Source organism: Telmatherina bonti (genome assembly GCF_933228915.1).
Source record: "Telmatherina bonti genome assembly, chromosome: 19".
In the NCBI taxonomy this organism is placed as follows: domain Eukaryota; kingdom Metazoa; phylum Chordata; class Actinopteri; order Atheriniformes; family Telmatherinidae; genus Telmatherina; species Telmatherina bonti.
In genome coordinates, this window is record NC_136617.1 from 2486258 (window position 1) to 2558346 (window position 72089).

The window sequence follows — 72089 nt, forward strand, 5'->3', positions numbered from 1 at the left end:
TATACATCTACATGCATGTACCGACATGTTTATACATCTACATGCATGTACCGACATGTTTATACATCTACATGCATGTTCCCACATGTTTATACATCTACATGCATGTACCGACATGTTTATACATCTACATGCATGTACTGACATGTTTATACATCTACATGCATGTACCGACATGTTTATACATCTACATGCATGTACCGACATGTTTATACATCTACATGCATGTTCCCACATGTTTATACATCTACATGCATGTTCCCACATGTTTATACATCTACATGCATGTACCGACATGTTTATACATCTACATGCATGTTCCCACATGTTTATACATCTACATGCATGTACCGACATGTTTATACATCTACATGCATGTACCGACATGTTTATACATCTACATGCATGTTCCCACATGTTTATACATCTACATGCATGTACCGACATGTTTATACATCTACATGCATGTACTGACATGTTTATACATCTACATGCATGTACCGACATGTTTATACATCTACATGCATGTACCGACATGTTTATACATCTACATGCATGTTCCCACATGTTTATACATCTACATGCATGTTCCCACATGTTTATACATCTACATGCATGTACCGACATGTTTATACATCTACATGCATGTACCGACATGTTTATACATCTACATGCATGTACCGACATGTTTATACATCTACATGCATGTACCGACATGTTTATACATCTACATGCATGTACCGACATGTTTATACATCTACATGCATGTACCGACATGTTTATACATCTACATGCATGTTCCCACATGTTTATACATCTACATGCATGTACCGACATGTTTATACATCTACATGCATGTACTGACATGTTTATACATCTACATGCATGTTCCCACATGTTTAGACATCTACATGCATGTTCCCACATGTTTATACATCTACATGCATGTTCCCACATGTTTAGACATCTACATGCATGTTCCCACATGTTTATACATCTACATGCATGTACCGACATGTTTATACATCTACATGCATGTTCCCACATGTTTAGACATCTACATGCATGTTCCCACATGTTTATACATCTACATGCATGTACCGACATGTTTATACATCTACATGCATGTACTGACATGTTTATACATCTACATGCATGTACCGACATGTTTATACATCTACATGCATGTTCCCACATGTTTATACATCTACATGCATGTTCCCACATGTTTATACATCTACATGCATGTTCCCACATGTTTATACATCTACATGCATGTACCGACATGTTTATACATCTACATGCATGTACCGACATGTTTATACATCTACATGCATGTACCGACATGTTTATACATCTACATGCATGTTCCCACATGTTTATACATCTACATGCATGTTCCCACATGTTTATACATCTACATGCATGTACCGACATGTTTATACATCTACATGCATGTACCGACATGTTTATACATCTACATGCATGTACCGACATGTTTATACATCTACATGCATGTACCGACATGTTTATACATCTACATGCATGTACCGACATGTTTATACATCTACATGCATGTACCGACATGTTTATACATCTACATGCATGTTCCCACATGTTTAGACATCTACATGCATGTTCCCACATGTTTATACATCTACATGCATGTACCGACATGTTTATACATCTACATGCATGTACTGACATGTTTATACATCTACATGCATGTACCGACATGTTTATACATCTACATGCATGTTCCCACATGTTTATACATCTACATGCATGTTCCCACATGTTTATACATCTACATGCATGTTCCCACATGTTTATACATCTACATGCATGTACCGACATGTTTATACATCTACATGCATGTACCGACATGTTTATACATCTACATGCATGTTCCCACATGTTTATACATCTACATGCATGTTCCCACATGTTTATACATCTACATGCATGTACCGACATGTTTATACATCTACATGCATGTACCCACATGTTTATACATCTACATGCATGTACCGACATGTTTATACATCTACATGCATGTACCGACATGTTTATACATCTACATGCATGTACCGACATGTTTATACATCTACATGCATGTACCGACATGTTTATACATCTACATGCATGTTCCCACATGTTTATACATCTACATGCATGTTCCCACATGTTTATACATCTACATGCATGTACCGACATGTTTATACATCTACATGCATGTACCGACATGTTTATACATCTACATGCATGTTCCCACATGTTTATACATCTACATGCATGTTCCCACATGTTTATACATCTACATGCATGTACTGACATGTTTATACATCTACATGCATGTACCGACATGTTTATACATCTACATGCATGTACCGACATGTTTATACATCTACATGCATGTACTGACATGTTTATACATCTACATGCATGTACCGACATGTTTATACATCTACATGCATGTACTGACATGTTTATACATCTACATGCATGTACCGACATGTTTATACATCTACATGCATGTTCCCACATGTTTATACATCTACATGCATGTTCCCACATGTTTATACATCTACATGCATGTACCGACATGTTTATACATCTACATGCATGTACCGACATGTTTATACATCTACATGCATGTTCCCACATGTTTATACATCTACATGCATGTTCCCACATGTTTATACATCTACATGCATGTACTGACATGTTTATACATCTACATGCATGTACTGACATGTTTATACATCTACATGCATGTACCGACATGTTTATACATCTACATGCATGTTCCCACATGTTTATACATCTACATGCATGTTCCCACATGTTTATACATCTACATGCATGTTCCCACATGTTTATACATCTACATGCATGTACCGACATGTTTATACATCTACATGCATGTTCCCACATGTTTATACATCTACATGCATGTACCGACATGTTTATACATCTACATGCATGTACCGACATGTTTATACATCTACATGCATGTTCCCACATGTTTATACATCTACATGCATGTACCGACATGTTTATACATCTACATGCATGTTCCCACATGTTTATACATCTACATGCATGTTCCCACATGTTTATACATCTACATGCATGTACCGACATGTTTATACATCTACATGCATGTACCGACATGTTTATACATCTACATGCATGTACCGACATGTTTATACATCTACATGCATGTTCCCACATGTTTATACATCTACATGCATGTACCGACATGTTTATACATCTACATGCATGTACCGACATGTTTATACATCTACATGCATGTACTGACATGTTTATACATCTACATGCATGTACCGACATGTTTATACATCTACATGCATGTTCCCACATGTTTATACATCTACATGCATGTACCGACATGTTTATACATCTACATGCATGTACTGACATGTTTATACATCTACATGCATGTTCCCACATGTTTATACATCTACATGCATGTACCCACATGTTTATACATCTACATGCATGTTCCCACATGTTTATACATCTACATGCATGTTCCCACATGTTTATACATCTACATGCATGTACTGACATGTTTATACATCTACATGCATGTTCCCACATGTTTATACATCTACATGCATGTACCGACATGTTTATACATCTACATGCATGTACTGACATGTTTATACATCTACATGCATGTTCCCACATGTTTATACATCTACATGCATGTACCGACATGTTTATACATCTACATGCATGTACCGACATGTTTATACATCTACATGCATGTTCCCACATGTTTATACATCTACATGCATGTTCCCACATGTTTATACATCTACATGCATGTACCGACATGTTTATACATCTACATGCATGTACCGACATGTTTATACATCTACATGCATGTACTGACATGTTTATACATCTACATGCATGTTCCCACATGTTTATACATCTACATGTATGTACCGACATGTTTATACATCTACATGCATGTTCCCACATGTTTATACATCTACATGCATGTTCCCACATGTTTATACATCTACATGCATGTACCGACATGTTTATACATCTACATGCATGTACTGATATGTTTATACATCTACATGCATGTTCCCACATGTTTATACATCTACATGCATGTACCGACATGTTTATACATCTACATGCATGTACCGACATGTTTATACATCTACATGCATGTTCCCACATGTTTATACATCTACATGCATGTTCCCACATGTTTATACATCTACATGCATGTACCGACATGTTTATACATCTACATGCATGTTCCCACATGTTTATACATCTACATGCATGTACCGACATGTTTATACATCTACATGCATGTTCCCACATGTTTATACATCTACATGCATGTACCGACATGTTTATACATCTACATGCATGTTCCCACATGTTTATACATCTACATGCATGTACCGACATGTTTATACATCTACATGCATGTTCCCACATGTTTATACATCTACATGCATGTACCGACATGTTTATACATCTACATGCATGTTCCCACATGTTTATACATCTACATGCATGTACCGACATGTTTATACATCTACATGCATGTACCGACATGTTTATACATCTACATGCATGTACCGACATGTTTATACATCTACATGCATGTACCGACATGTTTATACATCTACATGCATGTTCCCACATGTTTATACATCTACATGCATGTACCGACATGTTTATACATCTACATGCATGTTCCCACATGTTTATACATCTACATGCATGTTCCCACATGTTTATACATCTACATGCATGTTCCCACATGTTTATACATCTACATGCATGTACCGACATGTTTATACATCTACATGCATGTACTGACATGTTTATACATCTACATGCATGTTCCCACATGTTTATACATCTACATGCATGTACCGACATGTTTATACATCTACATGCATGTACCGACATGTTTATACATCTACATGCATGTACTGACATGTTTATACATCTACATGCATGTTCCCACATGTTTATACATCTACATGCATGTACCGACATGTTTATACATCTACATGCATGTACTGACATGTTTATACATCTACATGCATGTTCCCACATGTTTATACATCTACATGCATGTACCGACATGTTTATACATCTACATGCATGTACCGACATGTTTATACATCTACATGCATGTTCCCACATGTTTATACATCTACATGCATTTTCCCACATGTTTATACATCTACATGCATGTTCCCACATGTTTATACATCTACATGCATGTACCGACATGTTTATACATCTACATGCATTTTCCCACATGTTTATACATCTACATGCATGTTCATACATGGTAAGACATGTCTATACATTTTCATGTTTATACGTGTTAGTGATGTACGTTCATACATTCATTAATGTTTATACATGTTTTATTTTATATTAACGTTAATCCAAATATGTCTAATAATATTTTACATGTTAATAAAATAATAAATATTTGTAATCTTTTCATATCATAAAAATATACATGTTTATCTCTTCAGTAGATGATTTATTTACGACCCAGGAATTAAACATGTGTCTAATTAAACAGATTTTATGACCAAATCAATCAATACATATTAATCAATGTCGGTCATGTGACCCATTTCTCTCTCAGCCCAGAGATAGCATGGACAGAAACATGTCCACCAGCACCAGCACCAACAGCACCACCAGCGCTCCCAACACCACCACCACCAACACCACCCAGTCCAGTGATGGGAGCTCCCAGCTCGTCAGCACTTTGTCCTTCTCCTCCCAGACGGCTGCAGGCAGAGGACAGAGTCCAGAATTCACCTTCACCAGTCTGCTGCTGGGATTCTTCATCCTCTTTCTCCTCCAGAACATCTGTTAGTCTAAATTCTTGACACTCTTCCTCTTCCAGCTCCTCCTCCTCAGCCTCTCCAGGTGGACGCATCTCTGATTCATCACCAGCTGCTTCATGATGACCTGGATGTTTTTTTATTTATTTATTTCCGTGATATAAACAAATATAATCATGGTAGTTTGTTTGTGTTGATTGTAAACAGATTTCTTGTAAAAAAAAAAAATAAAAAAAAAGTTGAAGTTTTTTTTTTATCAACACATAAAGATTTAAATTTGCACAATTTAATAAAATTAAATCAGAAATAAAGTTTAAAGTGAGACAAATGAAAACAAACTGCACACACACACACAAACCTATGTATATATATAAATGTAAATATTGTATGCCGTGGGACTCTAAGGACAATCTAATTAATTACAGACATTGTAATTTGATAGATAGGCTTTATTCATCCCAAGAGAAATTGTAAACACCAGCAGGTCATGCATCCACCAAAATTTGCATACTAAGTGAATGGATGAAATAAAAAAACAAAATAAAATAAATAAATGGATTGGGTAGAATAAATGCCCAAGGATTAAACTTATACCCCTTATGTGTCCTAAAGAACTTAGAGGATTGAACTTTCCAAAGTTAAAGAATTATTATTTTGCAGCACAACTTAGTTCAATACTGGCATAGATTTGTCAAGAGGATCCCTCCATGTGGAGTAGATTGAAACAAGTCTATTGTCCAGAGATAGCCCTCGAAAGATGTTAAATCTCCCAAGCTTTTTCTGCAGACTGATAACAATTCATCATGATCCGGCGGTCCCTCACGCTCCTGGTTTTAAGAACTGGGCAGAAAAAGGTCTTCCCATACTGGGTGGCATGGTTGAAAGTCTGATATCTTTTCAGCAGCTTCAAGAAAAATATGATCTTCCAATTCAAGATTTCTATAAATACTTACAGTTAAGTACTTCCCTGCAGATCCCATCATGCCACAGAAACTTTTTTTGGTTTAGCGATTAAAAGGATCATTAAGAGTAAATGTGTCTCCCATGCTTACAGAGCGCGACAACAAGAAAGTCATGTAAATACACTGGATTTCAAAAGAAAATGAGAGTTGGAAATGAAAAATGAAATGAATAACACTTTATTAATCCCCAAAGGGAAATATTGTAGTATATAATAATAATAACTAGAGGAGGTCTTGTTCCGGAGGCTGATGGCTGCTGGCAGGAATGATCTTCTGTATCTTTCAGTCTTACATGGGACCTGAAGAAGCCGCTCACTGAACACACTTTGTTGTTTCATCACTGTGTTGTGGAGAGGGTGTGAAGAATCCTCCATCATCTTCATCAGCTTGTGCAGCATTCTTCTTTGGACAATCAGCTCCAGCGGCTCCAGAGTTACTCCAAGCACAGAAGCAGCTTTCTGGATCAGTTTGTTGATTCTCTTCAAGTCTCTGGTTCTGATGCTACTACCCCAGCAGATGCTGCAAAGCTGACTGCACTCTCCACAACAGACTTCTAGAAGATATGCAACATCTTGGTGCAGACGTTAAACCATCTCAGCTTCCTTAAGAAGTACAGTCTGCTCTGACCTTTCTTGTGAATGGAAATGAACACAGTAATTAGACAAGAATTAGAGACGAGGACTGGGAAGAGACTTTGAGGGAATAAAAGTCCAACTTTAAGAGACTTCAAATGGAAAACCAAGGCCAGATTTTTTAAACCCTGCTGATAATTTCAGAATTTGGTCGAACTTCAGATCAGTGCTGGAGGGGCTGTGGTTATGTAGGAAAGACTCATATATTTTGGAATTGTTCAAAATTAACAAATTCCTGGGGTAGATAAAGTGAAATTTAAAAAAATGCCTCGATGCAGAAGTACCACTAGAGCCTGGTTTTATCGTACTGGGAATTTTCCCTGATACTTTATGATTAAATTACATTCGTCTCTCAGTAAGAATATTATTTTTAATTGCTAAAAAAAAAAGTATTCCTTTCTTCTGGCTCAATCCGCAGCCTCCCACTGCTACGCAGTTAAAAGAAGTGTATTAAATGGAACAAATAACAGCAGGACTAAAAATGAAAATGGAATCGTTTCCCTCAACATGACGGTGGTTGTACATATAGGTTATAGATTGCTTTTTCCTTTGTGTGTGTGTGTGTGTATACGGAGGTGTCATGGTTTCTGCTCTGCCTGATTGCTGATTTTCTTCACCTGTGCCGCCTTCTACTTAAACACCAGCTCTAAATCTGCTCAGCATGAGATCATCTGTCTCTTCCACAGCTGTCAAGTGCTGTTCATGTGCACTTAGAGAAAGCCTGGTATTGACCCTGCCTGACCCCGTCTTTGCTATGTCCTTGTTGGTATGAACTGGTCACCTGTTGCTGAACCCTGCCTGACCCTGCTTCTTGCTTGTTTCTTGGATTTCTTCAACTCTCGTGTTGTTTTGGTGTGGACTTTGGGCTGGTTTTTGATCTTGAGATTCTGGAATGAGGAGATTGCTTTTCCTGCTCTGGGGGACTACTCTGAGACTGCCTATTCCCCCATCTCCTGGTAAACATTCATTTATTTGGTCTCTCCATTATCATTTCACCCTTGTTTTTTGGCTGACCTCTGTATTTTGTGTTTCAGACCTCCTGATGACCAGACTAAGCGAGACCACCTTCAACATCATCTTTATTTCAATATCCTTTTAACTCCTGTTAAAAGGGAGTTTTTCCTTCCCACTGTCGCCAGTGTGCTTGCTCAGGATGGGAGATTGAGTTGGACCTCCAACTCAATCTGTTGGTTTCCTTTGTATAGACTGTTATGAATTGGCTTTTCATTCTGTTTTTTCCAAGCTTAAGCTCAGGCCATACAGCCAGTTTACCAGCACTGCCTTACAAGATAAGAACAGAGATACATTAGGATCATAGGGGGTCGAGGAAAAAAAAAAGGTCATGTAACTCCGGACATGCAGAGGAAAAAAACCTCATACACTGAAGCACAAACTAAAACAAGACACACAACGTCCAGGGAGGCGGTGAGTCATGTGGGAGGGGACCGGGGGTGGATGAGGAGGAGGGACAGAGCGTCTATGAACATGTGTTCTCCCGTTCTCAGGGAGGGTTGCACCGACCCAAGGCCGCTGGGAAGCCGAATCCAGATATGATTGTTGTTTGGGTTCCAGACAAGGAAAACAATTTGCCCTCGGCCTTGAGTCCATAGCTGATCTCAGGCAGGCAGTTCCGAACAGCCGAATGGGGGGGTCAATTTCCACCGATCCTAGCAGACAATTTCTCCAGAAATTGAGAAAATTTGATCAATTGTGTTGAGAGACCAGCTGATCAGATCATGATGTAAAGAGAAAGCCCTGCTGCAAAGAAGGCTAGCTTGTCTGAAGCGGATCCGTCCTTGTTCGAGCTACAGAAAACCATCCTGAAAGCAGTAAATGATAGAGCTGACGATTTAGCTCTGATGATAAACAGCAATGCCACTAACATTAAAGAATTCGCTGGATTTCGCATTTGAAGAAATCAACAATGTCAAGGCTGAAAGCAAAATGCTGAAAGAAATCTGAAAAACAAACGGAGCTAATGGCAATAAAGGAAAGGCTGTGTGATGTAGAACGCTACAAAAGAAGATGGCGTCTACGGCTGTACGGTGTTTCTGAAGTGGATGGTGAGGATGTAAAAAGGAGAGTGACTGAGATATGCGAGAACGTTGCACCGGAGCTGGGAATGAAAGTAGCGGAGGGAATCGATGTAGTGCACAGATTGGGCCGATGAAACGACACTTCTAGAGCCAGGGGAATTATCATTTTCTTTGCCTACCGCACTGTGAGAGATGTCATCTGGAGACAAGCCAAGAACAACCCCTTCCTACAAGAAAACAAGCTCCGCTTCAGTGAGGATCAGACTAAAGAAGAGAGAGACGCCAGAGCGGCACTTTGGCCCATTGTTGAAAAACCACGTAAAGATGGTTTGAAGGCTTACTTTGTGGGTGCAAGAGCCTGCGTGGACGGCAAGGAAATTCGCCCTAACTGCTCACTGTGACGCCAAAAGATAAGTGTTGATGATGTAGCTACACTTTAAGCTCTATACTTAATTACCATGAGTAATTTTGGAATATTTAAAGGCTTAATTTTATGTTAAAGGTAGACATCACTTAAGTTAAATTATAAAGCACAAGGTTCTCTTAGCTTTGTGCAACAGTTTGCATTTCAGAGTGGGTCAACTTGTGTTTATTCATTACAAAGTCAATGGTTTACAATTTACAAGGCTTCAACATTATATAGGAGTCATTTTAACAGCTGACGTTTTACAGAGGACTTCTTTCATCGTAAAATAAGTAAATCTTTTTTTTTTCTTTCTTTTCTGGAGTTATCGCTGTTATCTATTAATGCTAGGGGTCTGTGGAATATTGTGAAAAGAAAAGCTCTTTTTCTGTTTTCTACACTCTAAAAACTAATGTTCTGGTTCAACAAAAAAAATTAACACAACAGTTTGCATCAGTCTTTTTGAGTTGTGATAACTTCTTGTGAAATTATGTTCAACCAAAATACAACATTGAGTTAGGTTAAGTAGATTTCCCTTTATAATCAGAGGTATTTTTAATTGCAGCTCGCTTAATATTTAGTAGTACAAACACGTTTTTGAGTTGAATATTTAAATAAATTAAGTATTTTAGCTCATTTTTTCACATTATTTGAAAGGAATTTTTAAGTGTTATGAACACAATTGCCATAATCATAAACAAAAGTTTTCAAGTAGATTAATTGTAAAAATCAAGTTGTCCCAACAAAGTTTTTCACATGGTTTAAAATTATTTTTATGTGTGTTATGAACCGAATTGAACAAACGTTTTTAAGTTGACAACAAATAAATTGAAGTTGTTCCAATTAAATTTTCTTTAGTTTCATGTTTTGTTCATAGCTTGTAAGAAATTAATTAGTTGAACAACAAAATTGTTTGCAATTAACTTTTTTTTTTAAATTTATTTTAAACAATAGTTGTAATTTTGAACAGACAATATTTAAGTCTGGATTAAAAGAAAAACATATTTGAACTCCCCTTCAAATTATGAAAAAAATTGGCCATATTGCCTTGTTATATTAAGCAAAGCCCCTTAGTTATGCTATCACTGCCAAATTATTTATAGTCCTTTACATATTTCAAATCACGGCGCTTTCCATGTTGTAATATCACAGTAAAATTCTAAGCAAGTGCTCATTTAACATCAACTTTCAATTACCTCTAATCTCCTAAAGTCCCCGTCTTTTTTCTTCTTTTTCTTCTTTTTTTTTTTTTTTTTTTTTTTTTACAAAAACTGTAAAGAACAGGGTTTTGCAGCAGACATTATTTGAAACAATATTAAAATTTTTAAGACACAATTCTTATAAAAGACTGAACTGTTTCTAAGGGAAGTAGCTTATACAAGATTGAACAACACATCTAGATACATTTTAAACATTTGTGACCCCCTCAGAACTTTGGCTGTGATCTCAATGGAAACCTAAGTCAGGTAATGAATGATGGAACTTTCCAAAGTTGTGATACATAAGTAGCATATCCAGTTACATTAGTAAGCCCTTAACATTGATTCCGAAAACACAATAACAGAATTCTTACACTGTAGCAATCCCTCTTTAAATCCAAAATAAGTATTTCTTTTAATAATATCTTTGTTTTGTCAACTGGCAATACAAGATATACATATGGGCAAACAGTATTTCAAAATCAACTTGACAGAGACACTATCACACATTTTGTGTCATATTTCCATTTTCGATCACACCATCAATTTCCAAAGTTGTTTTTACATAACAAAATCTGGTTAAAATCTGACAGTGCGTTAAAACAAGTAAAATCTTCAGAAAATACAGTTCTTGAGATTTGTTACTTTTGCGCTGGCTTTTAGTCCATCAAGTTCAAGAAACAGCTTCTGAAACACTTCAAAAGTGTATTTAAGTTCCTTGCGATAGCTCAGATTCAGAGCATATATTATGCCCATCAGTAGAGCACAGCATCTTGGGATATCCTTTCCCTCCACGATTTTGGTTCCCTCAACCACAATGGTTGCTGTCTTGTGGTCAGATCCTTGGGCAGACTGGTCACCGATAATGGCAATTTTCATCACTTGCCCATCAAGGCCCGTCTCAAACTCTTCTGTATCCTTGTAAAGAAATTTTAAAAATAGGTTAGGATGTCAGAGATAATGAAATAAATGATTACTGCTGACTTTTTACTCATTTTAGTGAATTCAATTAATCAATGGAGCCATTACATATTTAGATTTTTACCCTTACAATCATACACACATGATAGTGATAATGCATGGCTGTTTTTCTTTACTCAAAACAGCTTTTTCTATGATCAAACTGGTGTGCTTAACTAAAATATGTTTTCAATTTCTCAACATGATATTAATCCATGAAATTATCATGCGGGGGAGAATAAGAACCAAATATGGCAAAGCAAAAGGCATTTTCCTTTGCGATATATGCCATACATAATATACATGTTCAGTCTTACGGGTGGATGCCTGCAACTCATTCATCATGCCAGTTTACTGTGTAAAACGCAATGTAGTTTGCATTTAAGTAAATAATCAGTGCAGGAACAGGTTCCTATACAGTCTGGGCTTTAATTTTCTTTCATGATGTTGGATGACTTACACCAAAATCCTTGAAAAGGTCCTCTTCCTTCTCTCCGAGGTAAACAAGGCAGCGGATGGCTACTTCTCTGCGCATTTCAATTGTATTGTGCTATTTGAGAGAAAGGGGGGAAAAGAATCAAGAGAAGTAGTTTAATATAATCTGAATGGATGACTGTCAACAACTTTCATTTCAAAGACAAGTCAAAATAATCATCCCACCTCAAGAAGCATGTCCTTGATCTGCCTGATTCTCACTCCTGTAGCTCCTCCCCTTGATGAGACTAAGTCCATCAGTTTCGGAGTGCAATGGTCAAGTTTAGCCATAAAGGTAGATTCAAGGTTGACGGTTGTTATTCTCTTGAATTCTTCTTTTATCTGTAAACCATTCAAAATTAAGAATGTCATTGGTTGCTTAAGGGTGGGGAAAATCAACCAATAAAAATTGGCTACCAAGCAATAATGGCTTTAAATATACAATATAAGGGGAAAAAACTTACCTGAGTAGGCTCACATAATGCAGGCCAGCGCTTCATGAAGTCCCTTATTGCAGGGGATTCATAAACGATCTCTTGTCTACGAAGAGAGAATGTTTTGGCCATTTTCTCAGCAACTACCTGGCAATTATCTCTTTTTGTCACTTCGTGTAAGAGGTCAACTCTTACTTTCTCCAAACTTTCAGTGCTTTCACCTTGAGGATGAGGAGGTAGGTAATTTACTTCAGCTTTTTTAGGCTTTTTAACATTTTTTGCAGGGGCCTGCTCATGTGCTGGTTTCCTCTTGAGTGAGTTCACTTCAACTTCTGGACAGCCAAGACACCGAAGTTTGGATCTGAAGTTGTTCATCTTATATTTGAGTCGCTGGATCCATCCATAGCATCCATTGAATGATCCTGGTTCTTTAAGGCAGGGATGTTTTTTGATCAAGGCCTCTGCTACTTGACTTAGTTGTGCGCTTGATGGATAAGCAGTGTACTCATAAATGACTTCAGCTAATCTTCCAAGAATGTCTGGAAGTAGGGAGATGAGATTTTTGGTGCCAAAAAATGTCCCAGAGCAAGTAAAGTTTTCATTGCCTGACTGAAGCAGAATCTCTGTACTCGAAGAGAAACGAGGGATTGGAAATTCTGAGGGCCAACCCTTTGACCGCTGGGTTAAACTTCCTGTCATGAGGTCTGGAGATACCGGCAATGTGTCATGGGAGGACACAGATGAGCAGGCTTCGTCAGAAGACTGAACAGAACCATCAATAACACTCGAGAAAGACCCACCGACGTCTGTTAAGGTCACAGTTACTGTAGCTGGTTCTTGGATATACACAACCTTGATAGTATCCTTATCTGTGATATCAGTTGTCGAACTCAAGGAGAAAAAATCATTACCAAAATCAGCATCCTTGTAATGCAAACAGAAATTCCCATAAATCCCAAATGCATCTTGAACAACTGAACAAAGTTCTTCAACTGTTCCAGGGATTCCAAATGGTAATGTCAGTTTCTGGACATTGTGATTTGAAATGATCACTCGGAGATGGGCTGGTTGTGACATAACTCAATCTGTAAAACACAAAATGTTTCACAAAGTACCAGAACTACAAATTTCAGTAAACATCCAATACAAAAAGAAACAATTTCTTCCACAATTTCAAGCCAATGTAACAAATTCTGTTCTATGTTTTGTTTATTTTTAAATGAAAACATGAATGCCACATAACCAATAATTGAGGGATAAACTATGTTTCTGCACTGTACTAGTTAACTTGTTATGTACATCTAGTGAAACTTTAGGATAACAGGGCTACATCTCATCATGAAAAAGTGATACATTGGTCATTAGAGAATCCTTTTTTTCCAGGCATGACTTCTGCACCTGACCCATCAAGTATACGTTGGTTATCTATCTTTTTCCACCAAAAATGTAAGGTGTTAAAGGGAACATGTCAGACAGGTCTGCGGGCTCTAGCACTTTCACAGTGCATGTGTTCTCAAGGATGTAGCTCGTGAGATGCTCAACCGACCAGGCACTTAAGCATTTCACAAGGAATACAAGAGTGCCCTTCACAACAACTATTTGAATCAACTTTCCAAAATCTGGCAGACCACCTGTTGAACCATTAGCCAAAATCATTCCAACCGCATACTTTGTGCCACTGTAACACACATGGTTGGCTATCTGGACACGTGTCTCACCAGGGAATTTAGCTTGCAGTGCTTCCTGGATATCTTTTCTTAGCAAAGTAAGATCTACAGTAGACAGATGTGTGGCCTGTAAGACAGGTTTCACAACACTGGGATCATGGTGGTTATATGCAACCATCAGCTGATGCTTCATGGAGAGTGACAACAGGATGTTTCGAAAGCTGTGAGTGTGCCTAACAACACGCTTAAAAAAGCGGTGTTTGGCTTCAAACCGCATAGTCCACAGAAATACTAGTGGACCATAGGCCCTGATCAGCTGTGGGTAATGTTCCAGGAAATGATGTTTAGGGATTAGTTTTTCCTGTGGGAAAACCTGGAGAAACCTGTGTCTGTGTTCAGAGATTTTACTGTCTAGGTAACAAACAGTCTCCTCTGTGTGAACATGACTTACAACAAGCTCAACTATGTCTTTGAGCACCAGGAGTACTTCCCATGCTGGTTCACTCTCAGGGACTTTTGGCCCAATTATGAGGGGCAGGAATCGCAGCAATGACCAGTTTTCATGGGCATTCCCACCAACACTTCTCCTTGCTGCAAAATTCAGAGGGACCTGCTGTGGAGCATTAGCCTTGTCTGACCATTTGTAGGGGAATGTTTTGATTCTTTTGTTGAGTTCATCAAGAGTGAAGTATTTTTTCTTAAGAAATACTTGAAGACATAGAGCCAATTCCCGGGGGACTATACCCTCAAACAGATCATGCAACACATCAGGCGGGTAACCTGACAAAACACTGAAATACTTCAAATGCTCTGTAAGTGTACATTGCCTCTTGGCTCCATAGACATGTGCCAAAGCAATGTTCTCCTGCATAGCCTGGACATGCATTTCATGTTCTTCTTTAGTTCTGAGTTTAAATGCTCCCGTCCTCACTTCTTCCATCTGAAACTCTGACTGCTCACCCAGACAAAATCTGCAAACGTGAGAGCTGGAGAAGCTTTCAACAAATCCTGCAATAGAATGGGCCCCAAGATTATCTGCCACAACACTAAATACTGTTCCTTTCACTGTTTTGCCTAATGCTGGGACATACAAGCCCTTTTCTTCTAAGCTCACAAGATCCTTGAGGAGTGGCTCCAGTACAGTTCTGTAACCATATCTTTTCACATCCTCAGCCCTGCAGAGAATGGCTAAGAAGATGGAGGTCAATGATGATCTGAGAATTAAAAGAACATCAGCTAACATCCAGTACACAGCTGTGACTTTGTGTTTTTTCCTAGATGTGCCCAGCGGATTGCATATCTCAAAGTCATCAATATAGAGAATAACTGCAATCGTAGGATCTTCTCCAGAAAACAACTCATTTGATTGATAATAGATGCCATCAGAAAATGTTCTGTACTGTGTTTCTCCATAACTTGGAGCCTCTTTGTCCTTCAAGATCAAATCCTGTATCTTGTATCTCTGTCTCAAAACTTGTAACAATGACTTTAGAATAGGTACATACTGAAAGCTTCTATCTTCTTCCCTACTGAGTACATACTCCACTGGTTCCACCACAGCAAACTGCTCCTTAAAATAAGCCCTTCTTTTGTAGGCAGAAGAAAGTGGGCCACCACTACTCAGGGCAGAGGGAAAGGGATTGGCATTACATAGCTCTGTCACCATGTCTGACACAACAGACTCATGAATCTCACAATTGTGCTTCTTCAAACAGGAATGTATAATATCTTTGATGATAGGACCTGATGCTGAATGAGAGGTAAAATGTACCTCTTCAACTACCTCATCAATACACCTGTTAGATACATTAAAAGTGCTTTCCAGTTTTAGTAACAACAACGCCAAATTTTTTTCAATGAGGTTTGGTAGATCTTGCACACCATTATCATCTTGAACATCAGAGGTTATAGACAGTTCACCGTCTTGAACATCCGCATCACTGTAATCATCTGTATTTGAAGAACTTTCATACCTCTTTAGCAGGTCTTCTTTAAAGTCTTGTAGTGAGTGAGGACTATGCTTTCTGCTTTTGTGGGAGGCAAATGTTCCATAAATGTTAGTACTGAAATTGCAGTTCTTAAAAACACAGATGACAGTCTCATGTTTTTTCAAATGTTGACCAAGGTGTTCAAAAAACTCTCTTTCGGTGGAAATAGTGCTGGTGCTGCAACACTGGCAAGTAAAAGAGAGAATTTCTAAAGATCGGAATCTTTGTTGAGTTTCCTCAGTTTCCTGAGAGTGATTTCTTGATAAATGTGATCTAAGGCTACCCCATGCTTTAAAGGAACAAAAACAATCTTGGAAAAGACATGGCAGAGGTTGCCCAACGTGGCCATGGCGTAACCTGTAATGTTTTAGCAACCCTGTTTTTGTGGAAGTTTCAAATGTACACATTTTGCATGCCCAGTCCATTTTTATAGACATGAACTAACTCATAAAATCACTCACTGGCCTTGAATTACACAGTATCTTTGTATCAGCAAAGTCTCACTTAGACTGGAGGGGACACGGACACAGTGAGACTGTATTCTTTATGACCTAGAAAAATGAAAACTTAAAGTTGGATCACAGTAGTAATCAAAATAATTTACAATAAAAATGCCATCCCTAACTCATCCCTATCTTTTTCTGCGGGTGTTGTAAGTATAAAATCAACACTGCATAAAATGGCCAAGAAAGAAAAAGTAACACTAATGCTATTGTTTTTAATACTACAAACAAAATTATGCTAATTTTGGTCAAATAACTATTAGTCTGTTGTGGAACTTCAAGGCTATCTATGTCACTGACATCAGAATATATTAAAAAAATATATAAAAAGGTCTATAAATATCTTGAATTTAGATTACATAAAGAAGCTGACAAATAAGCAAAACTGAACCACTCTTTGTTTCCCCATTGTAGAAATGGAAAGCTCTCTCTGAGCAGATTCGTTAAATGAAATTTATCCACTTATGCAATGCGGAATATCACTTAAGTGCCCTTGTAGAAGTACAAGCAAACATATGCTAATACATGAACTGCATTAGCAGGTGTAGCCTAGCCTTTTGTCCATGAGTCCACTATTGGTCATATCATAATTGAAAATAAACCCAGATTTATTGCTTTAGTAGTTTCTATTTGTAAAGTAAATGACACTCACCTTGAAATTATCCTTTGTATAGAATTTGTTCAGTGTTGTCCTCTAACACTGTCTTAACTGTCTGAACTTGTCAAGGCATGTTCGGAGTGAACTTGAAATCCTTAACTTAAGATCAAAAGAAAAAAAATTAGCAAGCCAATTTCATTAAGTCACTACAACTTGAATTTTGTTCTTTTTTGGTCGAAGCAAAAATTTGAGTCTAAAATACATACAATATTATGTTTGTATGATTACAAGCATTATTATGTCAGCACAACTCGTAAAAATAATGTTTGCAACTTAAAAAGTCTATCTACATCAATAAATTACATTTTTTATTTTGTAACCATAGATTTAATTGAGTGGTGGTAAATAGTCCCTTGAATTACTTTTTAGAGTGTAAGGAGGCAAAAAGGTGGAATTTATATTTTTTCAAGAGACTCATTCTTGTTCTGAGGACAGTTTTGGAAGAACCAATGGGGAAGAGACTTGTGGCTTTCGCATGGATCAAAAAAATCTGCAGGAGTTGCTATTTTAAGTGACAATTTTAAAGGGAAAATACTGGAAAAATCATTTGATGAAAAGGGTCACTGGATTTTTTAAATGGTAGAATTACATTCACATAACTTTCTGATAGGCAATATCTACGAATATAATTCGGAATCTTTAAACAATTTATTAATTACTGCGATAGAGGATAATATTAATCCACTCATACTCAAATATCCATCAGCCAAAATAATTCTTGGAGGAGATTTTTAATATGGTGTGGTCACAGCAATTAGACAGATACCCCCCAAGACCTAGAAATTATGAGAACAATTTGATTGATTTTTGTAATCGAACAAATTTAGTAGATATTTGGAGACAACGTAATCCTAGTGAACAACAATATACTTGGAGCAACAAAAATGTTACCTTATCATCTAGAATAGACTTTTGGTTAATCTGAAGAGATATGGAGGGGCTGGTAACTGAAGTATTGATTAGCCCTGCCATTATGACCAATCATAGATCTATTCTTCTTAAAACCAATTTAGCAGCCCAAGACAACAAAAGAAATTTTACAAACTGGAAACTAAATAACTCTCTCTTATCACACGACTTTATAAAGTCAGTCAAAGAACTGTTTGAACGGTACTGGAACTCTGCAAATGCTGATAAAAATGATGGAAAACACTGGGAACTTCTGAAGTATGAAATTAGAAAATATGCTCTACGTTTCGGGAAAGAATTGGCTCGAAAGAAAAGAGCTAAGATTGAGCACTTAAAAAGTATATCGGATATGACTTTAAAATTAACAAATGATATCTAATTATCGCCAGAATTAAATAAACTTCAACATGAATTAGATGAATTGTATACCGAGAGAGCCAAGGGAGCCTTTGTACGATCAAGAGTAAAGTGGATAGAAAAGGGGAAAGAAATAGTAAATACTTTTTCAATCTAGAAAAGAGAAATGCAGTGTCAAATTTATTATCTAAATTAAAAATAGGTGATCTATTAACTGAAGATGCTGAAATAATTTCAAAGTTCGTTTGACGAAATAAAATGGGCTATTAATAACCTTAAATGTAACAAGTCGCCGGGCAATGATGGTCTCACATCTGAATTCTATCAAAAGTTTTCTGTTGAAATTTCTAAATTTTTACTCGCAGTGTACAATGAGTCCATAATTAAGGAAGAATTACCTCACTCAATGAAGCAAGGTCTGATTACCCGATCCCCAAACCCAAAAAGGATCTACTTCTTATTGACGACTGGTGTGGAATTACTCTTTTAAATAACAATTATAAAATTCTTGCAGCTATTATGACTAAAAGATTAAAAAGAGTGTTAAATGAAATTATTCATGAATCTCAAAGTGGTTTTATGCCAGGAAGGCATTTTTCCAATAATATCAGGCTTGTGCTAGATTTAATAGATTATAATGAATTAATCCCAGATGATCCCCTAATACTTTTTCTCGACTTTCAAAAGGCATTTGACACTGTCAGTCATAAGTTCATCTTTGATGTTCTTTCTTTTTTGAATTTGGAAACTTTTTTATAAGTGCTATTAAAACATTGTACAAAGATAACAATAGTTCTGTGAAACTCCTTCATGGTACATCGTCAAGGTTTAACATAGGTAAAGGAGTAAGGCAAGGTTGCCTCTCCTTACATCTTTTTACTAGTTGCTCAAGTGTTAAATTATTTAGTGTCTCAAAGCCCGATTTAAAGGAATTAATCTTGGAAAAGAACTCAAAATAACACAGCTCGTAGATGATACAATATTTCTGAAAAATGCTGATGAAGTTCCCATAGCTTTATCCACTTTCTCATTATTTTCCAAAGCCTCAGACTTAAAGTTAAATCTTAAAAAATGTGAAATTCTATCTATAAGAACAATCAACCGCACTGAAATCTGTAGCATTCCAGTGAAAGACTCAGTTACTTATCTTGGCATTAATATCAGTACTAACCATAAAAAGAGAGAACGTGATCATCTTGCTCCTATTGACGATGCTATAAAAAAGAAATTGGTAAGAGATTTATCAATATATGGAAGAGTCTTACTAAGTAAAGCAGAAGGAATGTCGAGAGCCTCTTAGGCCTTCAGTTCTTTATATGTCTCCAAATCTACATGTTCACAACTAGATAAAAACCTTATCAAATTTATACGGGAAAAAAACCCTCACAAAGTGAAGAAAATAGTTCTGACCAATCCTCTAGCTGAAGGAGGACTAAATGTGCTCACATTTGATGTTTTTAATCAAATTATAAAAATTAATTGGATCAAAAGATACTTAAAAATGCTAACAGTTTATGGAACACCATCCCTAATTATCTTTTCCAGAAAGTAGGTGGCCTTAATTTTCTTTTGAAATGTCCCTTTTCAATAGGAAAACTACCAATCAAACTTGCTAATTTTCATCACCAAGCTTTATTATGCTGGCAGCTTCTTTACAAACACAATTACTCTCCTCACCACTGTATACTATGGAACAACTTATATATTTCACACAGAAATAGGACTTTGTACTTGGAAAACTGGTTTATGAATAATGTAAACACTGTAAAACAACTCTTAAATGATAATGGTGAGTTTTATAGCTATGAGGCGTTCTTAGACACTTAACATTTTGAGGTCTCCAGGCAAGAATTTCATACAGTGATCAATTCAATACCTTACAATATAAAAAGATTCTTGCTGGTAACATTCAGAGTACCACACTCTCAGCTTTGGAGAGCTCTATCTCTATAAATGGTTTGGATTTACTGAATAAAAATGCTTGAATAATTTTATTAGAAGTGGTCTTGAGTATATCTCAGCTCCAGCTTGTAAATTTAGATAAATTTGTCTGAATAAAAAACTATGGAACACAATCTATGTCACAATCTTTTTAAGATTATCCATAGATACTATCCTGTTAAGGCAAATGTATGTCATTTTATACCAGGCATAAGTAACAGATGTACTTTTTGTGATTGTGAAAGAGAGACTGTCGAACATATATTTGTTGACTGTTTTCACACCACTTCATTTTGGTTCCAGTTTGAAAGATATATCTCAAGGACACTTTAAAAAGAAACCATATTAAAAAAAAATAGATATTCTTTTTTACTTTAACAACCCTAATTTCTCGGTTGATGAAATATATATCATCAATTTGATTTGTATACTAGCAAAATTCTTTATTCATAAGATGATCTGGCTAAAGAAATTACCCTCCTTCTATGTATTCGAAATTACAGATCTCCAAAGTTACATAAAAACTATTGAAAAATTAAATCAAATGAATAAAAAAGTGATAAAAACATTACAAATTTTAGAAAAATACAAATTCATTATCCCATCTTAGCAGACCCCTTGTTTTTATTTTTATTTATATTTATTTTTGTTATGATGTCTTCTGAATGTCAATGGAAATGTATGTTTCTAAAACGTTACATGTTAAACATATGCTGAAATTTAAAAAAAACAGCTTTAATAAATTTGAACACTGTGTTGTCAAAAAAAAAAAAAAAAAAAAAGCGCAGACCACGTAGAACACTTCGTAGCCTACGCAGTCTGCGCACTTGGAAGTGTGCAGACCCTGAACTGAGAAACACAACGCCTATGCAAAAAAGGCGTGTCTTTCCCGGAAGTGACGCCATCAGATCGCGCCAGCTTCCCGCCAGGAATCCAGTTTAGTTTCATTCATAAAAGAACCGAACACCGGGACCGAATACCACCGGCTGTTTGGACCCAGCCGAACCGGAAGTGAGAGTTATCCAGCCGGAAGCTGACTTGTTGTCGGTTAGCTCGCGCCAGTCCCGTGTCAGGAACGCTTTGTTGCGGTTTTGTTCCCGGTTCAGCTCGGTTTTGATCTGGATCTCTGACTCTCTTCTTCCAGACAAATACCTTCACGCGCATGGCGGCCTCCGTCCCCCAGAAGCCGGGCCTGCTCCCCAGCGCCGCCCCGGGCCAGCAGCAGCCCCCCCAGGGCGCCCTGAGGGAGATCTCCCCGGTGTTCCTCTGCAGGATCGGACAGGAGACCGTGCAGGACATCGTCACGCGCACCATGGAAATATTCCAGATCACGCGCGCCACGCAGGTAAATGCTGAGAGCTCATGCGCTGATCTTTTGTCATAAAGAAGAAAAAACAATTAATAATAATTAACAATTTTCTCATGTTTCTGTTGATCAGCATAATTTATATGTGAGACTGGTTAAACTGGGATGGGTAGGACTGGAACGCTGCAGGTTAGACTGGTTAAACTGGGATGGGTAGGACTGGAACGCTGCAGGTCAGACTGGTTAAACTGGGATGGGTAGGACTGGAACGCTGCAGGTCAGACTGGTTAAACTGGGATGGGTAGGACTGGAACGCTGCAGGTCAGACTGGTTAAACTGGGATGGGTAGGACTGGAACGCTGCAGGTTAGACTGGTTAAACTGGGATGGGTAGGACTGGAACGCTGCAGGTTAGACTGGTTAAACTGGGATGGGTAGGACTGGAACGCTGCAGGTTAGACTGGTTAAACTGGGATGGGTAGGACTGGAACGCTGCAGGTTAGACTGGTTAAACTGGGATGGGTAGGACTGGAACGCTACAGGTCAGACTGGTTAAACTGGGATGGGTAGGACTGGAACGCTGCAGGTCAGACTGGTTAAACTGGGATGGGTAGGACTGGAACGCTGCAGGTCAGACTGGTTAAACTGGGATGGGTAGGACTGGAACGCTGCAGGTTAGACTGGTTAAACTGGGATGGGTAGGACTGGAACGCTGCAGGTTAGACTGGTTAAACTGGGATGGGTAGGACTGGAACGCTGCAGGTCAGACTGGTTAAACTGGGATGGGTAGGACTGGAACGCTGCAGGTTAGACTGGTTAAACTGGGATGGGTAGGACTGGAACGCTGCAGGTCAGACTGGTTAAACTGGGATGGGTAGGACTGGAACGCTGCAGGTTAGACTGGTTAAACTGGGATGGGTAGGACTGGAACGCTGCAGGTCAGACTGGTTAAACTGGGATGGGTAGGACTGGAACGCTGCAGGTTAGACTGGTTAAACTGGGATGGGTAGGACTGGAACGCTGCAGGTTAGACTGGTTAAACTGGGATGGGTAGGACTGGAACGCTGCAGGTCAGACTGGTTTAAACTGGGATGGGTAGGACTGGAACGCTGCAGGTTAGACTGGTTAAACTGGGATGGGTAGGACTGGAACGCTGCAGGTTAGACTGGTTAAACTGGGATGGGTAGGACTGGAACGCTGCAGGTTAGACTGGTTAAACTGGGATGGGTAGGACTGGAACGCTGCAGGTTAGACTGGTTAAACTGGGATGGGTAGGACTGGAACGCTGCAGGTCAGACTGGTTAAACTGGGATGGGTAGCACTGGAACGCTGCAGGTCAGACTGGTTAAACTGGGATGGGTAGGACTGGAACGCTGCAGGTTAGACTGGTTAAACTGGGATGGGTAGGACTGGAACGCTGCAGGTCAGACTGGTTAAACTGGGATGGGTAGGACTGGAACGCTGCAGGTTAGACTGGTTAAACTGGGATGGGTAGGACTGGAACGCTGCAGGTTAGACTGGTTAAACTGGGATGGGTAGGACTGGAACGCTGCAGGTTAGACTGGTTAAACTGGGATGGGTAGGACTGGAACGCTGCAGGTCAGACTGGTTAAACTGGGATGGGTAGGACTGGAACGCTGCAGGTCAGACTGGTTAAACTGGGATGGGTAGGACTGGAACGCTGCAGGTCAGACTGGTTAAACTGGGATGGGTAGGACTGGAACGCTGCAGGTTAGACTGGTTAAACTGGGATGGGTAGGACTGGAACGCTGCAGGTCAGACTGGTTAAACTGGGATGGGTAGGACTGGAACGCTGCAGGTTAGACTGGTTAAACTGGGATGGGTAGGACTGGAACGCTGCAGGTTAGACTGGTTAAACTGGGATGGGTAGGACTGGAACGCTGCAGGTTAGACTGGTTAAACTGGGATGGGTAGGACTGGAACGCTGCAGGTTAGACTGGTTAAACTGGGATGGGTAGGACTGGAACGCTGCAGGTCAGACTGGTTAAACTGGGATGGGTAGGACTGGAACGCTGCAGGTCAGACTGGTTAAACTGGGATGGGTAGGACTGGAACGCTGCAGGTCAGACTGGTTAAACTGGGATGGGTAGGACTGGAACGCTGCAGGTTAGACTGGTTAAACTGGGATGGGTAGGACTGGAACGCTGCAGGTCAGACTGGTTAAACTGGGATGGGTAGGACTGGAACGCTGCAGGTTAGACTGGTTAAACTGGGATGGGTAGGACTGGAACGCTGCAGGTCAGACTGGTTAAACTGGGATGGGTAGGACTGGAACGCTGCAGGTTAGACTGGTTAAACTGGGATGGGTAGGACTGGAACGCTGCAGGTCAGACTGGTTAAACTGGGATGGGTAGGACTGGAACGCTGCAGGTTAGACTGGTTAAACTGGGATGGGTAGGACTGGAACGCTGCAGGTCAGACTGGTTAAACTGGGATGGGTAGGACTGGAACGCTGCAGGTCAGACTGGTTAAACTGGGATGGGTAGGACTGGAACGCTGCAGGTTAGACTGGTTAAACTGGGATGGGTAGGACTGGAACGCTGCAGGTTAGACTGGTTAAACTGGGATGGGTAGGACTGGAACGCTGCAGGTTAGACTGGTTAAACTGGGATGGGTAGGACTGGAACGCTGCAGGTCAGACTGGTTAAACTGGGATGGGTAGGACTGGAACGCTGCAGGTCAGACTGGTTAAACTGGGATGGGTAGAACTGGAACGCTGCAGGTCAGACTGGTTAAACTGGGATGGGTAGGACTGGAACGCTGCAGGTTAGACTGGTTAAACTGGGATGGGTAGGACTGGAACGCTGCAGGTCAGACTGGTTAAACTGGAATGGGTAGGACTGGAACGCTGCAGGTCAGACTGGTTAAACTGGGATGGGTAGGACTGGAACGCTGCAGGTTAGACTGGTTAAACTGGGATGGGTAGGACTGGAACGCTGCAGGTCAGACTGGTTAAACTGGGATGGGTAGGACTGGAACGCTGCAGGTTAGACTGGTTAAACTGGGATGGGTAGGACTGGAACGCTGCAGGTTAGACTGGTTAAACTGGGATGGGTAGGACTGGAACGCTGCAGGTCAGACTGGTTAAACTGGGATGGGTAGGACTGGAACGCTGCAGGTTAGACTGGTTAAACTGGGATGGGTAGGACTGGAACGCTGCAGGTCAGACTGGTTAAACTGGGATGGGTAGGACTGGAACGCTGCAGGTCAGACTGGTTAAACTGGGATGGGTAGGACTGGAACGCTGCAGGTTAGACTGGTTAAACTGGGATGGGTAGGACTGGAACGCTACAGGTCAGACTGGTTAAACTGGGATGGGTAGGACTGGAACGCTGCAGGTTAGACTGGTTAAACTGGGATGGGTAGGACTGGAACGCTGCAGGTCAGACTGGTTAAACTGGGATGGGTAGGACTGGAACGCTGCAGGTCAGACTGGTTAAACTGGGATGGGTAGGACTGGAACGCTGCAGGTTAGACTGGTTAAACTGGGATGGGTAGGACTGGAACGCTGCCGGTCAGACTGGTTAAACTGGGATGGGTAGGACTGGAACGCTGCAGGTTAGACTGGTTAAACTGGGATGGGTAGGACTGGAACGCTGCAGGTCAGACTGGTTAAACTGGAATGGGTAGGACTGGAACGCTGCAGGTCAGACTGGTTAAACTGGGATGGGTAGGACTGGAACGCTGCAGGTTAGACTGGTTAAACTGGGATGGGTAGGACTGGAACGCTGCAGGTTAGACTGGTTAAACTGGGATGGGTAGGACTGGAACGCTGCAGGTCAGACTGGTTAAACTGGGATGGGTAGGACTGGAACGCTGCAGGTTAGACTGGTTAAACTGGGATGGGTAGGACTGGAACGCTGCAGGTTAGACTGGTTAAACTGGGATGGGTAGGACTGGAACGCTGCAGGTTAGACTGGTTAAACTGGGATGGGTAGGACTGGAACGCTGCAGGTTAGACTGGTTAAACTGGGATGGGTAGGACTGGAACGCTGCAGGTCAGACTGGTTAAACTGGGATGGGTAGGACTGGAACGCTGCAGGTCAGACTGGTTAAACTGGGATGGGTAGGACTGGAACGCTGCAGGTTAGACTGGTTAAACTGGGATGGGTAGGACTGGAACGCTGCAGGTTAGACTGGTTAAACTGGGATGGGTAGGACTGGAACGCTGCAGGTCAGACTGGTTAAACTGGGATGGGTAGGACTGGAACGCTGCAGGTCAGACTGGTTAAACTGGGATGGGTAGGACTGGAACGCTGCAGGTCAGACTGGTTAAACTGGGATGGGTAGGACTGGAACGCTGCAGGTTAGACTGGTTAAACTGGGATGGGTAGGACTGGAACGCTGCAGGTTAGACTGGTTAAACTGGGATGGGTAGGACTGGAACGCTGCAGGTTAGACTGGTTAAACTGGGATGGGTAGGACTGGAACGCTACAGGTCAGACTGGTTAAACTGGGATTTATAGGACTAGAACACTGCAGGTCAGACTGGTTAAACTGGGATGGGTAGGACTGGAACGCTACAGGTCAGACTGGTTAAACTGGGATGGGTAGGACTGGAACGCTGCAGGTCAGACTGGTTTAAACTGGGATGGGTAGGACTGGAACGCTGCAGGTCAGACTGGTTAAACTGGGATGGGTAGAACTGGAACGCTGCAGGTCAGACTGGTTAAACTGGGATGGGTAGGACTGGAACGCTGCAGGTCAGACTGGTTAAACTGGGATGGGTAGGACTGGAACGCTGCAGGTTAGACTGGTTAAACTGGGATGGGTAGGACTGGAACGCTGCAGGTCAGACTGGTTAAACTGGGATGGGTAGAACTGGAACGCTGCAGGTCAGACTGGTTAAACTGGGATGGGTAGGACTGGAACGCTGCAGGTCAGACTGGTTAAACTGGGATGGGTAGGACTGGAACGCTGCAGGTTAGACTGGTTAAACTGGGATGGGTAGGACTGGAACGCTGCAGGTCAGACTGGTTAAACTGGGATGGGTAGGACTGGAACGCTGCAGGTTAGACTGGTTAAACTGGGATGGGTAGGACTGGAACGCTGCAGGTTAGACTGGTTAAACTGGGATGGGTAGAACTGGAACGCTGCAGGTCAGACTGGTTAAACTGGGATGGGTAGGACTGGAACGCTGCAGGTCAGACTGGTTAAACTGGGATGGGTAGGACTGGAACGCTGCAGGTCAGACTGGTTAAACTGGGATGGGTAGGACTGGAACGCTACAGGTCAGACTGGTTAAACTGGGATGGGTAGGACTGGAACGCTGCAGGTCAGACTGGTTAAACTGGGATGGGTAGGACTGGAACGCTGCAGGTCAGACTGGTTAAACTGGGATGGGTAGGACTGGAACGCTGCAGGTCAGACTGGTTAAACTGGGATGGGTAGGACTGGAACGCTGCAGGTCAGACTGGTTAAACTGGGATGGGTAGGACTGGAACGCTGCAGGTTAGACTGGTTAAACTGGGATTGGTAGGACTGGAACGCTGCAGGTCAGACTGGTTAAACTGGGATGGGTAGGACTGGAACGCTGCAGGTCAGACTGGTTAAACTGGGATGGGTAGGACTGGAACGCTACAGGTCAGACTGGTTAAACTGGGATGGGTAGGACTGGAACGCTGCAGGTCAGACTGGTTAAACTGGGATGGGTAGGACTGGAACGCTGCAGGTTAGACTGGTTAAACTGGGATTGGTAGGACTGGACGCTGCAGGTTAGACTGGTTAAACTGGGATGGGTAGGACTGGAACGCTGCAGGTTAGACTGGTTAAACTGGGATGGGTAGGACTGGAACGCTGCAGGTCAGACTGGTTAAACTGGGATGGGTAGGACTGGAACGCTGCAGGTTAGACTGGTTAAACTGGGATGGGTAGGACTGGAACGCTGCAGGTTAGACTGGTTAAACTGGGATGGGTAGGACTGGAACGCTGCAGGTTAGACTGGTTAAACTGGGATGGGTAGGACTGGAACGCTGCAGGTCAGACTGGTTAAACTGGGATGGGTAGGACTGGAACGCTGCAGGTCAGACTGGTTAAACTGGGATGGGTAGGACTGGAACGCTGCAGGTCAGACTGGTTAAACTGGGATGGGTAGGACTGGAACGCTGCAGGTTAGACTGGTTAAACTGGGATGGGTAGGACTGGAACGCTGCAGGTCAGACTGGTTAAACTGGGATGGGTAGGACTGGAACGCTGCAGGTTAGACTGGTTAAACTGGGATGGGTAGGACTGGAACGCTGCAGGTCAGACTGGTTAAACTGGGATGGGTAGGACTGGAACGCTGCAGGTCAGACTGGTTAAACTGGGATGGGTAGGACTGGAACGCTGCAGGTCAGACTGGTTAAACTGGGATGGGTAGGACTGGACGCTGCAGGTTAGACTGGTTAAACTGGGATGGGTAGGACTGGAACGCTGCAGGTCAGACTGGTTAAACTAGGATGGGTAGGACTGGAACGCTACAGGTCAGACTGGTTAAACTGGGATGGGTAGCACTGGAACGCTGCAGGTCAGACTGGCTAAACTGGGATTTATAGGACTAGAACACTGCAGGTCAGACTGGTTAAACTGGGATGGGTAGAACTGGAACGCTGCAGGTCAGACTGGTTAAACTGGGATGGGTAGGACTGGAACGCTGCAGGTCAGACTGGTTAAACTGGGATGGGTAGCACTGGAACGCTGCAGGTCAGGCTGGTTAAACTGGGATGGGTAGAACTGGAACGGTTAGACTGGTTAAACTGGGATGGGTAGGACTGGAACGCTGCAGGTCAGACTGGTTAAACTGGGATGGGTAGCACTGGAACGCTACAGGTCAGACTGGTTAAACTGGGATGGGTAGGACTGGAACGCTGCAGGTTAGACTGGTTAAACTGGGATTGGTAGCACTGGACGCTGCAGGTATGACTGGTTAAACTGGGATGGGTAGGACTGAAACGCTGCAGGTCAGACTAGTTAAACTGGGATGGGTAGAACTGGAACGCTGCAGGTCAGACTGGTTAAACTGGGATGGGTAGGACTGGAACGCTGCAGGTCAGACTGGTTAAACTGGGATGGGTAGAACTGGAACGCTACAGGTCAGACTGGCTAAACTGGGATTTATAGGACTAGAACACTGCAGGTCAGACTGGCTAAACTGGGATTGGTAGCACTGGAACGCTGCAGGTCAGACTGGTTAAACTGGGATGGGTAGGACTGAAATGCTGCAGGTCAGGCTGGTTAAACTGGGATGGGTAGGACTGGAACGCTGCAGGTCAGACAGGTCAAACTGTCTAAACACACTAAAATATTTTGACTTGAGGTTGGACTCAATTAGTGTGTGGTCCTGTATCAGATGTGGGGGCTCATGCAGCTGCTGCTGTTCACGGAGTGGAGGAAACTTTACGTACTTCCGCGATAGCATTATAAGTCTCCGATATAACCAGAAAAAGCTTCTACATGTGTTGACAGTCTCCTATTCTTTTGAGCCACGATATAGACCTAAATAGTCACTAAATATATCAGAAAAGCTGCTCAGTTATGAGTGGAAGAGTGTGTGCGTCGATATAATCGGTGTAGCAGAAAACTGGACGCACAAATGTTCCACAATAACATGCTTATTTATGTATTTTTTTTTAAACTCTTTTTCTATTTTACCTGCAACACTGATATAGTGGACGCATACTAAAGAAGGTGACCCCAGCAAGAAGGGTTATGTTGCGCTCTGATGTGTGGGGCACGTCAGTGCCGGCCTTTTAAATATACCAAAAGTTAGACCTATAACATATGGCGAGACCGCATTAGAGTTTTATGGTCCCATCTTTGGAACAGTTTTATGGTCCTCGCCTTTGGAACAGTTTTATGGTCCTCACCTTTGGTACAGTTTTATGGTCATCGCCTTTGGAACAGTTTTATGGTCCTCGCCTTTGGAACAGTTTTATGGTTTTTGCCTTTGGAACAGTTTTATGGTCCTCGCCTTTGGAACAGTTTTATTGTTTTTGCCTTTGGAACAGTTTTATGGTTTTTGCCTTTGGAACAGTGTTATGGTCTTCGCCTTTGGAATAGTTTTATGGTCTTCGCCTTTGGAACAGTTTTATGGTTTTTGCCTTTGGAACAGTTTTATGGTCCTCGCCTTTGGAACAGTTTTATGGTCATTGCCTTTGGAACAGTTTTATGGTCATTGCCTTTGGAACAGTTTTATGGTCCTCGCCTTTGGAACAGTTTTATGGTCATTGCCTTTGGAACAGTTTTATGGTCATTGCCTTTGGAACAGTTTTATGGTCCTCGCCTTTGGAACAGTTTTATGGTCATTGCCTTTGGAACAGTTTTATTGTTTTTGCCTTTGGAACAGTTTTATGGTTTTTGCCTTTGGAACAGTGTTATGGTCTTCGCCTTTGGAATAGTTTTATGGTCTTCGCCTTTGGAACAGTTTTATGGTTTTTGCCTTTGGAACAGTTTTATGGTCCTCGCCTTTGGAACAGTTTTATGGTCATTGCCTTTGGAACAGTTTTATGGTCATTGCCTTTGGAACAGTTTTATGGTCCTCGCCTTTGGAACAGTTTTATGGTCATTGCCTTTGGAACAGTTTTATGGTCCTCGCCTTTGGAACAGTTTTATGGTCATTGCCTTTGGAACAGTTTTATGGTCCTCGCCTTTGGAACAGTTTTATGGTCATTGCCTTTGGAACAGTTTTATGGTCCTCGCCTTTGGAACAGTTTTATGGTCATTGCCTTTGGAACAGTTTTATGGTCCTCGCCTTTGGAACAGTTTTATGGTCATTGCCTTTGGAACAGTTTTATGGTCCTCGCCTTTGGAACAGTTTTATGGTCATTGCCTTTGGAACAGTTTTATGGTCCTCGCCTTTGGAATAGTTTTATGGTCTTCGCCTTTGGAACAGTTTTATGGTCCTCGCCTTTGGAACAGTTTTATGGTCATTGCCTTTGGAACAGTGTTATGGTCCTCGCCTTTGGAACAGTTTTATGGTCATCGCCTTTGGAACAGTTTTATGGTCCTCGCCTTTGGAACAGTTTTATGGTCATTGCCTTTGGAACAGTTTTATGGTCCTCGCCTTTGGAACAGTTTTATGGTCATTGCCTTTGGAACAGTTTTATGGTCCTCGCCTTTGGAACAGTGTTATGGTCCTCGCCTTTGGAACAGTGTTATGGTCCTCGCCTTTGGAACAGTGTTATGGTCATTGCCTTTGGAACAGTTTTATGGTTTTTGCCTTTGGAACAGTTTTATGGTCATCGCCTTTGGAACAGTTTTATGGTCCTCGCCTTTGGAACAGTTTTATGGTCATCGCCTTTGGTACAGTTTTATGGTCCTCGCCTTTGGAACAGTTTTATGGTCCTCGCCTTTGGAACAGTTTTATGGTCCTCGCCTTTGGAACAGTTTTATGGTCCTCGCCTTTGGAACAGTTTTATGGTCCTCGCCTTTGGAACAGTGTTATGGTCCTCGCCTTTGGAACAGTTTTATGGTCATCGCCTTTGGTACAGTTTTATGGTCATCGCCTTTGGAACAGTTTTATGGTCCTCGCCTTTGGAACAGTTTTATGGTCCTCGCCTTTGGAACAGTTTTATGGTCCTCGCCTTTGGAACAGTTTTATGGTCCTCGCCTTTGGAACAGTTTTATGGTCCTCGCCTTTGGAACAGTTTTATGGTCATTGCCTTTGGAACAGTTTTATGGTCCTCGCCTTTGGAACAGTTTTATGGTCCTCGCCTTTGGAACAGTTTTATGGTCCTCGCCTTTGGAACAGTTTTATGGTCCTCGCCTTTGGAACAGTTTTATGGTCCTCGCCTTTGGAACAGTTTTATGGTCCTCGCCTTTGGAACAGTTTTATGGTCATTGCCTTTGGAACAGTTTTATGGTCCTCGCCTTTGGAACAGTTTTATGGTCCTCGCCTTTGGAACAGTTTTATGGTCCTCGCCTTTGGAACAGTTTTATGGTCCTCGCCTTTGGAACAGTTTTATGGTCCTCGCCTTTGGAACAGTTTTATGGTCCTCGCCTTTGGAACAGTTTTATGGTCCTCGCCTTTGGAACAGTTTTATGGTCCTCGCCTTTGGAACAGTTTTATGGTCCTCGCCTTTGGAACAGTTTTATGGTCCTCGCCTTTGGAACAGTTTTATGGTCCTCGCCTTTGGAACAGTTTTATGGTCCTCGCCTTTGGAACAGTTTTATGGTCCTCGCCTTTGGAACAGTTTTATGGTCCTCGCCTTTGGAACAGTTTTATGGTCATTGCCTTTGGAACAGTTTTATGGTCCTCGCCTTTGGAACAGTTTTATGGTCCTCGCCTTTGGAACAGTTTTATGGTCCTCGCCTTTGGAACAGTTTTATGGTCATTGCCTTTGGAACAGTTTTATGGTCCTCGCCTTTGGAACAGTTTTATGGTCCTCGCCTTTGGAACAGTTTTATGGTCCTCGCCTTTGGAACAGTTTTATGGTCCTCGCCTTTGGAACAGTTTTATGGTCCTCGCCTTTGGAACAGTTTTATGGTCATTGCCTTTGGAACAGTTTTATGGTCCTCGCCTTTGGAACAGTTTTATGGTCCTCGCCTTTGGAACAGTTTTATGGTCCTCGCCTTTGGAACAGTTTTATGGTCCTCGCCTTTGGAACAGTTTTATGGTCCTCGCCTTTGGAACAGTTTTATGGTCCTCGCCTTTGGAACAGTTTTATGGTCATTGCCTTTGGAACAGTTTTATGGTCCTCGCCTTTGGAACAGTTTTATGGTCCTCGCCTTTGGAACAGTTTTATGGTCATTGCCTTTGGAACAGTTTTATGGTCATTGCCTTTGGAACAGTTTTATGGTCCTCGCCTTTGGAACAGTTTTATGGTCATTGCCTTTGGAACAGTTTTATGGTCCTCGCCTTTGGAACAGTTTTATGGTCCTCGCCTTTTGAACAGTTTTATGGTCCTCGCCTTTGGAACAGTTTTATGGTCCTCGCCTTTGGAACAGTGTTATGGTCCTCGCCTTTGGAACAGTTTTATGGTCCTCGCCTTTGGAACAGTTTTATGGTCCTCGCCTTTGGAACAGTTTTATGGTCCTCGCCTTTGGAACAGTTTTATGGTCCTCGCCTTTGGAACAGTTTTATGGTCCTCGCCTTTGGAACAGTTTTATGGTCCTCGCCTTTGGAACAGTTTTATGGTCCTCGCCTTTGGAACAGTTTTATGGTCCTCGCCTTTGGAACAGTGTTATGGTCCTCGCCTTTGGAACAGTGTTATGGTCCTCGCCTTTGGAACAGTTTTATGGTCCTCGCCTTTGGTACAGTTTTATGGTCATCGCCTTTGGAACAGTTTTATGGTCCTCGCCTTTGGAACAGTTTTATGGTCCTCGCCTTTGGAACAGTTTTATGGTCCTCGCCTTTGGAACAGTTTTATGGTCATTGCCTTTGGAACAGTTTTATGGTCATTGCCTTTGGAACAGTTTTATGGTCCTCGCCTTTGGAACAGTTTTATGGTCCTCGCCTTTGGAACAGTTTTATGGTCCTCGCCTTTGGAACAGTTTTATGGTCCTCGCCTTTGGAACAGTTTTATGGTCCTCGCCTTTGGAACAGTTTTATGGTCATTGCCTTTGGAACAGTTTTATGGTCATTGCCTTTGGAACAGTTTTATGGTCCTCGCCTTTGGAACAGTTTTATGGTCCTCGCCTTTGGAACAGTTTTATGGTCCTCGCCTTTGGAACAGTTTTATGGTCCTCGCCTTTGGAACAGTTTTATGGTCCTCGCCTTTGGAACAGTTTTATGGTCCTCGCCTTTGGAACAGTTTTATGGTCATTGCCTTTGGAACAGTTTTATGGTCCTCGCCTTTGGAACAGTTTTATGGTCCTCGCCTTTGGAACAGTTTTATGGTCATTGCCTTTGGAACAGTTTTATGGTCATTGCCTTTGGAACAGTTTTATGGTCCTCGCCTTTGGAACAGTTTTATGGTCCTCGCCTTTGGAACAGTTTTATGGTCATTGCCTTTGGAACAGTTTTATGGTCCTCGCCTTTGGAACAGTGTTATGGTCCTCGCCTTTGGAACAGTGTTATGGTCCTCGCCTTTGGAACAGTGTTATGGTCATTGCCTTTGGAACAGTTTTATGGTCATTGCCTTTGGAACAGTTTTATGGTCCTCGCCTTTGGAACAGTTTTATGGTTTTTGACTTTGGTACAGTTTTATGGTCCTCGCCTTTGGAACAGTTTTATTGTTTTTGCCTTTGGAACAGTTTTATGGTTTTTGCCTTTGGAACAGTTTTATGGTCATCGCCTTTGGAACAGTTTTATGGTCCTCGCCTTTGGAACAGTTTTATGGTCATCGCCTTTGGTACAGTTTTATGGTCCTCGCCTTTGGAACAGTTTTATGGTCCTCGCCTTTGGAACAGTTTTATGGTCCTCGCCTTTGGAACAGTTTTATGGTCCTCGCCTTTGGAACAGTTTTATGGTCCTCGCCTTTGGAACAGTGTTATGGTCCTCGCCTTTGGAACAGTTTTATGGTCATCGCCTTTGGTACAGTTTTATGGTCATCGCCTTTGGAACAGTTTTATGGTCCTCGCCTTTGGAACAGTTTTATGGTCCTCGCCTTTGGAACAGTTTTATGGTCCTCGCCTTTGGAACAGTTTTATGGTCCTCGCCTTTGGAACAGTTTTATGGTCATTGCCTTTGGAACAGTTTTATGGTCCTCGCCTTTGGAACAGTTTTATGGTCCTCGCCTTTGGAACAGTTTTATGGTCCTCGCCTTTGGAACAGTTTTATGGTCCTCGCCTTTGGAACAGTTTTATGGTCCTCGCCTTTGGAACAGTTTTATGGTCCTCGCCTTTGGAACAGTTTTATGGTCCTCGCCTTTGGAACAGTTTTATGGTCATTGCCTTTGGAACAGTTTTATGGTCCTCGCCTTTGGAACAGTTTTATGGTCCTCGCCTTTGGAACAGTTTTATGGTCCTCGCCTTTGGAACAGTTTTATGGTCCTCGCCTTTGGAACAGTTTTATGGTCCTCGCCTTTGGAACAGTTTTATGGTCCTCGCCTTTGGAACAGTTTTATGGTCCTCGCCTTTGGAACAGTTTTATGGTCCTCGCCTTTGGAACAGTTTTATGGTCCTCGCCTTTGGAACAGTTTTATGGTCCTCGCCTTTGGAACAGTTTTATGGTCCTCGCCTTTGGAACAGTTTTATGGTCCTCGCCTTTGGAACAGTTTTATGGTCCTCGCCTTTGGAACAGTTTTATGGTCCTCGCCTTTGGAACAGTTTTATGGTCCTCGCCTTTGGAACAGTTTTATGGTCCTCGCCTTTGGAACAGTTTTATGGTCCTCGCCTTTGGAACAGTTTTATGGTCCTCGCCTTTGGAACAGTTTTATGGTCATTGCCTTTGGAACAGTTTTATGGTCCTCGCCTTTGGAACAGTTTTATGGTCCTCGCCTTTGGAACAGTTTTATGGTCCTCGCCTTTGGAACAGTTTTATGGTCATTGCCTTTGGAACAGTTTTATGGTCCTCGCCTTTGGAACAGTTTTATGGTCCTCGCCTTTGGAACAGTTTTATGGTCCTCGCCTTTGGAACAGTTTTATGGTCCTCGCCTTTGGAACAGTTTTATGGTCCTCGCCTTTGGAACAGTTTTATGGTCATTGCCTTTGGAACAGTTTTATGGTCCTCGCCTTTGGAACAGTTTTATGGTCCTCGCCTTTGGAACAGTTTTATGGTCCTCGCCTTTGGAACAGTTTTATGGTCCTCGCCTTTGGAACAGTTTTATGGTCCTCGCCTTTGGAACAGTTTTATGGTCCTCGCCTTTGGAACAGTTTTATGGTCCTCGCCTTTGGAACAGTTTTATGGTCCTCGCCTTTGGAACAGTTTTATGGTCCTCGCCTTTGGAACAGTTTTATGGTCCTCGCCTTTGGAACAGTTTTATGGTCATTGCCTTTGGAACAGTTTTATGGTCATTGCCTTTGGAACAGTTTTATGGTCCTCGCCTTTGGAACAGTTTTATGGTCATTGCCTTTGGAACAGTTTTATGGTCCTCGCCTTTGGAACAGTTTTATGGTCCTCGCCTTTTGAACAGTTTTATGGTCCTCGCCTTTGGAACAGTTTTATGGTCCTCGCCTTTGGAACAGTGTTATGGTCCTCGCCTTTGGAACAGTTTTATGGTCCTCGCCTTTGGAACAGTTTTATGGTCCTCGCCTTTGGAACAGTTTTATGGTCCTCGCCTTTGGAACAGTTTTATGGTCATCGCCTTTGGTACAGTTTTATGGTCATCGCCTTTGGAACAGTTTTATGGTCATCGCCTTTGGAACAGTTTTATGGTCCTCGCCTTTGGAACAGTTTTATGGTCCTCGCCTTTGGAACAGTTTTATGGTCCTCGCCTTTGGAACAGTTTTATGGTCCTCGCCTTTGGAACAGTTTTATGGTCCTCGCCTTTGGAACAGTTTTATGGTCCTCGCCTTTGGAACAGTTTTATGGTCCTCGCCTTTGGAACAGTTTTATGGTCCTCGCCTTTGGAACAGTTTTATGGTCATTGCCTTTGGAACAGTTTTATGGTCCTCGCCTTTGGAACAGTTTTATGGTCCTCGCCTTTGGAACAGTTTTATGGTCCTCGCCTTTGGAACAGTTTTATGGTCCTCGCCTTTGGAACAGTTTTATGGTCCTCGCCTTTGGAACAGTTTTATGGTCCTCGCCTTTGGAACAGTTTTATGGTCCTCGCCTTTGGAACAGTTTTATGGTCCTCGCCTTTGGAACAGTTTTATGGTCATTGCCTTTGGAACAGTTTTATGGTCCTCGCCTTTGGAACAGTTTTATGGTCCTCGCCTTTGGAACAGTTTTATGGTCATTGCCTTTGGAACAGTTTTATGGTCATTGCCTTTGGAACAGTTTTATGGTCCTCGCCTTTGGAACAGTTTTATGGTCATTGCCTTTGGAACAGTTTTATGGTCCTCGCCTTTGGAACAGTTTTATGGTCCTCGCCTTTGGAACAGTTTTATGGTCATTGCCTTTGGAACAGTGTTATGGTCCTCGCCTTTGGAACAGTGTTATGGTCCTCGCCTTTGGAACAGTTTTATGGTCATTGCCTTTGGAACAGTGTTATGGTCCTCGCCTTTGGAACAGTGTTATGGTCCTCGCCTTTGGAACAGTTTAGGGCTTCAACTATTACTTGGGTAACTCGAGTAACTCAAGTACAAAAATTGATCGAGGCAAATTATCTGCCTCGAAGCGTCGTTTAACTAAAATCACGTGGTGACAATTTCTGCATCATGGCGGCATTCTCAGACCACTGCGCTGTTCGGAGGGATGACATCACTGCTTCAGTAAACATATAAAACATCTAAACATGTATAAAATGTATAAAAGCAGAGCCTGTGGCCTACGGTGTGTCTGTACAGTCTGACTGTTTCAGCCGGACTGATGACGGACATTTCCACCAGCAGCGGCAAGCGCTTTGCTTTCTGTCTGAAGATCCTCCTTGCTTTGGTCTCTACTGGCAGAGAATGAAGAAGAGGGGAGGAAAAGACCGAAAAGTGGCAGTGTGGGACCATTTCACACTGAAAAGGACAGAAAACGTAGAGTTGGCGTACCACCCCCCCACTTCACCGCTCCAGGAGGAGATCCAGCTTTCTGATTTATACCAGCAGCAGCAGCGGCTGGTAAAATGTACAGAGTTCTAACCTGTGATATCAGTCAGCAGTGACGAGGCATGGCGAGGTGTCGGCTGCTAACGCACGCTAACCGTCTGGTAATCCGTCCCTCATCTGTCTCTCCTGCACACACGCAGAGTCAAAGCGCATGTTTTAGGCAGCCTCTGTTCCTGCAGCAAACTTTTATTCTGGATTAAACAGACACACTTTTAACAGAGGGGTGGACCCTCTGCCTGTGGGGGTGGGGGGTTGCCTTCAGGCTCTTGGGGCCAGTGCTCTGTCTGTCCTGAGTGGCCGGTGCCCAGGAGGGCCGGGCTTTAGCGGTCCAGGGCCATTGGGGCCTGTTCCCCCTGACTGTGGAGGCTCTGGCTGGGCTCAGAGTGCTAGCAGGGAAATACATGACGGCGCGTCTACCTGTTAGAACCACAGACTGTAAAAAGAGAGGGACAGATTCTCCGTGACGTCACCCATAGGTTCCTGAAGAGCTGAATTGAAGCTCGGTGGGCGGTTCCTACCGTCACCATGTTGGTAGCGTCATGCACGTCGTCTCGCCCGGAAAACACAAATATGGGCAAAGATGTGGAGCTGAGAGGGGGGCTGTGAGCGTCATGGCGGATGACGGACATCGAGTGAACTCCGAGGTTTCTGTAGCTAAAAGCTAACCGAGCTAACCCCGAGATAACGTGAGCTACCCAGCTAACGGAGGTAAGCGGGCTAAAGCTAAGTCACATTGATTACCGGCTAAAAACCGTGATTGTTCTATGTCCTTCGTCCTTGAAGCCAGAGATTGGTACCTGTCAATAAAAAGGACCTGCATGGGGACATGGGAGTCTATGGGGATCTGCTCTGTTTTGGAGCCAGCCCCTATTGGATGAGGGGGGAACTGCAGCTGAATGCACTTCAGCATAGGCTTCACTTTTAACCACCGGAGGTTGCCCTCAGAACCCTTCTGGGCACTCAGCGACCGCGGGGCAAAGAAGGAACTGTAGTGAGTGGCAGAGCGGTTAACAGGGGGTGAAGCAGAGTGATTAAAGAAGACAATAGGAAACACAATGATGATAGCTAAAAATAACCAAACAACACATTGAGCCCTTTAATGATCAGACATGAACCCTAAATGGATGCCAGGGTCGATCTCTCTCTATGATGCTGGGTGGGCGGAGCTTGCGTTGGAGCTTGGCACGCTACTGTTGCAGGTGGACGCTAATTTCACTCCACACTGAGTTCGCTTGAGAACGGCGGCTGGTCTTCAGGTGTGAGAGTAGACTGTCTCACTACCCACGCTACCACAGGGATTATTCTGCCCTCTGTCGGATGGTGCGTTACACTGCTGCGTCAGGATCAGCAGAATAACGCAGAATAAAATCAGATCATGGGCATTTCTCCAAAAGATGACAGTAAAGCCTGGTTCAGGCAGACTCTGTTAGATGTGACAGGACGTGCCTGGATGGACCAGGAAAGAAAAGAGAGAATATTATCTTCCCTTAACAGTTTAGTGAAGAGGAGGTTAGAGATTAGATGAAAGACAAATATGTATTATTGCAGAGTTTAGCAAATTTTAAGAAATTTAGAAAGAACTGTTAGAAGCAGAGGACGAGTTCAGAGCACATCTAACATGTTTACATGTATTTTACAAACTACTGATCAGTGCAGGTGGAGGAGATAAGGAGAAGCTTGGATGAGGAAGGCAGAGCAAAGGAAAGGAAAACATGAGAGAGGGAAGTGAGGAAGAAGAGTGTGTTCATTAAAGGCCTTATGCTCACAGAAGGGGATGATGTCATAGCATTTTTAGTTGTAACAACACATTGGATGAAGTAAAGAATAAACCGAAAGATGAGGGACGTGATGTGTGGCGTTGGGAGCTGATACTGTTGGGTTGGTGTGCATTGCGTGGACTGGATGGGCTTGGGCTTCTGTTTAATCCCTTTCAGACATTAAATGGTGACTTTTGTTTCTTTAAGATTACAGTTATTTTTATGTTTATTATGACTAAATAAATTGACGTTGACTGAAAATAAACGGAGAAAGACTTTGGGCTGTGCTTGTTAAATACCCAGCTGAGAGAGATCTCAAGCTTTAAAACAGGAACGACACACCAACATCGTCTTCATGTGTTAAAGCTGCGTTATCTTCTTGGCGAGGTCATGTTCAGCTTTCCCAGGGAAACACTGACTTATGGATCCACTGCCACTATAATCTCACACAGATACAGTTATGATCCAAAGTCCAGGATTTTCACAGCACAGAACATGGTCCACATGATATGTTTAACAGTATTCAACAGAAGAACATTATAATTATGAGACTATAATCACATGACCAAATGATTCAGATGCAGCCTCAGAAGCTCGTCTGCTGCACGGCGTCGACCACGGCAGCTCACCGCCCCTTTAACCCTTGTCAGCATGCACCATGGTCTCCACAGGGACCCCAACATGTTAACATGCCCGAGGGGGATTCAGGGGGTGGACTGGGGAAGGGGGAGTTCTTGGTCTGGACCACTGCAGAGTTCTGGGTGTCACACATGCTGTCGGTCAGGACACTGGAGCAGAAACGGTCCCTACAACATGCTGAAACACTCCACCTCCCTCCTGTGTCAGCTCTGAGTCCTTGAGCAGGACCTGATATGCAGATGTGACTGCAGGGACCCGGCCGCTGCTGATGGGGCCCGGGGATCCCAGAACCAGAGGGTCTGGCAGAGCCCTGCTGGTTGTGACTGTGAACAGTGTGGAAATGGATTTTATGGGGGACATGTGGGCTTGGTTTTCACCTTAGACCTCTGGAGGTGATGGATCCTCCTTGTCCTCAGACTGACTGTGGGATTTTCTGGAAGTAAAAGACTAATGGATGTGGCTGGCAGGCAGCACAAGTCCCACCCCGACTACAGAGTCAGATGATGTTTTCTGGAATAAGCTGCACCCTGATTCTGTCAGAAAGACTGTTGTGTTCACTCAGTTCTCTGTGGAAAACCTGGATCTGCTTCCTTGAACCTTTGCCCCCCTCTCTGATCCTTTACATGTCAGTCTTTATTAATTACACATATGAACCTGATTTATCAACCAGGAAGCTTTAATAGACATGTGTTGGGCACTTCCTGGCATAAATTTCTGCTTGTATGCTGATTGGTGGGGGGGGCGTGGTGACTTTAGTGGATCTGATTCCTGAGCAGACCGAGTGGTCCGAGCTGAATGATTATACACACCTACATATATTCCTGGCATTGTATCCACATGACCAGGCCACACAATTAGGCCAAAGATCAAACATTTTCATTATTTCTGCTTAGCTTCATACTACACTTTGAACATGCATACAAAGTTCTGCAGTCCTGCAGACTTTTGCAACTGAACAAGGTCCCAGTATTTTCTCTGCTCTGCTGCTGTGAAGCAAAACATCAGTTCTTACAGACAAAACAACTTCTGGCACGCTCTACATCTCTAGCTGTGCCTTATCACAAAACATTTATCTTCAGCGTCTCTGACAAAACATGCACCAGGCAGGCCGTTAAGGACGTTTAAAGACAGCACACAGATGATTGCTGAGTATTCCTGGCTCGTGTACATTTCTAAATTTTCAGCCCAGACAACATAAGGCTGCATTAACTGTATGACAATAAATAAGGTGGTAATTTCCTGGCTTCGGTGTACGCCACTCAGGTGCAATATGACCAATCTTAGTAGAATATTAGGAAAGGTTGGAATCCTCCATGTTTTTATTTGCTGACAGCCCTTGCACAGCTAGAGACAGCAAACCAGTAAACCTGAATGATTTAGATCCTCCCTATTTGTAGAGACAAATTAGGTGAATTTCCTTCCAATCGTGCTTTATAAAGAACAGGAAACTCTGTCAGACAGTTTTACATTCACCATAAAACCTGAAGGTCTTCATCCTGACAAGAAGCAGGAGAAATGCCCGTGATCTGATTTTCAATCTTTAATATATATATATATATATATATATATATATATATATATATATATATATATATATATATATATATGTATATTCTTGTTCTTTACCATTTGCAGATCCTTCACGGGACTTGCCACCATATGAGCAAACTTACACACAAACAGATTTCTTTGTGAATGGCCGCTATGGCCCTGTGATGTCAACCAAGCCAGCCAATCACAGTTTTAATTCACCCATGAAGAGAGTCACCAAAAATAACAAAAATCTCCTATAATATTTCCACACAACTCTCCAGAGAATAGCAGGTCAGACCTCTATTTTTAATTCCTCTTATGGAGAGTGAACCAGCCCACACTTTAATGTATTTTTGCTTTTTCTTTTTTTTTTTTTTTTTCTCTCTGTTCCAACTTTTTCATCTGATACATGCTCATAAAGCTTCCTTCTGGAAACCCACATTCTTCACAGCAGAATGTCAAATAGTTTACTTACATCTTCACCATATTGCTGCTTTAAAAACACCTTCATAGAATTTGGTTTAGGTTGCTCCTCCTTTCCCCCTATAGTCCCCATCGTCACCTGGTCTTATATTTCTGTTATGTCAGTCCTAAAAGTCTGCTCACAGGGCTTCGTTTAGTAACCTGATCTCGTATTTCTACTCACAGGGCTTCGTTTTGGAACCTGATCTCGTATTTCTACTCACAGGGCTTCGTTTAGTAACCTGATCTCGTATTTCTACTCACAGGGCTTCGTTTTGGAACCTGATCTCGTATTTCTACTCACAGGGCTTCGTTTTGGAACCTGATCTCGTATTTCTACTCACAGGGCTTCGTTTTGGAACCTGATCTCGTATTTCTACTCACAGGGCTTCGTTTTGGAACCTGATCTCGTATTTCTACTCACAGGGCTTCGTTTTGGAACCTGATCTCGTATTTCTACTCACAGGGCTTCGTTTTGGAACCTGATCTCGTAGAGTCTATATCTCTGTTTTTGTTTTATTTTTGTTTTATTTTTATTTATTGTCAAAGTCAGTCCTAAAAGTCTACTCACAGGGCTTCGTTTAGTAACCTGATCTCGTATTTCTACTCACAGGGCTTCGTTTTGGAACCTGATCTCGTATTTCTACTCACAGGGCTTCGTTTAGTAACCTGATCTCGTATTTCTACTCACAGGGCTTCGTTTTGGAACCTGATCTCGTATTTCTACTCACAGGGCTTCGTTTAGTAACCTGATCTCGTATTTCTACTCACAGGGCTTCGTTTTGGAACCTGATCTCGTATTTCTACTCACAGGGCTTCGTTTTGGAACCTGATCTCGTATTTCTACTCACAGGGCTTCGTTTTGGAACCTGATCTCGTATTTCTACTCACAGGGCTTCGTTTTGGAACCTGATCTCGTAGAGTCTATATCTCTGTTTTTGTTTTATTTTTGTTTTATTTTTATTTATTGTCAAAGTCAGTCCTGGGGGAAAGGAGCACGACCACCAATATTATGAAAACAGTCGACAATTTTATAAACAAAACTGTTTCAGTTCAATTAGCATTAAGAATCACTCAGTCTATAATATTATATCAAAAACCACATTGAAACTTAATAAATGAGTAACATATTAAAACTACACTATATACTATACTATATACTTGTCTGGGCTTGATGGGGCTTGGGTCATGCCACTCTGGTACGTGGCGACTACAGTGTGTCTGCAGAGGGGTGATGGGGATTAGGGGGACGAGTGTTCATGGGAGGAGGGATGGGTGAGCTGTCCCCTTTTCCACTCTCCTGCTGCCCCCCACCACCCCCTACCACCTAATGTCCGTGTCTGCTGGGATGTGGCCTCGGGCCAGGTCAAATGTCTGGGTGGGGTGCTTATGGCCTCTTGGGGACGGGCACATGGACTGTGGGTGGACAGACAGGAGGCACTAACCCTGCCTCCTTCCTTGGTGACTTCTCGCCCCCCCCCCATCCTCAGCTCCGTGCTTGGTGGGCTGGGCGGGCCTTGGGGAGCTCCCATCTGACACTTCAGGGCCTGGCTGTGGTCCTCTTACAAACACACAGTTCATCGTTGCCGCTTGTTCATGATCACACATGCTCATTCACACGTGCATGCCCACAGTCTTTTCCCATCTGCTTTCTACTGAATGTTGCTGATATTTATGTGTTGTCAGGTTCCGTGCATGTATGTTTACAGGAGTTCTTGTCGATCATTACTAATCTTAATCAGGTATGCTGCAGTTCCATAGTACTGTCGAGGTGTGTGTAAATATACTGTGATTTTGGCAGCTTAGACAAAGTTTTCCTTTATACTTGAATTCTGCACCTTTCTTTCATCTTTCTATTGTTCTCTCTTCCAACTTCCCCTCCCCCTCCAGGTTCAGCATCGCTGTATCAGGACTGGTGATTACAATAAAAATAAAAGATTCAGAATATCAAGGGCAGCCATATAGTAGACACGTCTCCCTTGGTAGAGTAAATCTGTCTGGCTTGATGCTGGACAGGACAGGATTTAAAAAAAAAAAAAAAAAGAAGGTTTCTGGCTCGATTCCCGGCTGGGGGCAGACTCAGATTCTCCCTGTGTTGGGTTAATATGTCAGAATTGTTCGAAACAGCGAGTGTGAGTCTCTGTGTGGTCCTGTAATGAACTGGCGACCTGTCCACGTGTACCATGGCTCTCGCCCATTGATCGCTGGGATAGACTTCCGAAACCCTAAATTGGACTAAGCTTGGAAAATGAATGAATGTTTTCATTCTTGTGCTGTTGGTGTCGCCGTTTCTCCCGATGTTTTGCGGACGGCAGGTCAGAGTTGCCGTCGAGGTTCTCCCACCAACGTAGGCAAGTTTTAGTATGGCAGCTGTATGTAAGAGGCCCGTGCCCTCTGACTCTGGTCTTGTGTCTCCAGCTTCCCAATGGTGTGACCCAGAGCCACGCCATGTACCAGGACCGTTTTGGGAAGCTGCAGGAACACTTGCGCCAGCTGGCCCTCCTTTTTCGGAAGCTCCGGCTGCTGTATGAGCGATGCATGGAAATGACCTCAGACCTACAGGAGGAACCAACAGAGGTAGGGGTCCAGGTTCACCACAACCGGGATTGTTGGGTCTGTCTGAACCGCTGTCTTCTGTTGCAGCTGGTTCCATTTGTGGGAGAAGATCCAGGTTCTGTCAGGGTGGAGTCATGCAGTCCTGCTGTCAACCAGGAAAGACAGGAAATTCTGGAGGTGGGTTTATGTCCTGTCGACCTGGTGGACCTAGTCCTGTAGGTCTATGTCCGGGTACTCCTGTAGGTAGGTCTACGTCCCGGTCTTCCTGTAGGTCTACGTCCCGGTCTTCCTGTAGGTGTACGTCCAGGTCTTCCTGTAGGTCTACGTTCCAGTTCTCCTGTAGGTCTACGTCCCGGTCTTCCTGTAGGTCTACGTCCCGGTCTTCCTGTAGGTGTACGTCCAGGTCTTCCTGTAGGTCTACGTTCCAGTTCTCCTGTAGGTCTACGTCCCGGTCTTCCTGTAGGTCTACGTCCCGGTCTTCCTGTAGGTCTACGTTCCAGTTCTCCTGTAGGTCTACGTTCCAGTTCTCCTGTAGGTCTACGTCCCGGTCTTCCTGTAGGTCTACGTCCCGGTCTTCCTGTAGGTCTAGGTCCAGGTCTTCCTGTAGGTCAGGGTTAGGGTTAGGTCTATGTCCCGGTCTTCCTGTAGGTCTACGTTCCAGTCCTACTGTAGGTCTACGTCCCGGTCTTCCTGTAGGTGGACGTCCAGGTCTTCCTGTAGGTCTACGTCCCGGTCCTCCTGTAGGTCTACGTCCCGGTCCTCCTGTAGGTCTGCGTCCCGGTCTTCCTGTAAGCCTCGGTCCCGGTCTTCCTGTAGGTCTACGTCCAGGTCTTCCTGTAGGTCTACGTTCCAGTTCTCCTGTAGGTCTACGTCCCGGTCTTCCTGTAGGTCTACGTCCCGGTCTTCCTGTAGGTCTACGTTCCAGTTCTCCTGTAGGTCTACGTCCCGGTCTTCCTGTAGGTCTACGTCCCGGTCTTCCTGTAGGTGTACGTCCAGGTCTTCCTGTAGGTCTACGTTCCAGTTCTCCTGTAGGTCTACGTCCCGGTCTTCCTGTAGGTCTACGTCCCGGTCTTCCTGTAGGTCTACGTTCCAGTTCTCCTGTAGGTCTACGTCCCGGTCTTCCTGTAGGTCTACGTCCCGGTCTTCCTGTAGGTCTACGTTCCAGTCCTACTGTAGGTCTACGTCCCGGTCTTCCTGTAGGTGTACGTCCAGGTCTTCCTGTAGGTCTACGTCCCGGTCCTCCTGTAGGTCTACGTCCCGGTCCTCTTGTAGGTCTGCGTCCCGGTCTTCCTGTAAGCCTCGGTCCCGGTCTTCCTGTAGGTCTACGTCCAGGTCTTCCTGTAGGTCTACGTTCCAGTTCTCCTGTAGGTCTACGTCCCGGTCTTCCTGTAGGTCTACGTCCCGGTCTTCCTGTAGGTCTACGTTCCAGTTCTCCTGTAGGTCTACGTCCCGGTCTTCCTGTAGGTCTACGTCCCGGTCTTCCTGTAGGTGTACGTCCAGGTCTTCCTGTAGGTCTACGTTCCAGTTCTCCTGTAGGTCTACGTCCCGGTCTTCCTGTAGGTCTACGTCCCGGTCTTCCTGTAGGTCTACGTTCCAGTTCTCCTGTAGGTCTACGTCCCGGTCTTCCTGTAGGTCTACGTCCCGGTCTTCCTGTAGGTCTACGTTCCAGTCCTACTGTAGGTCTACGTCCCGGTCTTCCTGTAGGTGTACGTCCAGGTCTTCCTGTAGGTCTACGTCCCGGTCTTCCTGTAAGCCTCGGTCCAGGTCTTCCTGTAGGTTTACGTCCCGGTCTTCCTGTAGGTGTACGTCCAGGTCTTCCTGTAGGTCTACGTCCCGGTCTTCCTGTAAGCCTCGGTCCAGGTCTTCCTGTAGGTTTACGTCCCGGTCTTCCTGTAGGTCTACGTCCCGGTCTTCCTGTAAGCCTCGGTCCAGGTCTTCCTGTAGGTTTGCGTCCCGGTCTTCCTGTAGGTTTACGTCCCGGTCTTCCTGTAAGCCTCGGTCCAGGTCTTCCTGTAGGTCTACGTCCCGATCTTCCTGTAAGCCTCGGTCCAGGTCTTCCTGTAGGTTTACGTCCCGGTCTTCCTGTAAGCCTCGGTCCAGGTCTTCCTGTAGGTTTACGTCCCGGTCTTCCTGTAAGCCTCGGTCCAGGTCTTCCTGTAGGTTTACGTCCCGGTCTTCCTGTAGGTCTACGTCCCGGTCTTCCTGTAAGCCTCGGTCCAGGTCTTCCTGTAGGTTTACGTCCCGGTCTTCCTGTAAGCCTCGGTCCAGGTCTTCCTGTAGGTTTACGTCCCGGTCTTCCTGTAAGCCTCGGTCCAGGTCTTCCTGTAGGTTTACGTCCAGGTCTTCCTGTAGGTCTACGTCCCGATCTTCCTGTAAGCCTCGGTCCAGGTCTTCCTGTAGGTTTACGTCCCGGTCTTCCTGTAAGCCTCGGTCCAGGTCTTCCTGTAGGTCTACGTCCCGATCTTCCTGTAAGCCTCGGTCCAGGTCTTCCTGTAAGCCTCGGTCCAGGTCTTCCTGTAGGTCTACGTCCCGATCTTCCTGTAAGCCTCGGTCCAGGTCTTCCTGTAAGCCTCGGTCCAGGTCTTCCTGTAGGTCTACGTCCCGATCTTCCTGTAAGCTTCGGTCCAGGTCTTCCTGTAGGTCTACGTCCAGGTCTTCCTGTAGTTCTACGTCCCGGTCTTCCTGTAAGCCTCGGTCCACGTCTTCCTGTAGGTTTACGTCCCGGTCTTCCTGTAGGTCTACGTCCAGGTCTTCCTGTAGGTCTACGTTCCAGTTCTCCTGTAGGTCTACGTCCAGGTCTTCCTGTAGGTCTACGTCCCGGTCTTCCTGTAGGTCTACGTCCAGGTCTTCCTGTAGGTCTACGTCCAGGTCTTCCTGTAGTTCTACGTCCCGGTCTTCCTGTAAGCCTCGGTCCAGGTCTTCCTGTAGGTTTACGTCCAGGTCTTCCTGTAGGTCTACGTCCAGGTCTTCCTGTAGGTCTACGTTCCAGTTCTCCTGTAGGTCTACGTCCCGGTCTTCCTGTAGGTCTACGTCCAGGTCTTCCTGTAGTTCTACGTCCCGGTCTTCCTGTAGGTCTACGTCCCGGTCTTCCTGTAGGTTTACGTCCAGGTCTTCCTGTAGGTCTACGTTCCAGTTCTCCTGTAGGTCTACGTCCCGGTCTTCCTGTAGGTCTACGTCCAGGTCTTCCTGTAGTTCTACGTCCCGGTCTTCCTGTAAGCCTCGGTTCAGGTCTTCCTGTCGGTCTACGTTCCAGTTCTCCTGTAGGTCTACGTCCCGGTCTTCCTGTAGGTCTACGTCCCGGTCTTCCTGTAAGCCTCGGTCCAGGTCTTCCTGTAGGTCTACGTCCCGGTCTTCCTGTAGGTCTACGTCCAGGTCTTCCTGTAGTTCTACGTCCCGGTCTTCCTGTAAGCCTCGGTTCAGGTCTTCCTGTCGGTCTACGTTCCAGTTCTCCTGTAGGTTTACGTCCCGGTCTTCCTGTAGGTCTACGTCCCGGTCTTCCTGTAGGTCTACGTCCCGGTCTTCCTGTAAGCCTCGGTCCAGGTCTTCCTGTAGGTTTACGTCCCGGTCTTCCTGTAAGCCTCGGTCCAGGTCTTCCTGTAGGTTTACGTCCCGGTCTTCCTGTAAGCCTCGGTCCAGGTCTTCCTGTAGGTTTACGTCCCGGTCTTCCTGTAGGTCTACGTCCCGATCTTCCTGTAAGCCTCGGTCCAGGTCTTCCTGTAGGTTTACGTCCCGGTCTTCCTGTAGGTCTACGTCCAGGTCTTCCTGTAGGTTTACGTCCCGGTCTTCCTGTAGGTCTACGTCCCGGTCTTCCTGTAAGCCTCGGTCCAGGTCTTCCTGTAGGTTTACGTCCAGGTCTTCCTGTAGGTCTACGTCCAGGTCTTCCTGTAGGTCTACGTTCCAGTTCTCCTGTAGGTTTACGTCCCGGTCTTCCTGTAGGTCTACGTCCCGGTCTTCCTGTAGGTCTACGGCCCGGTCTTCCTGTAGGTCTACGTCCCGATCTTCCTGTAAGCCTCGGTCCAGGTCTTCCTGTAGGTTTACGTCCCGGTCTTCCTGTAGGTCTACGTCCCGGTCTTCCTGTAAGCCTCGGTCCAGGTCTTCCTGTAGGTTTACGTCCCGGTCTTCCTGTAAGCCTCGGTCCAGGTCTTCCTGTAGGTTTACGTCCCGGTCTTCCTGTAAGCCTCGGTCCAGGTCTTCCTGTAGGTTTACGTCCCGGTCTTCCTGTAGGTCTACGTCCCGATCTTCCTGTAAGCCTCGGTCCAGGTCTTCCTGTAGGTCTACGTCCTGATCTTCCTGTAGGTCTACGTCCCGATCTTCCTGTAGGTCTACGTCCCGGTCTTCCTGTAAGCCTCGGTCCAGGTCTTCCTGTAGGTTTACGTCCCGGTCTTCCTGTAGGTCTACGTCCAGGTCTTCCTGTAGGTTTACGTCCCGGTCTTCCTGTAGGTCTACGTCCCGATCTTCCTGTAAGCCTCGGTCCAGGTCTTCCTGTAGGTTTACGTCCCGGTCTTCCTGTAAGCCTCGGTCCAGGTCTTCCTGTAGGTTTACGTCCCGGTCTTCCTGTAAGCCTCGGTCCAGGTCTTCCTGTAGGTTTACGTCCCGGTCTTCCTGTAGGTCTACGTCCAGGTCTTCCTGTAGGTCTACGTCCCGGTCTTCCTGTAAGCCTCGGTCCAGGTCTTCCTGTAGGTTTACGTCCCGGTCTTCCTGTAGGTCTACGTCCCGGTCTTCCTGTAAGCCTCGGTCCAGGTCTTCCTGTAGGTCTACGTCCAGGTCTTCCTGTAGGTTTACGTCCCGGTCTTCCTGTAGGTCTACGTCCCGGTCTTCCTGTAGGTCTACGTCCAGGTCTTCCTGTAGGTCTACGTCCCGGTCTTCCTGTAAGCCTCGGTCCAGGTCTTCCTGTAGGGTTACGTCCCGGTCTTCCTGTAGGTCTACGTCCCGATCTTCCTGTAAGCCTCGGTCCAGGTCTTCCTGTAGGTCTACGTCCTGATCTTCCTGTAGGTCTACGTCCCGATCTTCCTGTAGGTCTACGTCCCGGTCTTCCTGTAAGCCTCGGTCCAGGTCTTCCTGTAGGTTTACGTCCCGGTCTTCCTGTAGGTCTACGTCCAGGTCTTCCTGTAGGTTTACGTCCCGGTCTTCCTGTAGGTCTACGTCCCGATCTTCCTGTAAGCCTCGGTCCAGGTCTTCCTGTAGGTTTACGTCCCGGTCTTCCTGTAAGCCTCGGTCCAGGTCTTCCTGTAGGTTTACGTCCCGGTCTTCCTGTAAGCCTCGGTCCAGGTCTTCCTGTAGGTTTACGTCCCGGTCTTCCTGTAGGTCTACGTCCAGGTCTTCCTGTAGGTCTACGTCCCGGTCTTCCTGTAAGCCTCGGTCCAGGTCTTCCTGTAGGTTTACGTCCCGGTCTTCCTGTAGGTCTACGTCCCGGTCTTCCTGTAAGCCTCGGTCCAGGTCTTCCTGTAGGTCTACGTCCAGGTCTTCCTGTAGGTTTACGTCCCGGTCTTCCTGTAGGTCTACGTCCCGGTCTTCCTGTAGGTCTACGTCCAGGTCTTCCTGTAGGTCTACGTCCCGGTCTTCCTGTAAGCCTCGGTCCAGGTCTTCCTGTAGGGTTACGTCCCGGTCTTCCTGTAGGTCTACGTCCCGGTCTTCCTGTAGGTCTACGTCCCGGTCCTCCTGTAGGTCTACGTCCCGATCTTCCTGTAAGCCTCGGTCCAGGTCTTCCTGTAGGTTTACGTCCCGGTCTTCCTGTAGGTCTACGTCCCGATCTTCCTGTAAGCCTCGGTCCAGGTCTTCCTGTAGGTTTACGTCCCGGTCTTCCTGTAGGTCTACGTCCTGATCTTCCTGTAAGCCTCGGTCCAGGTCTTCCTGTAGGTTTACGTCCCGGTCTTCCTGTAGGTCTACGTCCAGGTCTTCCTGTAGGTTTACGTCCCGGTCTTCCTGTAGGTCTACGTCCCGATCTTCCTGTAAGCCTCGGTCCAGGTCTTCCTGTAGGTTTACGTCCCGGTCTTCCTGTAGGTCTACGTCCCGGTCTTCCTGTAAGCCTCGGTCCAGGTCTTCCTGTAGGTTTACGTCCCGGTCTTCCTGTAAGCCTCGGTCCAGGTCTTCCTGTAGGTTTACGTCCCGGTCTTCCTGTAGGTCTACGTCCAGGTCTTCCTGTAGGTCTACGTCCCGGTCTTCCTGTAAGCCTCGGTCCAGGTCTTCCTGTAGGTTTACGTCCCGGTCTTCCTGTAGGTCTACGTCCCGGTCTTCCTGTAAGCCTCGGTCCAGGTCTTCCTGTAGGTCTACGTCCAGGTCTTCCTGTAGGTTTACGTCCCGGTCTTCCTGTAGGTCTACGTCCCGGTCTTCCTGTAGGTCTACGTCCAGGTCTTCCTGTAGGTCTACGTCCCGGTCTTCCTGTAAGCCTCGGTCCAGGTCTTCCTGTAGGTTTACGTCCCGGTCTTCCTGTAGGTCTACGTCCCGGTCTTCCTGTAGGTCTACGTCCCGGTCCTCCTGTAGGTCTACGTCCCGATCTTCCTGTAAGCCTCGGTCCAGGTCTTCCTGTAGGTTTACGTCCCGGTCTTCCTGTAGGTCTACGTCCAGGTCTTCCTGTAGGTTTACGTCCCGGTCTTCCTGTAGGTCTACGTCCCGATCTTCCTGTAAGCCTCGGTCCAGGTCTTCCTGTAGGTTTACGTCCCGGTCTTCCTGTAGGTCTACGTCCCGATCTTCCTGTAAGCCTCGGTCCAGGTCTTCCTGTAGGTTTACGTCCCGGTCCTCCTGTAGGTCTACGTCCCGGTCCTCCTGTAGGTCTACGTCCCGATCTTCCTGTAAGCCTCGGTCCAGGTCTTCCTGTAGGTTTACGTCCCGGTCTTCCTGTAGGTCTACGTCCAGGTCTTCCTGTAGGTTTACGTCCCGGTCTTCCTGTAGGTCTACGTCCCGATCTTCCTGTAAGCCTCGGTCCAGGTCTTCCTGTAGGTTTACGTCCCGGTCTTCCTGTAAGCCTCGGTCCAGGTCTTCCTGTAGGTTTACGTCCCGGTCTTCCTGTAGGTCTACGTCCAGGTCTTCCTGTAGGTTTACGTCCCGGTCTTCCTGTAGGTCTACGTCCCGATCTTCCTGTAAGCCTCGGTCCAGGTCTTCCTGTAGGTTTACGTCCCAGTCTTCCTGTAAGCCTCGGTCCAGGTCTTCCTGTAGGTTTACGTCCCGGTCTTCCTGTAGGTCTACGTCCCGGTCTTCCTGTAAGCCTCGGTCCAGGTCTTCCTGTAGGTCTACGTCCCGATCTTCCTGTAGGTTTACGTCCCGGTCTCCCTGTAAGCCTCGGTCCAGGTCTTCCTGTAGGTTTACGTCCCGGTCTTCCTGTAGGTCTACGTCCAGGTCTTCCTGTAGGTTTACGTCCCGGTCTTCCTGTAGGTCTACGTCCCGGTCCTCCTGTAAGCCTCGGTCCAGGTCTTCCTGTAAGCCTCGGTCCAGGTCTTCCTGTAGGTCTACGTCCTGATCTTCCTGTAGGTTTACGTCCCGGTCTTCCTGTAGGTCTACGTCCCGGTCTTCCTGTAAGCCTCGGTCCAGGTCTTCCTGTAGGTCTACGTCCCGATCTTCCTGTAAGCCTCGGTCCAGGTCTTCCTGTAGGTCTACGTCCCGATCTTCCTGTAAGCCTCGGTCCAGGTCTTCCTGTAGGTTTACGTCCCGGTCTTCCTGTAAGCCTCGGTCCAGGTCTTCCTGTAGGTTTACGTCCCGGTCTTCCTGTAAGCCTCGGTCCAGGTCTTCCTGTAGGTTTACGTCCCGGTCTTCCTGTAGGTCTACGTCCCGATCTTCCTGTAAGCCTCGGTCCAGGTCTTCCTGTAGGTCTACGTCCCGGTCTTCCTGTAAGCCTCGGTCCAGGTCTTCCTGTAGGTTTACGTCCCGGTCTTCCTGTAGGTCTACGTCCCGATCTTCCTGTAAGCCTCGGTCCAGGTCTTCCTGTAGGTTTACGTCCCGGTCTTCCTGTAGGTCTACGTCCAGGTCTTCCTGTAGGTCTACGTTCCAGTTCTCCTGTAGGTCTACGTCCCGGTCTTCCTGTAGGTCTACGTCCAGGTCTTCCTGTAGGTTTACGTCCCGGTCTTCCTGTAAGCCTCGGTCCAGGTCTTCCTGTAGGTTTACGTCCCGGTCTTCCTGTAGGTCTACGTCCAGGTCTTCCTGTAGGTTTACGTCCCGGTCTTCCTGTAGGTCTACGTCCCGATCTTCCTGTAAGCCTCGGTCCAGGTCTTCCTGTAGGTTTACGTCCCGGTCTTCCTGTAGGTCTACGTCCCGATCTTCCTGTAAGCCTCGGTCCAGGTCTTCCTGTAGGTTTACGTCCCGGTCTTCCTGTAGGTCTACGTCCAGGTCTTCCTGTAGGTTTACGTCCCGGTCTTCCTGTAGGTCTACGTCCCGATCTTCCTGTAAGCCTCGGTCCAGGTCTTCCTGTAGGTTTACGTCCCGGTCTTCCTGTAGGTCTACGTCCCGATCTTCCTGTAAGCCTCGGTCCAGGTCTTCCTGTAGGTTTACGTCCCGGTCCTCCTGTAGGTCTACGTCCCGGTCCTCCTGTAGGTCTACGTCCCGGTCTTCCTGTAAGCCTCGGTCCAGGTCTTCCTGTAGGTTTACGTCCCGGTCTTCCTGTAGGTCTACGTCCAGGTCTTCCTGTAGGTTTACGTCCCGGTCTTCCTGTAGGTCTACGTCCCGGTCTTCCTGTAGGTCTACGTCCCGATCTTCCTGTAAGCCTCGGTCCAGGTCTTCCTGTAGGTTTACGTCCCGGTCTTCCTGTAAGCCTCGGTCCAGGTCTTCCTGTAGGTTTACGTCCCGGTCTTCCTGTAGGTCTACGTCCCGATCTTCCTGTAAGCCTCGGTCCAGGTCTTCCTGTAGGTTTACGTCCCGGTCTTCCTGTAGGTCTACGTCCAGGTCTTCCTGTAGGTTTACGTCCCGGTCTTCCTGTAGGTCTACGTCCCGATCTTCCTGTAAGCCTCGGTCCAGGTCTTCCTGTAGGTTTACGTCCCGGTCTTCCTGTAGGTCTACGTCCCGGTCTTCCTGTAAGCCTCGGTCCAGGTCTTCCTGTAGGTCTACGTCCCGATCTTCCTGTAGGTTTACGTCCCGGTCTCCCTGTAAGCCTCGGTCCAGGTCTTCCTGTAGGTTTACGTCCCGGTCTTCCTGTAGGTCTACGTCCAGGTCTTCCTGTAGGTTTACGTCCCGGTCTTCCTGTAGGTCTACGTCCCGGTCCTCCTGTAAGCCTCGGTCCAGGTCTTCCTGTAGGTCTACGTCCAGGTCTTCCTGTAGGTTTACGTCCCGGTCTTCCTGTAGGTCTACGTCCCGGTCTTCCTGTAGGTCTACGTCCCGGTCTTCCTGTAAGCCTCGGTCCAGGTCTTCCTGTAGGTCTACGTCCCGATCTTCCTGTAAGCCTCGGTCCAGGTCTTCCTGTAGGTCTACGTCCCGATCTTCCTGTAAGCCTCGGTCCAGGTCTTCCTGTAGGTCTACGTCCCGATCTTCCTGTAAGCCTCGGTCCAGGTCTTCCTGTAGGTTTACGTCCCGGTCTTCCTGTAAGCCTCGGTCCAGGTCTTCCTGTAGGTTTACGTCCCGGTCTTCCTGTAGGTCTACGTCCCGGTCTTCCTGTAAGCCTCGGTCCAGGTCTTCCTGTAGGTTTACGTCCCGGTCTTCCTGTAGGTCTACGTCCCGATCTTCCTGTAAGCCTCGGTCCAGGTCTTCCTGTAGGTCTACGTCCCGGTCTTCCTGTAAGCCTCGGTCCAGGTCTTCCTGTAGGTCTACGTCCCGATCTTCCTGTAGGTCTACGTTCCAGTTCTCCTGTAGGTCTACGTCCCGGTCTTCCTGTAGGTCTACGTCCCGATCTTCCTGTAGGTCTACGTTCCAGTTCTCCTGTAGGTCTACGTCCCGGTCTTCCTGTAGGTCTACGTCCAGGTCTTCCTGTAGGTTTACGTCCCGGTCTTCCTGTAAGCCTCGGTCCAGGTCTTCCTGTAGGTTTACGTCCCGGTCTTCCTGTAAGCCTCGGTCCAGGTCTTCCTGTAGGTTTACGTCCCGGTCTTCCTGTAAGCCTCGGTCCAGGTCTTCCTGTAGGTCTACGTCCCGGTCTTCCTGTAGGTCTACGTCCCGATCTTCCTGTAAGCCTCGGTCCAGGTCTTCCTGTAGGTTTACGTCCCGGTCTTCCTGTAAGCCTCGGTCCAGGTCTTCCTGTAGGTTTACGTCCCTGTCTTCCTGTAGGTCTACGTCCCGATCTTCCTGTAAGCCTCGGTCCAGGTCTTCCTGTAGGTCTACGTCCCGGTCTTCCTGTAAGCCTCGGTCCAGGTCTTCCTGTAAGCCTCGGTCCAGGTCTTCCTGTAGGTTTTAGTCCCGGTCTTCCTGTAGGTCTACGTCCCGGTCTTCCTGTAAGCCTCGGTCCAGGTCTTCCTGTAGGTTTACGTCCCGGTCTTCCTGTAGGTCTACGTCCAGGTCTTCCTGTAGGTTTACGTCCCGGTCTTCCTGTAGGTCTACGTCCCGATCTTCCTGTAAGCCTCGGTCCAGGTCTTCCTGTAGGTTTACGTCCCAGTCTTCCTGTAAGCCTCGGTCCAGGTCTTCCTGTAGGTTTACGTCCCGGTCTTCCTGTAGGTCTACGTCCCGGTCTTCCTGTAAGCCTCGGTCCAGGTCTTCCTGTAGGTCTACGTCCCGGTCTTCCTGTAGGTCTACGTCCCGGTCTTCCTGTAAGCCTCGGTCCAGGTCTTCCTGTAGGTTTACGTCCCGGTCTTCCTGTAGGTCTACGTCCAGGTCTTCCTGTAGGTTTACGTCCCGGTCTTCCTGTAGGTCTACGTCCCGGTCTTCCTGTAAGCCTCGGTCCAGGTCTTCCTGTAGGTCTACGTCCCGATCTTCCTGTAAGCCTCGGTCCAGGTCTTCCTGTAGGTCTACGTCCCGATCTTCCTGTAAGCCTCGGTCCAGGTCTTCCTGTAGGTTTACGTCCCGGTCTTCCTGTAGGTCTACGTCCCGGTCTTCCTGTAAGCCTCGGTCCAGGTCTTCCTGTAGGTTTACGTCCCGGTCTTCCTGTAAGCCTCGGTCCAGGTCTTCCTGTAGGTTTACGTCCCGGTCTTCCTGTAGGTCTACGTCCCGGTCTTCCTGTAAGCCTCGGTCCAGGTCTTCCTGTAGGTTTACGTCCCGATCTTCCTGTAAGCCTCGGTCCAGGTCTTCCTGTAGGTCTACGTCCCGGTCTTCCTGTAAGCCTCGGTCCAGTTCTCCTGTAGGTCTACGTCCCGGTCTTCCTGTAGGTCTACGTCCCGATCTTCCTGTAAGCCTCGGTCCAGGTCTTCCTGTAGGTTTACGTCCCGGTCTTCCTGTAGGTCTACGTCCAGGTCTTCCTGTAGGTCTACGTTCCAGTTCTCCTGTAGGTCTACGTCCCGGTCTTCCTGTAGGTCTACGTCCAGGTCTTCCTGTAGGTTTACGTCCCGGTCTTCCTGTAAGCCTCGGTCCAGGTCTTCCTGTAGGTTTACGTCCCGGTCTTCCTGTAAGCCTCGGTCCAGGTCTTCCTGTAGGTTTACGTCCCGGTCTTCCTGTAAGCCTCGGTCCAGGTCTTCCTGTAGGTTTACGTCCCGGTCTTCCTGTAAGCCTCGGTCCAGGTCTTCCTGTAGGTTTACGTCCCGGTCTTCCTGTAGGTCTACGTCCCGATCTTCCTGTAAGCCTCGGTCCAGGTCTTCCTGTAGGTTTACGTCCCGGTCTTCCTGTAGGTTTACGTCCCGGTCTTCCTGTAGGTCTACGTCCCGGTCTTCCTGTAAGCCTCGGTCCAGGTCTTCCTGTAGGTTTACGTCCCGGTCTTCCTGTAGGTTTACGTCCCGGTCTTCCTGTAGGTCTACGTCCCGGTCTTCCTGTAAGCCTCGGTCCAGGTCTTCCTGTAGGTTTACGTCCCGGTCCTCCTGTAGGTCTACGTCCCGGTCCTCCTGTAGGTCTACGTCCCGGTCCTCCTGTAGGTCTGCGTCCCGGTCTTCCTGTAAGCCTCGGTCCCGGTCTTCCTGTAGGTCTACGTCCAGGTCTTCCAGTAGGTCTACGTTCCAGTTCTCCTGTAGGTCTACGTCCCGGTCTTCCTGTAGGTCTACGTCCAGGTCTTCCTGTAGGTCTACGTCCCGGTCTTCCTGTAAGCCTCGGTCCAGGTCTTCCTGTAGGTTTACGTCCCGGTCTTCCTGTAGGTCTACATCCCGGTCTTCCTGTAGGTCTACGTCCCGGTCTTCCTGTAAGCCTCGGTCCTTGTCCTCCTGTAGGTCTGCGTCCCGGTCCTCCTGTAGGTCTACGTCCCGGTCCTCCTGTAGGTTTACGTCCCGGTCCTCCTGTAGGTCTGCGTCCCGGTCCTCCTGTAGGTCTGCGTCCCGGTCCTCCTGTAGGTCTGCGTCCTTGTCCTCCTGTAGGTCTACGTCCTTGTCCTCCTGTAGGTCTACGTCCTGGTCCTCCTGTAGGTCTACGTCCTGGTCCTCCTGTAGGTCTGCGTCCTTGTCCTCCTGTAGGTCTACGTCCCGGTCCTCCTGTAGGTCTGCGTCCCGGTCCTCCTGTAGGTCTGCGTCCCGGTCCTCCTGTAGGTCTGCGTCCCGGTCCTCCTGTAGGTCTGCGTCCCGGTCCTCCTGTAGGTCTGCGTCCCGGTCCTCCTGTAGGTCTGCGTCCCGGTCCTCCTGTAGGTCTGCGTCCCGGTCCTCCTGTAGGTCTGCGTCCCGGTCCTCCTGTAGGTCTACGTCCCGGTCCTCCTGTAGGTCTACGTCCCGGTCCTCCTGTAGGTCTACGTCCCGGTCCTCCTGTAGGTCTGCGTCCCGGTCCTCCTGTAGGTCTGCGTACCGGTCCTCCTGTAGGTCTGCGTCCCGGTCCTCCTGTAGGTCTACGTCCCGGTCCTCCTGTAGGTCTGCGTCCCGGTCCTCCTGTAGGTCTGCGTCCCGGTCCTCCTGTAGGTCTGCGTCCCGGTCCTCCTGTAGGTCTACGTCCCGGTCCTCCTGTAGGTCTGCGTCCCGGTCCTCCTGTAGGTCTACGTCCCGGTCCTCCTGTAGGTCTGCGTCCCGGTCCTCCTGTAGGTCTGCGTCCCGGTCCTCCTGTAGGTCTACGTCCCGGTCCTCCTGTAGGTCTGCGTCCCGGTCCTCCTGTAGGTCTGCGTCCCGGTCCTCCTGTAGGTCTACGTCCCGGTCCTCCTGTAGGTCTGCGTACCGGTCCTCCTGTAGGTCTGCGTCCTTGTCCTCCTGTAGGTCTACGTCCTGGTCCTCCTGTAGGTCTGCGTCCCGGTCCTCCTGTAGGTCTACGTCCTGGTCCTCCTGTAGGTCTGCGTCCCGGTCCTCCTGTAGGTCTACGTCCCGGTCCTCCTGTAGGTCTGCGTCCCGGTCCTCCTGTAGGTCTGCGTCCCGGTCCTCCTGTAGGTCTACGTCCCGGTCCTCCTGTAGGTCTACGTCCCGGTCCTCCTGTAGGTCTGCGTCCCGGTCCTCCTGTAGGTCTACGTCCTGGTCCTCCTGTAGGTCTGCGTCCTTGTCCTCCTGTAGGTCTACGTCCCGGTCCTCCTGTAGGTCTACGTCCCGGTCCTCCTGTAGGTCTACGTCCCGGTCCTCCTGTAGGTCTACGTCCCGGTCCTCCTGTAGGTCTGCGTCCCGGTCCTCCTGTAGGTCTACGTCCCGGTCCTCCTGTAGGTCTGCGTCCCGGTCCTCCTGTAGGTCTACGTCCCGGTCCTCCTGTAGGTCTGCGTCCCGGTCCTCCTGTAGGTCTGCGTCCCGGTCCTCCTGTAGGTCTACGTCCCGGTGTTGTGGAATTCATCCGATTAGAAATAAATCAATAAATCAGCTGTTTTCTGTTCAATTTATTGGGCATGTACAGATGTTGCGGGCGAGAGGTCTCGAGAGCTCTGCCCCTGCCCGAGTGCTACAGTGTTCTTTAAGCAAACACAAACAACCTTTGCCTGGCAGCACGAGTCAAAACAACTGCTAGCTTGAAGATAACAACAGTCAAAGCTGAAACAGGCCTTGAACAGAACACTTAGTTTTATGCATGAATCTACTAAAGCAATCTTACTGAACTACTCTAACTATGGAGGATATATATCTTGTACCAGCTAAAAGAAACTATGCAGAATATATATCTTGTACTACTTAAAATGAACTTAATAAATGAGTAACATATTAAAACTATACTATACGCATAATTCCACCACACCCGGTCTTCCTCTAGGTCTACGTCCCTGTCTTTCTGTCCGAGTTCTTTTAATAGTCTTGATGGTTTTCTTGGTCTGTCCCGGTTTTACTGGTCTGCTTGTGACTAACCCCATTGTACTGGTTTGTTCTGGATCGGCCGGGTCTTACTGGACTGGTTTTCTGCTTCCCTTCCAGAAAGTCCGTCAGAAGAACCAGGAGATGAAGATGGTCATGGACCAGATGAGGAATCTGTTGTGGGACATTAACGCCATGCTGACACTCAGGAAGTCATAGGAGGAGGACCAAGACCTTCTGTTCTTCATCATGGACTCTCAGCTTCTCTTCCTCTTCATCCACCTCTGCAGATGTAGACATGGGTTATGATAAGATGATGATGGTGGTGATGATGATGAAGATGATGGTGGTGATGATGATGAGGATGAAGATGATAATGGTGGTGATGATGGTGGTGGTGATGATGGTGATGGTGGTGATGATGATGAAGATGATGGTGGTGATGATGATGAGGATGAAGATGATAATGGTGGTGATGGTGGTGATGGTGATGAGGATGAAGGTGATGATGATGGTGGTGATGATGGTGGTGATGGTGATGAGGATGAAGGTGATGATGATGGTGGTGGTGATGGTGGTGGTGGTGATGGTGAAGATGGTGGTGGTGATGGTGATGAAGATGGTGGTGATGATGATGAAGATGGTGGTGGTGATGAAGATGGTGGTGGTGATGATGATGAGGATGAAGATGATAATGGTGGTGATGGTGGTGATGATGAGGATGGTGGTGGTGATGAGGATGAAGATGATGGTGGTGATGATGGTGATGGTGATGAGGATGAAGATGATAATGGTGGTGATGGTGGTGATGATGAAGATGGTGGTGGTGATGGTGATGAGGATGAAGATGATGATAATGGTGGTGATGATGATGATGGTGGTGAAGATGGTGGTGGTGATGGTGATGAGGATGGTGGTGGTGATGAGGATGAAGATGATGATAATGGTGGTGATGATGGTGGTGATGGTGATGAGGATGAAGGTGGTGGTGGTGATGGTGGTGATGATGATGATGGTGGTGGTGATGGTGAAGATGGTGGTGGTGATGGTGATGAAGATGGTGGTGGTGATGGTGGTGGTGGTGATGATGATGAAGATGGTGGTGGTGATGGTGGTGATGATGGTGATGATGATGGAGATGGTGGTGATGATGGTGATGATGATGATGGAGATGATGGTGGTGGTGATGAAGATGATGATGAAGAAGATGGTGGTGGTGATGGTGATGAGGGTGGTGGTGGTGGTGATGAGGATGGTGGTGGTGGTGATGAAGATGATGATGAAGAAGATGGTGGTGGTGATGAGGATGGTGGTGGTGGTGGTGATGATGAAGATGGTGATGAGGATGGTGGTGATGATGATGATGATGGTGGTGGTGATGATGGAGATGGTGGTGATGGTGATGAGGATGGTGATGATGATGATGGAGATGGTGGTGATGAGATGTAAGGTAAATGTTCATATGTCAGCTGGTGGAAATCCTGAGAATGAATAGCTGGACGTTTGTTGCTTCCTGTGTGTGTGTGTGTGTGTGTGTGTGTGAGAGAGAGAATGTATGTTCATGCATGTTAGTGTTTATACGCGTTTCCTTTAAAGTTGTTTATTGTTTCCTTTTTTTTTATATGAAATAAAGTTTTAACCCTGGAGGGAGGAGTCCAGACATGAATACATGCCATGATTGATCCCCAATAAAAATGGGTTTTAAGATTAGTTTTATAAATGGACAGAGAGGACACCAGGGACCGCTTTATGGTGTGGTCCCTGGTCCAGACCGCTGTAAGGTGCGGTCCCTGGTCCGGACCGCTGTAAGGTCATGAAAAGCGCTCTATAGATAAAACATCACTGCCCATCACCACTGTAATGGGTGGTCCTTGCCACTATGGGGCAAAAGGGATCAGTGGTCCCAGGCCAAGACCAGTGTAATGGGTGGTCCTTGCCACTATGGGGCAAAAGGGATCAGTGGTCCCAGGCCAAGACCACTGTAATGGGTGGTCCTTGCCACTATGGGGCAAAAGGGATCAGTGGTCCCAGGCCAAGACCAGTGTAATGGGTGGTCCTTGCCACTATGGGGCAAAAGGGATCAGTGGTCCCAGGCCAAGACCAGTGTAATGGGTGGTCCTTGCCACTATGGGGCAAAAGGGATCAGTGGTCCCAGGCCAAGACCACTGTAATGGGTGGTCCTTGCCACTATAAGGGGCAAAATGGATCAGTGGTCCCAGGCCAAGACCAGTGTAATGGGTGGTCCTTGCCACTATAAGGGGCAAAATGGATCAGTGGTCCCAGGCCAAGACCACTGTAATGGGTGGTCCTTGCCACTATAAGGGGCAAAATGGATCAGTGGTCCCAGGCCAAGACCAGTGTAATGGGTGGTCCTTGCCACTATAAGGGGCAAAATGGATCAGTGGTCCCAGGCCAAGACCAGTGTAATGGGTGGTCCTTGCCACTATAAGGGGCAAAATGGATCAGTGGTCCCAGGCCAAGACCAGTGTAATGGGTGGTCCTTGCCACTATAAGGGGCAAAATGGATCAGTGACCCCAGAATGATCTGTTCTGCAGGATCCAAAGGACAAGCATATCAAATCAAACTTTATTTGTATAGCACTTTTCATACAAAAGCATATCAAAGTGCCTAACATAAAAAAAATTAATAATTAATAATGAATTAATTAAAAACACACACACACACACACATTACCCACACATGCACACAACCCAGACCTTTCCCTGACCATTAATGCCAAAATAAAAACGAATAACTTTAGGATTCCGTCATCTGTATCGTATTATGTTCAGTTGTAGGTTTACTTTCCATGGTGCGAACATCTTCTCTTAAGCACCTTTTGAGTCAAGCTAAAAGAGAAAGATATGGCTAATGGTAAGTCACTTACTTTTTTTCATGTTCAGTATTTTGGCACATTTTAACAGCATGATAGGAGACTGACATCTCAGCTTTTTTTCTAAATACAGTATTCCAAAGGTTGGAAGATTTATACTCCCAAAAAGGAGAAGGACTGCCCATCCTGTTGTGGTTCCTGCTCTGACCTGTGGTGCAGTGGGTGTGCCTGTTTCCCTGGCAATCAAGTCCACACCAGGTTCTCATCGGGTAATCAGCAGCAGCAAGATAAAAGGCCAGCTCAGTTCACCAGTCATCGCCTGATTGTTGTGTCATCTGTGGTAACAGCTCTCGGCCATTGCAGCATTTCTGCTTAAGAATTTAAACTGCTTGTTTCACAACTGTCTGTTCTGTCACCAGTGCATGATTCTTGCCCGCCCGCCCGCCAACCTGCCTGCCTGCCCGTCAACCTGCCTGCCTGCCCGCCAACCTGCCTGCCTGCCCGCCAACCAGCCTGCCTGCCCGTCAACCTGCCTGCCTGCCCGCCAACCTGCCTGCCTGCCCGTCAACCTGCCTGCCTGCCCGTCAACCTGCCTGCCTGCCCGTCAACCTGCCTGCCTGCCCGCCAACCTGCCTGCCTGCCTGCCAACCAGCCTGCCTGCCCGTCAACCAGCCTGCCTGCCCGTCAACCAGCCTGCCTGCCCGTCAACCAGCCTGCCTGCCCGTCAACCAGCCTGCCTGCCCGTCAACCTGCCTGCCTGCCCGCCAACCAGCCTGCCTGCCCGTCAACCAGCCTGCCTGCCCGTCAACCAGCCTGCCTGCCCGTCAACCAGCCTGCCTGCCCGTCAACCTGCCTGCCTGCCCGTCAACCAGCCTGCCTGCCCGTCAACCAGCCTGCCTGCCCGTCAACCAGCCTGCCTGCCCGCCAACCTGCCTGCCTGCCCGTCAACCAGCCTGCCTGCCCGCCAACCAGCCTGCCTGCCCGCCAACCAGCCTGCCTGCCCGTCAACCAGCCTGCCTGCCCGTCAACCAGCCTGCCTGCCCGTCAACCAGCCTGCCTGCCCGTCAACCAGCCTGCCTGCCCGTCAACCTGCCTGCCTGCCCGTCAACCTGCCTGCCTGCCCGTCAACCAGCCTGCCCGCCAACCTGCCTGCCTGCCCGCCAACCTGCCTGCCTGCCCGTCAACCAGCCTGCCTGCCCGTCAACCAGCCTGCCTGCCCGTCAACCAGCCTGCCTGCCCGCCAACCTGCCTGCCTGCCCGTCAACCAGCCTGCCTGCCCGTCAACCAGCCTGCCTGCCCGTCAACCAGCCTGCCTGCCCGTCAACCTGCCTGCCTGCCCGTCAACCAGCCTGCCTGCCCGTCAACCAGCCTGCCTGCCCGTCAACCAGCCTGCCTGCCCGTCAACCAGCCTGCCTGCCCGCCAACCTGCCTGCCTGCCCGCCAACCTGCCTGCCTGCCCGTCAACCAGCCTGCCTGCCCGTCAACCAGCCTGCCTGCCCGTCAACCTGCCTGCCTGCCCGCCAACCTGCCTGCCTGCCCGTCAACCAGCCTGCCTGCCCGTCAACCAGCCTGCCTGCCCGCCAACCTGCCTGCCTGCCCGTCAACCAGCCTGCCTGCCCGTCAACCAGCCTGCCTGCCCGTCAACCAGCCTGCCTGCCCGTCAACCAGCCTGCCTGCCCGCCAACCTGCCTGCCTGCCCGTCAACCAGCCTGCCTGCCCGCCAACCTGCCTGCCTGCCCGTCAACCTGCCTGCCTGCCCGCCAACCTGCCTGCCTGCCCGTCAACCTGCCTGCCTGCCCGCCAACCAGCCTGCCTGCCAACCTGCCTGCCTGCCCGCCAACCTGCCTGCCTGCCCGCCAACCTGCCTGCCTGCCCGCCAACCTGCCTGCCTGCCCGTCAACCAGCCTGCCTGCCCGTCAACCAGCCTGCCTGCCCGCCAACCAGCCTGCCTGCCCGTCAACCAGCCTGCCTGCCCGTCAACCAGCCTGCCTGCCCGTCAACCTGCCTGCCTGCCCGTCAACCAGCCTGCCTGCCCGTCAACCAGCCTGCCTGCCCGTCAACCAGCCTGCCTGCCCGTCAACCAGCCTGCCTGCCCGTCAACCAGCCTGCCTGCCTGCCTGCCCGCCAACCTGCCTGCCTGCCCGCCAACCTGCCTGCCTGCCTGCCCGCCAACCTGCCTGCCTGCCTGCCCGCCAACCTGCCTGCCTGCCTGCCCGCCAACCTGCCTGCCTGCCTGCCCGCCTGCCCGCCAACCTGCCTGCCTGCCTGCCTGCCCGCCAACCTGCCTGCCTGCCTGCCTGCCCGCCAACCTGCCCGCCTGCCTGCCTGCCCGCCAACCTGCCCGCCTGCCTGCCTGCCCGCCAACCTGCCTGCCTGCCTGCCTGCCCGCCAACCTGCCTGCCTGCCTGCCTGCCCGCCTGCCTGCCCGCCTGCCTGCCTGCCTGCCTGCCTGCCTGCCTGCCTGCCTGCCTGCCTGCCTGCCTGCCCGCCAACCTGCCTGCCTGGCCACCTACCATTCTGCCCAGGAGAACAATAAACCTGTCCTAGTATCCACATCCAATCTGCACTTGGGTCCTTGTTTGTCCTACACTACAACACATCCTGACAAATCAAAACAACAAATCTTTGTGCCAGTTGATGTGAAAAGAGGGTGCAACATTGTAAAACACTATGGCGTTCTGTTCACTTGTATGACAAGCTGAGCGGTCTACCTTTAAAATGGCTTACTCTTTGGACACTGATTCATGCATTAATGTATTACGAAGGTTCATCACTTGAAGAGGAATAGTCTCACAAATGAGTTCAGACAATGGCACCAAGTAGGGTTGCCACCCATCCTGTAAAATACAGAATCGTCCTTTAATTGACAAATTTGTGTCCCGGATTGAACCAATACGGGACGCACGCACTTCCATATTTTCTCAACTTTCCAGCAGCCTACACATTGGTCACATCAACACTCAATCTAAACATAATGAACTAAATAAAACACAGAAAACACACCAGCCAGCATAAGTGTTCAGTCACGGTTGCCCAGAGACAGACATGACTCATGCACGCTCCTCAGAAGACCCGCACCTTTTAAACATGTCTACTGTAGCCTACCTGGTTCTCTACCTGCTCAAAATAAGAAACACATGTAAAACAGACGTGAAGAGACGCGGCTGCAGCGCCAGTGAAGATGTTTATAAGTCAGATTCTACAACGACAGTTTTTTATAAGTATGGATACATGCTCCTCAAAGACCCATAAAATAAAATGTGGTGTTCCCCAAGGATCAATTTTAGGCCCATTACTTTTTAACCTGTATATGTTGCCACTTGGGGACGTCATCAGGAGACACGGCATTGATCTCCACAGCTATGCTGATGATACACAGCTTTACATCGCCGTGTCTCCTGATGACCTGGAGCCAGTTAACACCCTTTTAAACTGTATTTTAGATATAAAGTCATGGATGGCAGAGAACTTCTTACAGCTCAACCGGGACAAGACTGAAGTTTTAATCATCGGTCCTGAAGACAAGAGAGAGAGCTTTTCATGCAAACTGCAGAGTTTTAAATCCTCTCAGTGTGTACGAAATCTGGGTGTTATTTTTGACTCTGAGCTGAATTTTATTCCACATATCAGAAATGTTACAAAAACAGGATTTTATCATCTTAAAAACATCGCCAGAGTCCGCCCATTTCTCTCTCTTTGCCAGCACGGAGGTACTAATGCATGCTTTTATTTCTAGTAGACTAGACTACTGTAATGCCCTGCGCTCTGGTCTTCCCAAAAAGAGTATTTCTAGTTTACAACGACTGCAGAACTCGGCGGCACGAGTTCTGACAAGGACCAGGGGGCGGGAACACATTACACCTGTTTTGAAGTCGCTGCATTGACTCCCCGTGCATTTCAGGATTGATTTTAAGGTTCTTTTAGTGGTTTATAAATGTCTTAATGGTCTTGGGCCTTCTTATTTATCTGACTTGCTTTTAAAGTATGAGCCCTCGCGGACCCTGAGGTCCTCAGGTCCTCAGGCCTTTTAGTTCTTCCTAAAGTTCGTACCAAAACATATGGCGAGGCCACATTTCAGTATTACGGGCCTCGCCTATGGAACAGCCTGCCTGAGGGCCTCAGGGCTGCAGAGATACGGTTGTGGCGTGGGTCCTGTCTGCCCGGACCCGGGTGGCCCCTATGGTGATGGCCTGGGTGGTCTTGGTTGGGGGTAGTCCTTTGTGTAGAGGCTCCCTGAGAATATCGTTTCCTTATCTGGTGCACATCTGGTACAAATGCACCTGGCCATTCATCTTCTTTTAACTGTTATAGGGCAAATAGGGCATGGGTGAGGGTGGTTGTGGGTGGGTGAAAGGGGACTATGGGTGTATGGGTGTTAGGGTTTTATCTATTTTGATGTAAATTGTTTTATAATGTAAAGCACTTTGTATTGTTTTTAAGCATGAAAAGGGCTATACAAATAAAGTTTGATTTGATTTGAACGTGTCAGTGACTGTTCAGTTGTGCACGGTGGACTCTCCGACATCTAACAGCATCAGGAAAGCAGGATTCTGTATTTATACACCGTAGGCATATAATTATAATTATATTAGCCAGTATAAATACCATATATACCCATTAAAAATGTATTTTCAATGGATGAAAAGTTAATAAATACACGCAAATATATATATATAGGTAAGCTACATGGAAACGTTTATTTTTATCTGCATTTCCTGCATTAAAATGTTTAGAGCTCTATGTTTTTAAGTAAATTTTCAAGGAATCTGTAGTAAGTGATCATTGGATAAATTAGCCTTTTTTATTAGTGTTGTAACGCTGTTATGACATCAGTTCCCTTTAAGTCATGAAGCAGCAAACAGAAACAGTCCAATATGTAGGATTGAACAATGAGGAGCCGCATTTCATGGCACGACACGAGGCCTGGACATCGTCATCACCATGGTCTGACAGTGTAAATGTTTTATAATAAATGTTTGTTTCTGTTTCTTCTTTTTTTTTTTTTTCTTATTAGAAAACTCGCTAAATATGCTAAAGTAGGATATAGGAACTAGTTTGTATTGGTTACTATATATTTTATGCTAAACAACTGTTGTCAAGTAGACTAGCACGTTTCTCTCATTCACCTGTCAAAAATCAGCTGATCTGAACCAGCGGATTAACATGTTGCTATAGTAACGCCCGTAAGGCAATGATAAGACAGTAATTTAACTTACCCAGCTATTAGTGACCACAGTATAGATGATATGAGTTTGTCATCCCACTCCCCTCTTACCACATGCAGGTGAAGTGACACAGGCATTATTTTGTAGTCAATGTTGCACACTCTACACGCAGAAATCTTCTTTAATCAAATCAAATCAAAGATACTTTATTCATCCCAGAGGGGAAATTCAAAGTTCAAGCCAGCTCGTCCAAGGTTAGACATACAGACATGTAACGTAAATGACAAGTTTACAGAACCGAACTGAAGCTTAGGCTGTGCAGCCAGTTTTACCAGTGCCGCCTTATAACAAATAAGAACAGAGATACATTAGGATCATCGGGGGGAGGGGGGGGATCGAGGGAAAAAAGACATGTAACTCTGGACTGTGCCTCTAGATGGCGCAGTCCGAAGATACAGAGAAAAAAACCTCATACACTGAAGCACAAACTAAAACAAGACACACAAAGTCCAGGGAGGCGGTGAGTCATGTGGGAGGGGACCGGGGGTGGATGAGGAGGAGGGACAGAGCATCTATGAACATGTGTTCTCCCGTTCTCAGGGGGGGTTGCACCGACCCAAGGCCGCTGGGAAGCCGAATCCAGATATGATTGTTGTTTGGGTTCCAGGCAAGGAAAACAATTTGCCCTCGGCCTTGAGTCCATAGCTGATCTCAGGCAGGCAGCTCCGAACAGCCGAATGGGGGGTGATTCTAGCAGACATCCTCTCCATGTTGTTGTTGATTTTGCAGACCAGCTCCGGGACCTCGGCCAAATGACCAGTATGGACCAGACTGGTATCCTGTTTACGGTCGAGTCCAGTAAACACAAGAGTCTGTGCACTGCTAGCCCGGCACATACCGTTACAGAATTCTGTCAGCCTGACAGTTGTTGCCAGAATCTCATGGGTCTTCAGGTAGATCAGAACTCCACCAGCGCCAATCAGCAGAATCCCGATCACCAATAATCCAAAGATGTAAACATCCTCCCCGTCCTCAGAGGACAGAACCGCCAGACACATCGGTCTCCATCTTGCCCATGAGTCCTGAACGTATCCAGCCGGAAGCGTCCCCTCAGGACAAGCATCCCCCCCACATACATATATATATATATACATATATATATATATATATATATATAATGTATATATATATATATATATATATAATGTATATATATATATATATATATATAATGTATATATATATATATATATATATATATATATATATATATATATATATATATATATATATATATATATATATATATATATATATAATGTATATATATATATATAATGTATATATATATATATATATATATATATATATATATATATATATATACATTATATATATAATGTATATATATATATATATATATATATATATATATATATATATATATATATATATATATATATATGTATGTATATACTGATAGATCATGTGACACTTTGGATTGGACACAGGTGAACTTTGTTTCACTCATGGTGTGACTTCTGTAGGTAATTGGTTGAACCAGAGCATTTTAGGGCCTTCATAACAAAAGGGGTGAATACATATGCACATGGCAATTTTCAGTTTTTTATTATTAAATTTCTTTTTTATTATTTATATTTCTCTTTTCACTTCAAAACTTGGACTGTTTTGTGCAGATCCATCAAATATAAATCTAATTTGAAAAATTTCATCAAATTAGAGGTTGCAATGTAACAAATTAGGTAAAAGGCCAAGGGGGGTGAATACTTTTGCAAGGCACTGTATACCCTCTTTGGGGTCCTGGAGGGGGGATGGGAGTTTGCCCAACCAGTCTACATGTGCTTTGTGGAACTGGAGAAGGCGTTCGACCTAATTACCAACTAACCAGTGACTGTCTGAGTCGATAATTTAATAGCAATATGTTGAACTAATATCAAGATTGCAAGTTCTTTTAATCTTTTAATCTTAAATATCACAATTGTTAGCATGCTAATGCTAAGTTCCATAGGTACTCACCCACAATAGGGTTCAGCGCATAGATGTGAATATTTAGTGCAGTAGTTCCCAAACTTTTTCTGCAGGGCCCCTTTTCATCGACAACAATAATGTCTGCCCCCAATTTTGGAATGGTATAAATTTTAAGTCCTGTTTGTTTCTCTTTGGATTATCGTAACTGACCACACAGCATATAGATGGCACCATTACAATATTCTTCCAGCCTCATCCTAAAGATGGTGCCCTTGAAACAAGTCACATGAAACCCATGAATACCAAGCCGTGCTATGCCAGACCCGTCCTGTACCAGCCATCCCAGACCGTAATGAGCCAGACCCGTCCTGTACCAGCCATCCCAGACCGTAATGAGCCAGACCCGTCCTGTACCAGCCATCCCAGACCGTAATGAGCCAGACCCGTCCTGTACCAGCCATCCCAGACTGTAATGAGCCAGACCCGTCCTGTACCAGCCATCCCAGACCATAATGGGCCAGACTCGTCATGAGGTTCTGGACAGTAAGGACTGTCCAATCCTGATTACATTTGAAAATCTTTTTTATTAGTGTTACAGTTTTTACATTTTGAGGTGCAAAGATCCGGTTTCTGTGCTCAGAACCCGTGCTCAAAACCCTGTACCAGGATTAGGCCATCGGTTCTTGTGGTACAGCCCTCCTTCAGGACTCCCAGATCCTGTGTTCTACAGATCCTGCCTCGTGGTTTGTGTGGTCCAGATCAGACCACCAGGGTCTTTCTAGGATTGAACTTCATCATGTGTAGACCAAGCGGTCCTGAGCGGTCCTCAGCTGATTAGTCCATTTTCCATCCACTAGTCCAGATTTCTCCTTCTCCATTCTGTTGGTCCGTGTCATGCCCGTTCCAAATCTTTGTACTTTTTCCGGAGGACAGAAACCTGATCTTTGAACAGGACCGGGTCCAGGCGAAACTGGGAGTGGACCAGTGGCATATAGCCAAACCAGTTGGCAAAAGCATTGACGCAGTCCTGTCTCTGGCTGAAGTGCTCCGGGTTTGCCCAGGGGATGGTCTTTGTACCCTGTCAGGTGAAACAGGACAGTGTAGAGGTGAGACAGTCTTGACAGTCTTTTTTCTCTCAACATATGTATCTCGTGAACTTGGGAAGAAGGAGGGGTCCTACCTGTAGGGGGGGCAACTCCTTGTATTGTTTCCTTTGAGCCACTTTGATTGGCGGCAGGTGGGTAACCGCAGAGACAAGGAAGTTCATCAGGATGTCCTCACAGTTGGACGTCCGGTCCACCAGCGTCCGCAGAGACTGGGGCAGGAAGTTGGAGAACAGGTGGTGGTAATACCTGAGAACACACACATTTATTTCTGTCAGTGGAGTACCACAGGTTTCTGTTCTGTGACTCTAAACATCCCATGTTGATCATGCAGGGCAATGTATTGCATCAACTCATTTCTATGTAGACGACATCACGGGCAGATTTACCATAAGGCAAAACTACGCGGTTGCCTCGGACCCAAGTTCCTCAGGACCCCATAAAACTCCTCATACATTTATAGTTAATTCAGTGATTACTTATTTACACATATAAATTATGTTTATGATTAAAATAAATGCTTATTTGGGTTATGTGTGTCTCGAGGTCCCCCGTTCAGTTTGCACTACATTGTATCAGTCCATCTTATTGCATATGTGCAGAAGGGATCCAGGGAAACTGCAAACGAATGACATGAAGAGGTGAGAAAAGATAAAAAGATAAAGAAATGCTATCCTAGCGGCGCTGAAAAGAGGAGAAAGGAGGAGGAAAGCAGAAAGCTGCTCTCAAAGTTACCTAAAGAGATACTTTCTTCACTGCAACAACAGCTAGCAGCAGCAGCTCACTGGGCGCTTCCTCCTTCCTTCAGGGGTCCTGGGGAGGAGGGTCAATTGGACAATCGAATCTCGGATTGAGGAGGAGCAGTGTGGTTTTCGTCCTGGTCGCGGAACAGTGGACCAGCTCTATACCCTCTTTGGGGTCCTGGAGGGGGCATGGGAGTTTGCCCAACCAGTCTACATGTGTTTTGTGGACCTGGAGAAGGCATTCGACCGTGTCCCCCGGGGGCTCCTGTGGGGGGTACTCCGGGAGTATGGGGTACCGGACTCCGTTGTACGAGCTGTCCGGTCCCTGTACGACAGGTGTCAGAGCTTGGTCCACATTGCCGGTAGTAAGTCGGATTCGTTTCCAGTGAGGGTTGGACTCCGCCAAGGCTGCCCTTTATCACCGATTCTGTTCATAACTTATATGGACAGAATTTCTAGGCGCAGCCGAGGTGTTGAGGGGATCCGGCTTGGTGGCCTCAGGATTAGGTCTCTGCTTTTTGCAGATGACGTGGTCCTGTTGGCTTCATCTGGTCGTGATCTCCAGCTCTCGCTTGAGTGATTCCCAGCCGGGTGTGAAGCGGCTGGGATGAGAATCAGCACCTCCAAATCTGAGACCATGGTCCTCAGCCGGAATAGGGTGGATTGCCCTCTCCGGGTCGGGGGTCAGGTCCTGCCTCAAGTGGAGGAGTTTAAATATCTCGGGGTCTTGTTCACGAGTGAGGGAAGGATGGAGAGCGAGATCGACAGACGGATCGGTGCGGCGTCTGCAGTAATGCGGACTCTGCGCCGGTCTGTCGTGGTGAAGAAGGAGCTGAGCCAGAAGGCGAAGCTCTCGATTTACCAGTCGATCTACATTCCTACCCTCACCTATGGTCATGAGCTGTGGGTCGTGACCCAAAGAACGAGATGTCGTATACAGGCGGCTGAAATGAGTTTCCTCCGCAGGGTGGCCGGGCTCTCCCTTAGAGATAGGGTGAGGAGCTCGGTCATCCGGGAGGGGCTCAGAGTAGAGCCGCTGCTCCTCCGCATCGAGAGGAACCAGTTGAGGTGGCTCGGGCATCTGGTCAGGATGCCTCCTGGACCTCCCTGGTGAGGTGTTCCTTCTGGGAGGAGACCACAGGGAAGACCAAGGACACGCTTGAGAGATTATATCTCTCGGCTGGCCTGGGAACGCCTTGAGATCCCCCCGCAGAGTTGCCAAATGTGACTGGGGAGAGGGAAGTCTGGGGTTTCCTGCTTAGGCTG

The 72089-nt window shown here is 46.3% G+C and overlaps 2 protein-coding genes across 3 annotated transcripts in view; one reads left to right on the forward strand and one right to left on the reverse strand.

Moving 5' to 3' along the window:
- The first annotated feature begins 21977 nt into the window (after positions 1-21977).
- LOC306770152 (mediator of RNA polymerase II transcription subunit 30) lies at positions 21978-59366 on the forward strand. Its single transcript, XM_079258975.1, has 5 exons — positions 21978-22052; positions 22150-22350; positions 44696-44854; positions 44921-45010; positions 59110-59366. The coding sequence occupies exons 2-5, from the start codon at positions 22168-22170 to the stop codon at positions 59206-59208; spliced, it is 531 nt and encodes a 176-aa protein (XP_079115101.1). The 5' UTR covers positions 21978-22052; positions 22150-22167; the 3' UTR covers positions 59209-59366.
- Positions 59367-69233: 9867 nt separating this feature from the next.
- ext1c (exostoses (multiple) 1c) overlaps positions 69234-72089 on the reverse strand; it is a 66612-nt gene continuing 63756 nt past the window's right edge. For both annotated transcript variants that reach the window (XM_079259053.1, XM_079259052.1), the window contains 2 exons: positions 70158-70329; positions 69234-70055 (listed from right to left, as the gene is read on the reverse strand). In XM_079259053.1, the coding sequence (XP_079115179.1) occupies positions 69870-70055; positions 70158-70329 (358 nt within the window). In that variant the 3' untranslated portion in view covers positions 69234-69869. The remainder of the gene's footprint in view (positions 70056-70157; positions 70330-72089) is intronic.

Coding starts and splice junctions, on each gene's coding strand:
- LOC306770152 (XM_079258975.1), top strand. CDS start 22,168: ATGGCGGCCTCCGTCCCCCAGAAGCCGGGCCTGCTCCCCAGCGCCGCC. Junction 22,351..44,695: donor AGATCACGCGCGCCACGCAG/GTAAATGCTGAG, acceptor TTGTGTCTCCAG/CTTCCCAATGGTGTGACCCA. Junction 45,011..59,109: donor AAAGACAGGAAATTCTGGAG/GTGGGTTTATGT, acceptor CTTCCCTTCCAG/AAAGTCCGTCAGAAGAACCA.